This window comes from Theropithecus gelada, chromosome 20 (assembly GCF_003255815.1).
Source record: "Theropithecus gelada isolate Dixy chromosome 20, Tgel_1.0, whole genome shotgun sequence".
Lineage (NCBI taxonomy): Eukaryota > Metazoa > Chordata > Mammalia > Primates > Cercopithecidae > Theropithecus > Theropithecus gelada.
Genome location: NC_037688.1, coordinates 73,531,641 through 73,602,913, shown reverse-complemented (window position 1 = coordinate 73,602,913; position 71,273 = coordinate 73,531,641). Strand labels below are relative to the sequence as shown.

The 71,273-nt window shown below is 46.0% G+C and overlaps 1 protein-coding gene across 1 annotated transcript; it reads left to right on the top strand.

Moving 5' to 3' along the window:
- Positions 1-13,930: 13,930 nt before the first annotated feature.
- Positions 13,931-43,598, top strand: C20H16orf72 (chromosome 20 C16orf72 homolog). The gene is made up of 4 exons (XM_025370089.1): positions 13,931-14,884; positions 15,522-15,602; positions 27,162-27,437; positions 40,568-43,598. The coding sequence occupies exons 1-4, from the start codon at positions 14,659-14,661 to the stop codon at positions 40,810-40,812; spliced, it is 828 nt and encodes a 275-aa protein (XP_025225874.1). The 5' UTR covers positions 13,931-14,658; the 3' UTR covers positions 40,813-43,598.
- Positions 43,599-71,273: the final 27,675 nt, after the last annotated feature.

Here is a 71,273-nt window from a genome sequence, read left to right as displayed (position 1 = left end):
ACTGTCATCGTGCTGAATGAAGCACATCTCCAGCCCAGGCTCTGCCTCCAATCCAGGCTCAGAGAACCATCCACAGAGTGGCCGCAAGTCAGGCAAGGCCACTGGCAGTCTTTCTGAAAATGCATTTAATTGCCTGTGATTCAGCCCTCAGATAGCAGAGTCAGGATGAGCGATCACATTCTTATCCTGAGTACTATCTGACAACCGGCAGCAACTTGCAGCTACAGCTCTAGGCTGAGGACCAGCTTCAGAAGGAACACAAGGCTGTAATGGAGAAACGGTGCATAAACACAGTGGGTAAAAGCAAGACGAAAGCAAAAATGAGAAACAACCGCAGATCTCCTTAAACTATGAAACATCACATGTATTGAGAAATCTGCAAATTACCAAGAGCTTGTTAATGAATAGAGTTAAACTCTGTAAAATACTTAAAGAGATTTATTCTGAGCCAAATATGAGTGACCATGGCCCATGACACAGCCCTCAGGAGGTCATGAGAGCATGTGCCCAGGGTGGTTGGGCTGCAGCTTGGTTTTATATATTTTAGGGAGGAATGAGACATCAATCAATTTAAGGAATACATTTAAGGAATACATTGAGTTGTTCCAGAAAGATGGGACAACTTGAAGTGGGGGGAGCTTCTAGGCTATAGGTAAATTTAAACATTTTCTGGTTAACAATTGGTTGAGTTTTTGTCTAAGGACCTGGTATCAATGGAAAGGAAACATTCAGCTTAAGATAAAAGATTGTGGGCTGGGCACGGTGGCTCACACCTGTAATCTCAGCACTTTGGGAGGCTGAGGCAGGTGGATAACCTGAGGTCAGGAGTTTGAGACCAGCCTGGCCAACATGGTGAAACCCCATCTCTACTAAAAATACAAAAATTAGCCAGCCATGGTGATGTGTGCCTGTACTCCCAGCTACTTGGGAGGCTGAGGAGGGAGGATCGCTTGAACCCGGGAGGCAGAGGTTGCAGTGAGCTGAGATCGAGCCACTGCACTCCAGCCTGGGCAACAAAGTGAGACTCCACCTCAAAGGAAAAAAAGAAAACAGGCCGGGCGCGGTGGCTCAAGCCTGTAATCCCGGCACTTTGGGAGGCCGAGGCGGGCGGATCACGAGGTCAGGAGATCGAGACCATCCTGGCTAACACGGTGAAACCCCGTCTCTACTAAAAAAAAAATACAAAAAACTAGCCGGGCGCGGTGGCGGGCGCCTGTAGTCCCAGCTACTCGGGAGGCTGAGGCAGGAGAATGGCGTGAACCCGGGAGGCGGAGCTTGCAGTGAGCTGAGATCTGGCCACTGCACTCCAGCCTGGGCGGCAGAGCGAGACTCCGTCTCAAAAAAAAAAAAAGAAAACAAACAAAAACAGATCATGGAGACCAAGGTTCTTTCCAAGTCTCATAGCAGCTGTCCTTATCAACAATAGATGACACATCTTTCCTATTCAGAACCTTTAAAAGGTGCTAGACTTTCACTTACTCTATTCAGAATTGGAGGGGCCTGGAAGGAAAAGGTCTAGCTATGTTAATTGGAATTCTTTACAGATGTGAACTTTCCCCCCACAAAGGACGGGGTGCAGGGCCATTTCAAAATGTGACAAAGAAACATGTTTTGGGGGTAAAATATTTTGACTTTCTTCCTTGTCTCCTCATGTTATGCCAGAGTCAGGTTGAAAAGTATGTCAAGATATATATAGGGTTAAATAAAACTCATCTAATGAGAATTTATGGTTTGTAGGGCATGACTCCCCAAACCCCTTAGATAGGAATTTGGGCAAAATTAAAAAAAAAAAATCAGAATTTACTTCTCAAGCTTTACATATCATAAGGATGAATAAATTGTGTTTGGTTCGTACAGAAACATGACCACAGTTGCTTATATAAACTAGAGGCTTATTTTTCTCTACTTAAAAAAGTCTAGAAATAGGTAGTCCAGGGATGTTGACAAATTCATCAGGCACTTCCTCCTTTCTTCTCCACCATTCTTAGCACATGGCTTCCTTTCTTAGGATTACTTCATGGTCAAAGATGGCTGCTGCAGCCCTCAATGTTTTGCTTGTGTTCCCAGCAGCGGGAAGAAGGAAGTAGCAAGAGCCAGAGGGCAAGCTAAGTCATTTCCCTTTAAATAGCTTTCCTGGAAGCCCCACCCAGTGACTTCCTCTTATTATTTCATCATCCTCCCTTAGCTGCAAGGGAGGCTGGGAAGTGTAGTTCTTAAGATGGGCACATTGCTCACTTGAATAAAATTCAGACTCTGCTAGCAAAGAATAATGGGGGAATGGATATTAGGAAGGGAACTAGTGGACTCCATTATGTATATATTATCTCATTACATGCTCACTTTTGAGACACCCTTAGGAAAATCTAGTATTTCCTCCATTAGGAAAATCTACTATTCTCCATTAGGTTAAAAATTTAAAGAAAATAACCAAATGAAAAAAATTTTTTTAACTTTTTTTTTTTTTTTTATAGAGGTAGGGTTCTCACCATGTTGCCCAGGCTGGTCTTTAACTCTTGGGCTCAAGAGATCCTCCCATGTTGGCCTCCCAAAGCAGTGGGATTATAGGCATGAGCCACCATGTCTGGCCTACTTAACACTTCTGGGTAAAAGTTTTTCTGTCTCATAGAGAAGAGACTAGCAGTATTTCCTATTGCTTTTTTAAGACAGGTAGAATTTACTTGCCCAAGGTAAGGTGGTGCATTTCATAACGAGGGGAGGAGAACATATAAGCCTTTTGATTTCTGTTAAAAAAAATCTATTTAAAATTTAACTTTTTTTGCTATCTGTGCTTTTATTCAAAAGAAGAGTTTAGGGCCTGGCATGGTGGCTCACACCTGTAATCCCAGCACTTTGGGAGGCCAAAGTCAGAGGATTGCTTGAACCTAGGAGTTGGAGACCAGGCTTGGGCAACACAGTGCAACCCCATCTCTATAAAACAAAAAAAGTCATGCCAGGCACAGTGACTCATGCCTGTAATCCCAGGGCAGAGTATTTGAGATCAGGAGTTTGAGACCAGCCTAGCCAACATGGCAAAATCCCATCTCTATTAAAAGTACAAAAAAATTAGCCCACCATGGTGGTGCATGCCTGTAATCCCAGCTACTCAGGAGGCTGAGGCAGGAGAATTGCTTGAACCTGGGAGGCGGAGGTTGCAGTGAATCGAGATCAGGCCACTGCACTCCAGCCTGAGCAACAGAGTGGGACTCTGCCTCAAAAAAAATAAAAATAAATCAAAATAAATAAATAAATAAAACATAAAAAAGTCATACAAATAAATAAAACAAGACTTTAGAAAGAAACAAGTTCGATCAGAAGAACAAATGAAGTGAGTTGTGACTAGATTCAATTATGAGCTTGCCATTTCTGCCCCAGGGGAGATACGTAAAAAGGGGCCCTAGGCTGGGCTCAGTGGCTCATGCCTGTAATTCCAGTACTTTGGGAGGCCGAGGCGGGCAGATCACCTGAGGTCAGGAGTTTGAGACCAACCTGACCAACATGGAGAAACCCCATCTCTACTAAAAATCTCCCGACTCATTGCAAGCTCCGCCTCCTGGGTTCAAGCAATTTTCCTGCCAAAGCCAACCAAGTAGCTGGGATTACAGGCATGTGCCACCACGCCTGGCTAATTTTGTATTTTTAGTAGAGATGTGGTTTCACCATTTTGGCCAGGCTGGTCTCAAACTCCTTACCTCAGGTAATCCACCTGCCTCAGCATCTCAAAGTGCTGGGATTACAGGTGTGAGCCACCATGTCCAGCCAGGTTCCCCAATTCTATGACATTCCTACCTTCAAAAGGTAGATCCTGGCCGGGTACGGTGACTCAAGGCTGTAATCCCAGCACTTTGGAAGGCTGAAGCAGGTGGATCACTTGAAGTTAGGAGTTCGAGACCAACCTGGCCAACATGGAGAAACCCCATCTCTACTAAAAATACAAATATTAGCTGGGCACACTGGCGGGTGCCTGTAAACTCAGTTACTCAGGAGGCTGAGGCAGGGAAAATTGCTTGAACCTGGGAGGCAGAGGTTGCAGTGAGCCAGGATTGTGCCACTGCACTCCAGCCTGGGTGACAGAGTGAGGCTCCGTCTCAAAAAAAAAAAAAAAAGAAAAGGTATTTGATCCTCAATGTGGCAGTGTTGGGAGATGGAGCCGAATAACAGATGTTTGAGTTACAGGGTCAGATCCCTCATGAATGGCTAGCTGCTGTTTCTGCGGTAGTGAGAACCGAATTGATTTCTGTGGGAATGGATTAGTCCCTCTAAGAGTGGGTTGTTATGAAGCCAGGAAGCCTCTTAGGTTTTCCTCTCTTCACATATGTCCACTTCCCTTTTGACTTTCTTTGCCATGTTGTGACACAGCACAGAAGCCCTCCCCAGAGGTCAGGACCATGCCCTTGACCTTCTCAGCTTGTAGGACCATGAGCTAAATAACTGCTTTTCTTTATACATTACCAAGTCTCAGGTATTCTTTTACAGCATTACAAAATGGACTCAGAAAATTACTAAATGTTATCTGAGAGGATAACATGGAGAGAGATACTCCTTGGCTGAATTCTGTCTCTGGGTTTCTCGAAGCTTCTAATTTGTAATTAAAATAATCAAGGGCCAGGCACGGTGGCTCCTGCCTGTTATCCCAGCACTTTGGGAGGCCAAGGTGGGCGGATCACTTGAGGTCAGGAGTTTGAGACCAGCCTGGCCAACGTGGTGAAACACGGTCTCTACTAAAAATATTAAAGTAGCCAGGCATGGGGGTGCATGCTTGTAATCTCAGCTACTTGGGAGGCTGAGGCAAGAGGACTGCTTAAATGCTTAACCCAGGAGGCAGAGGTTTCAGTGAACCGAGATCACCACCACTGTACTCCAGCCTGGGTGACAGAGCGAGACTCTGTCTCAAAAACAAAACAAAACAAATAAAATAAAATAAAATAATCAAGAGGATGGTCTAGGCTAGAGAAAAAAAGTCACACTTGATTCGAGCACATCTGAAACCAGACTTAACAACCCCATATGTTTATCACATGGGTACTGCACTTGGTAGGCAGCCAGCAAACCAGAGGGCTTTCAAAAATACAAGCCCAGAGCCCCATACCTGGAGATGATTCTGTTCCGGAGCTCTGAATGGGGCCCAGAGACTCCAGTTTTTTTTTTTTTTTTTTTTTTTTTTTTTTGAGAAAGAGTTTAGCTCCGTCGCCCAGGTGGGAGTGCAGTGGCATGATCTTGGCTCACTGCAACCTCCATCTCCTGGGTTCAAGTGATTCTCCTGCCTCAGCCTCCCAGGTAGCTGGGACTATAGGTGTGTGCCACCATGCCTGGCTAATTTTTGTATTTTTAGTAGAAACAGAGTTTCACCATGTTGGCCAGGCTGGTCTCGAACTCCTGACCTCAGGTGATCTGCCCATCTCAGCCTCCCAAAGTGTTGGGATTACAGCTGTGAGCCACCGTGCCTGCCCCACCTGTGGGGTTTTGCATGAGTTATTTACCCCCTTTAAGCCTCAGTCTCCTCACTTACAAATGATGACAATTGACAGTAACTGTGCCACTACACAGATGTGAAGAAAAATGAGATAATGTGTATAGATTATGGTTTCTCACTCTGATCTAGTGACGCGTTGGACCAGATAATTCTCTGTTGTGGGGGGCTGTTATGCACATTGTTGAATGTTAACAGCCTCCCTGGCTTCTACCCACTAGATGTGGTAGCGACCCCCAACCCCCAAGTTATGGCAAACAAAATGTCTCCAGACACGCTTTTTTTTTTTTTTTTTGAGACGGAGTTTCGCTCTTGTTGCCCGGGCTGGAGTGCAATGGCGTGATCTCAGTTCACCACAATCTCTGCCTCCTGGGTTCAAGCGATGCTTCTGCCTCAGCCTCCCGAGTAGCTGGGATTACAGGCATGTGCCACCACGCCTGGCTGATTTTGTATTTTAGTAGAGATGGGATTTCTCCATGTTGGTCAGTCTGCTCTCGAACTCTCGACCTCAGATGATCCGCCCGCCTCGGCCTCCCAAAGTGCTGGGATTACAGGCGTAAGTCACCATACCTGGCCCTCCAGACATTCTCTACCAAATGCCCCCCAAGGGAGCAAAAATGCCCTCAGTTGAAAACCCCTGATATAGATGACCTAGTTCTGTGCAAGGTGCTTAGTTAGCATTCAGTAAACGATATCGTGATCATTTTTCCTCTCTTTAGATTGCAATAATATTATATTTCGATAATACTTTCCTAGGCATTCTTTTTTAAAAAATGTTACTTGTGGCCGGGCGCGGTGGCTCAAGCCTGTAATCCCAGCACTTTGGGAGGCTGAGGCGGGTGGATCATGAGGTCAGGAGATCGAGACCATCCTGGCTAACACGGTGAAACCCCGTCTCTACTAAAAAAATACAAAAAACTAGCCGGGCGAGGTGGCGGGCGCCTGTAGTCCCAGCTACTCGGGAGGCTGAGGCAGGAGAATGGCGTAAACCCGGGAGACGGAGCTTGCAGTGAGCGGAGATCCGGCCACTGCACTCCAGCCTGGGTGACAGAGCGAGACTCCGTCTCAAAAAAAAAAAAAAAAAAAAAATGTTACTTGCATTTAAAAAAAAATTAACTTTTTTTTTTTTTTTTTTTGAGACAGAGTCTTGCTCTGTCGCTGAGCCTGGAGTGCAGCAGTGGCGTGATCTCCGCTCACTGCAACCTCTGCTTGCTGGGTTCAAGTGATTCTCATGCCTCAGCCTCCTGAGTAGCTGGGACTACAAGTGTGTGCCACCACACTTGGCTCATTTTTGTGTTTTAAGTAGAGACGGGATTTCACCATGTTTGTCAGGCTGGTCTTGAACTCCTGGCCTCAAGTCATCCATCCTCCTCAGCCTCCCAAAGTGCTGGAATTACAGGTGTGAGGCACTGCACCTGGCTCATACATTTTTTGAAATGTATGTGAAATAGTTAATTTCATGTTATGTGCATTTTACCTCAATTTAAAAAACTGTGATGATAAGCAGCATAAGACAAAACAGATAAATTGTACTGCATGAAAATTAAAAGCATTTTGTGCTTTAAAGGACAGCATCAATACAGTGAAAAGACAAGTCGCAGAATGGGAGAACATATTTGCAAATCATTTATCTGATAAGAGACTATCATGTAGAGTACATACAAACTCTGACAACTCTATAATAAAAAGACAACCCAATTAAAAACGAGTGAAATACATGAATAGACATTTCTTTTGTTTTTCTATGAGACAGAGTCTTGCACTGTCGCCCAGGCTGGAGTGTAGTGGCACAGTCTCGGTTCACTGCAACCTCCACCTCCCGGGTTCAAGCGATTCTCCTGCCTCAGCCTCCTGAGTAGCTGGGATGACAGGCACACGCCACGACCCCCAGCTATTTTTTGGATTTTTAGTAGAGATGGGGTTTCAACATGTTGGCCAGGCTGGTCTCAAACTCCTGACCTCAAGTGATCCACTCACCTCAGCCTCCCAAATTGCTGGAATTACAGGCGTGACCCACCATGCCCGGCCTGAATAGACATTTCTTTGAAGAAGACAAACAAATGGCCACCGCACATGAAGAAATGATCAACATCATTAGGTAACAGGGAATTGCAAATTAAAACCACAGTGAGACACTACATCACACTCACTAGGATAGGTATAATAAAAAGGACAGGCGCTGGTTGTGGTGGCGTGTGAATGTGGTCCCAGCTACTCAGGAGGCTGAGGCAGGAGGATGGGCTGTACCTAAGGATGCGGGTGCCCAGGTCAGAAATAAAGCGGGTCAGAACTCCCATGCTGATCAGTAATGGGATCGCTCCTGTGAATAGCCACTGCACTCTAGGCTTCACAATAGAGGAAGACCTTATCTCCAAAAAAAAAAGATGCTGTTAATCCCAGCACTTTGGGAGATGGAGGCAGGCGGATCACCTGAGGTCAGGAGTTCGAGACCAGCCTGGCCAACATGGTGAAACTCTGTCTGTACTAAGAAAATACAAAGCTTAGCTGGGCATGGTGGCGTGTGTCTGTAATCCCAGCTACTCGGGAGCCTGAGGTAGGAGAATTGGTTGAACCAGGGAGGCAGAGGTTGCAGTGAGCTGATACCTGGCCACTGCACTCCAGCCTGGGCAATAGAGCGAGACTCCATCTAAAGAAAAAGAAAAAAAAAAAGACACAATAACAAGGGTTGGCAAGGATGTGGAGAAATTGGAACCCCTGTGCACCGCTGGTGGAAATGTAAAAGAGTGCAGTTATATTACATAACAGGTTGGCAGTTTTTCGATGAGTTAAACAGAGTTACGCTGTAACCCAGCAATTCCGCTTCTAGGTGTAGAGCCAGGAGAAATGGAAACATATGTCCACGCAAAACTTGTATGTGAATATGCATAACCACATTATTCACAACAGTCAAAAATTGGAAGTAATCTAACTGTTCATCAACTGATGATTAGATAAACAAATTGTGGTATGTGTATGTATATATGCAATGAAATATGAAATATTTGTAATACTCTTTTGCCATAAAAAGAATAAAGTACTGATATATGTGATGACAAGGAAGAACCTTGGAAAAACTATGCTAGGTGGAAGGAAGCCAGACACAAAATGTCAAATATTTTATAATCTAACTTATATTAAATGTGTAGTATAGGCAACTCCAAAGAGAGAGAAAGTAATTAGCGCTTGTCAAGGGCTCAGGGGAGGGTAATGGGGAGGGACTGCTAATGGTGAGGAGGTTCTTTTTGTTTTGTTTTGTTTTTTTGAGACAGAGTCTGGCTCTGTCGCCCAGGCTGGAGTGCAGTGGCCGGATCTCAGCTCACTGCAAGCTCCGCCTCCCAGGTTCCCGCCATTCTCCTGCCTCAGCCTCCCGAGTAGCTGGGACTACAGGCGCCTGCCACCGCGCCCGGCTAGTTTTTTTGTATTTTTAAGTAGAGACGGGGTTTCACCGTGTTAGCGAGGATGGTCTCAATATCCTGACCTCGTGATCCGCCCGTCTCAGCCTCCCAAAGTGCTGGGATTACAGGCTTGAGCCACCGCGCGCGGCCGAGGGGGTTCTTTTAAGGGTGATGAAAGTGTTCTGTAATTAGATAGTGGGGTTGATTGCATAACTCTGTGAATATACTAAAAACCACTGAATCATATACTTTAATGTGTGAACTGTAGGGTATGTGAATTATATATCAATAAATGTATGTGAAGAGAATCTGTTTCAAAGTAAGGACATTCAAATTCCCATGGTTCCTTCATTGTTATAGTCTTTATTTTTTTTTATTTTGAGACAGAGTTTAGCTCTGTCGCTAGGCTGGAGTACAGTGGCGTGATCTCAGCTCATTGCAACCTCCGCGTCCCGGTTCAAGCGATTCTCCTGCCTCAGCCTCCCGAGTAGCTGGGGCTACATGTGTGAGCCACTACACCCAGCTAATTTTTGTATTTTTAGTAGACACGGGGTTTCACCATGTTGGCCAGGATGGTCTCAATCTCTTCACCTCGTGATCCTCCCACCTCAGCCTCCCAAAGTGCTGGGATTATGGGTGTGAGCCACCGTGCCTTGCCATAGTCTTTATTTTATTTATTTGAGATGGGGTCTTGCTATGTTGCCCAGGCTGGTTTTGAATTCCTGGGCTCAAGTGATTCTCCTGCCTCAGCCTCTCAAGTAGCTGGGAGTACAGGTGAGCACCACCATGCTCAGCTAATTTTTTACTTTTGTGTAGCAACTGGGTCTCCCTATATTTCCCAAGCTAGTCTCAAACTTCTGGATGCAAGTGATCCTCCCGCCTCAGCCTCCCAAAGCGCTAGAATTACAGGCCTGAGCAACCGCTCCTGGCCTATTTTTATTTTTTTAATGTAAGTGTGTATTACTCTCATAATATGACAAGTGCTAAAAAAGAAAACATAAAAGGAATGCAACAAATTTTCATGGCTATTCTTACAATTATGTAAACATCTGCTGTTTGAAATGTGAATAATTCTAATATCATTAAGGGCAGACAGATCACTTGATTCAGAATTTCATGAGGTTTGATTTTTTTTTTTTTTTTTTTTTGAGAAGAAGTCTCACTTTGTCGCTTAGGCTGGAGTTTGGTGGCGTGATCTCGGCTCACGGCAACTTTCGCCTCCTGGGTTCAAGCAATTTTCAGTCTCCCAAGTAGCTGGGATTACAGACATGCACCACCACACCCGGCTAATTTTTATATTTTTAGTAGATAAGGAGTTTCACCATGTTGGCCAGGCTGGTCTTGAATGCCTGATCTCAGGCTATTTGCCCGCCTCAGCCTCTCAAAGTGCTGGGATTAAAGGCATAAGCCACTGAGCCCGGCCTTTTTTTTTTTTTTTTTTCCCAAATGAGAAGGATTCTTGCTCTGTTGCCCAGGCTGGAGTGCAGTGGCATGATCTTGGCTCACTGCAACCTCTACCTTCTGTGTTCAAGCGATTCTCCTGCCTCAGCCTCCTGAGTAGCTGGGATTACAGGCGTGCACCACCACACCCCACTAATTTTTTATTATTAGTAGAGACGGGTTTTCTCCATGTCTCAAATTCCTGACCTCAGGTGATCTGCCCACCTTGGCCTCCCAAAGTGTTGGAATTACAGGCGTGAGCCACCACGCCCGGCTTAGAAGATTTGATCTTTAAACTGAGGAGTAGGCATTTGACATTCCTCCATTCCAAGTGGCATTGATTATAAGGTACGCATGAATAAGAAGATAAGCATTTGAATAATAGCTTAAGGGCTCTAAGACTGTCAATTCAGAATTCAGAAACGCTTTGAGGTGGGTTGGGCACAGTAGTTCACACCTGTAATTCCAGCACTTTGGGAGGCTGAGGCAGGAGGATTGCTTGAGTCCAGGAGTTGGAAACCAGCCTGGGCAACACTGCAAAACCCCGTCTTTCCAAAAATTCAACATTTAGCCAGGCATGGTAGCATGTGCCTGTAGTCCCAGCCACCTGGGAGGCTGAGGTGGGAGAACTGCTTGAGCCCAGGAATTGGAGACCAACCTGGGCAACAATGTAAAACTATCTCTACAAAAAAATACAAAAAAATTATCTGGGCATGGTGGTGCACACCTCTGGTCCCAGCTACTCGGCAGGCTGAGGCAGGAGAATGGCTTGTACCCAGGAGGTGGAGGTTGCAGTGAGCTGAGATCATGCCACTGCACTCCAGCCTGGGCTGCAGAGTGAGATTTCGTTTCGAAACAACAACAAAAAAGAAACTCTTAGAGGTTAAACTAAAGCTCAGGGTCATGGAAATCAAGCAGATAGGTGATGCTTTTCAATATTTATTCCTTTTTCTTTAGACTGTCTTTGCTAACTGACAAATATTTATTATAGATCCACCATTGATGAAATTCAATATCATTCCTTCTTGTATCTATGGCTGAAATATTATGTTCTTACAAGAAAAGGTCAGAAACTTCTGGAACAGTGTCTGAATTACATGAACAAGAAGAAGAGCAGCCTTCATTCTGCAAAAACTCAGAACCTTTGGACTGTCCAAAGTGGTGTGTTGCTTTTGAAGCAGGGCCTGCAGGCAGCAGAATGGTCCAGCAGCGTTCTTTCCTTTGTCATACCTACATGTGCAGGCCTGGACTTCTCATGTGCTACTGGGAATGCAGAAATGCAGAAATTGACATATCAACAACCATTGGTCCTACACTCAGCAGGCAGTTTTATTGATTGATTGATTGACTGAGATGGGGTGTCACTCTGTCACCCAGGCTGGAGTGCAGTGGTACTATCTTGGCTCACTGCAACCTATGCCTTCTTTGCTCAAGCAATCCTCCGTTCTCAGCCTCCTGAGTAGCTGTAACTACAGGTGTGTGCCGCCATGCCTGGCTATGTTTTGTATTTTTCTGTAGAGACGGGGTTTCACCATGTTGCCCAGGCTGGTCTTGAACTCTTGAGCTCAAGCAATCCTTCCGTCTTGGCCTCCTAAATTGTTGAGAATATAGGTGTGAGCCACCATGTCTAGCCTCATAAAATACTTAACTCATATACCTTGTGACTCTAAAATACTATTTCTGAGATATATATTTGCATACATATATGTATACATGCAAGGATGTTCACTGCAGTACATATGTACAAGATGTTCATTATGGCATTGTTTATAATAGGCAAAGACTGGTCACAACCTAAATTTGCATCAATGGGGCCCTGTTAAATACTTTATAGTGAATCCATACAATGAAATTCTTTGCATTATTTTGAAAGAATAAATGTCTTTAGGTCCCTATGTGGAGAAATCCAAATTACGTTAAGGGAAAAAGGTTTGTAGGATAGTACACATAAAATCATCTTTTTTTCCCTTAAAAGGGGACATACTTGTATATAGGTACACACACACACACGACGTACACATACACACATGACATACACATAACTCCGTTTTCAAGGGTCACAAGTTATTTCCTGGGAATAGGATTGGGAGGATGTAGAATGAGCTAGGTAGAATGATTTTTGTTTGCTTTTCACTTTATATTCTTCCCTAAAATTGGAAATTTTTTTTAGCCACTGCACCCGGCCTAATTTAGCATTTTAGATAGTGATCAATGTTACGAAATAATATAACGGGGCAGTAGGAGAGAGTGTGAAGGGTGCTACTTTAGGCTTGTCCTAGTAGGCTTCCTAAACAGGAGCTATCTGAGGAAAAAGGAGGAGGAAGAGCTTCCAGAGAGAGCGGACTGGGGCAGGAAAGACCCTAGTGTCCCAGGGAAATAAGGCAGGCCAGTGTGTGAGCGTCCAGGCGGGGGCGGGGCGCGAAGGGGAGGGGAGGGCGGGGGAGAGGGAAGACGGGGGGAGTGGAGGGGAGGGGAAGGGGTGCGCAAGGTACAAGCCAAGTAGGGGATTGTGTGAGAGGCGCCAGGGCCAGATCTTCCAGGGGTTTGCAGGCCACGGTGAGGGGGTCAGATTTTCTTGCAAAGCTGCCTTGCTCTGTGCAAGCGCACTATCGCACGCTGCGGGCAACACTGCCCCTGGCCGGCCCCCTCCGCGGCTCCAGGCCGGCTGGTGCCTGCCGTGGGCATGTAGGTGGCGATGGTGGGTTTTGCCTCTATGCGGTCACCGCCTGTCTGCGTCGCTGCCTTCTCCCGGGCCTCAGATCCGGGAGAAAGCCCCGGTAGGGTAGGGGGCGCGCAGCCTCAGGGGCGCCCAGCTATTGCGCGCTACTGGGGAGCAGGGGCGGGCACCGCGCTCTGCACCAACAGGCGGGTTCCGGCCGGGGGAGGCAGGGGCCGGTGCGTGACGCGGGGCGTGCACGTGGCCGGGAGTGTGCTTTTCGGGACAGGTGCGGGGGCCGCCGCGGGCGCTAAGTCGCAGACGCGTGCGGGCACCCGGCAGCCTGGGCAGTCGGGTTATCCTCGGCTCCGCGGGCGGCTGCCTCTTGTCCACCGGGAAGGCGCAACGACCTCGGGGACGCCAGGGCGCAGGGGCAGCTGAGCCGACTTCGCAAGTTTTTCTTTGGCTCTGTTGCTCGATTTGCCCATCTAAGAAATGGGACTCTGGGCCGGGCGCGGTGGCTCAACCCTGTATTCCCAGCGCCTTGGGAGGCCGAGGCGGGAGGATTGCTTGAGGCCAGGAGTCTAGACCTGGACAACGTAGCAAGACTCCTTCTCAAAGAGAAAAAATAAATGAAGTGGGGGGGGCACTCAAAAGAATCGGAAAGTGCTTTGCAAACTTGGACACGAGTCGGGCGTTTTATTCACTTTCTCTACTCCCCTCCTCCCTTTGGGAGCCCCAGGGGCTGGAGTAAGCACGCTACCACCCACTACACCTCTCAATGCCCGCGGCACAGTAGTCGCACTCGATTTTGCATCCCCCAGGGCCTGTAAACGCCGGAAAAGCTCCCGCGGGGTGCGGTCGCTGGGCCTGGTCACGTGATCCCCACTCAGCGCCCCGGAGCTCGGGGGCAGCGAGCAAGTGCGCATGCGCATCCCTTCAAGCTCTTCCTCCCCACCCCCACCGGCTCCCTTGGCTCGGACGCAACCACTGTCAGGTCCTCCCCCTCCTCCCTCTTCATCCTTCCTGACATTCACTCCCTTCCCCCAGCCACTTGGTTACGTCAGGCAGACAGGCCGAAGAACCAATCACGGTGCTGTGCTCAGAAGCCGGCACGCGGAACCGGTCGGATCCGACTAATAGGGGCCCTTGGAGCGGCCACGCCCCAACCGGGCAGGGGAGCTCGGGCCCAGTGGGCGGTGCTTCTCCAGTCAGCATGTGGGCGGGGTAGGGCGGGGACCAGCAGCCGCAGAGGCGTTCTCCGCGGCGGCGAAGACGACGTTGCTCAGTCTTTGGGGTGGGCTCAGCGGTGCAGGCCGGGCTGCGCGGAGGGCTCGGCGGTCAGCGGCGGCGGCGGCGGCGGCGGCGGCGGCAGTTGGGAGGCCGCAGCGTCATGGGGGAGCGTTAGACAGGCTGCGGCGGGCGAGGCGAGGGGCGGCAGCGGTCATCTGGTCCGCGGCGACCTCGGCGGGGCCCGGGGGGTGGGAAGTCCTGGGGCGGGGGTCGTCCCTGGTTGCACGGGGCCGCGGGGCGGGGCTCGCCGGCCGTCGGGGTGCAGGAGGCCTGGGCCGCTGAGACGAGGAGGCGCCGCCGGCCGCCGGGCCCTGCCGCCGGGCCGCTTGACGACGACGCTCCCGCGGGGGCCCCACCTGAGGAGGACGCGGCGGCGGCGGCGGCGAGGCCGCGGGAGGCCGCGGAGGATGGAGGAGCGGAAGGAGGAGGGCGAGGCCGAGATCCAGGAGCACGGGCCGGAGCACTGGTTCTCCAAGTGGGAGCGGCAGTGCCTGGCCGAGGCCGAGCAGGACGAGCAGCTGCCCCCCGAGCTGCAGGAGGAGGCAGCGGCCGCCGCGCAGCCCGAACACAAGCAGCAGAAGCTGTGGCACCTCTTCCAGAACTCGGCCACCGCCGTGGCCCAGCTCTACAAAGGTGAGGCCGCCGCCGCCATCTTGGTGCCGCTTGGCCGCCCCCGCCCGGGCCCGGCCCTGTCGGCTAGGCTGCCGCTTCGGGGGGCCGCTACGGCGGCGGCCCCGGGGGTCCCGTCCGGTGGCGCCGCGGCTCTGCCGCCTCCTCCACTCAAGATGGCGCCGTGGGAGGGAGGCCCGGGGTTGGGGGGGCAGGCCAGGGCCGGCGTGGGGGGAGCCCCGCTTTGCGGTCGTTCGAGGGTCCCCGCTCTCCGGGTCCGGCCGCCCAGTGTCCCCCTCGGCCCGGAGAGGGGAGGGGAGGAGCCCCCGTCACAAAATGGCGAAGGGAGACGGCGGGGCGGCCCCATTGTGCCCTGAGCCGGCCTCGGGGCGGGGACTGCGAGGGGGGCGCCTCCCTGCGCCGCGACTTGTCGCTGATCTGTGCCCCTGAGGCCTGCGGCATCCCCTTCTCCCCGCCGCGACCCCCCTGACCCCCGGTCCTCACACTGGGTTTGGGATCCCGAAACCCTTGAACAAAATGGCGAAACCTAATATGGCCGTTCCGGAGTGATTGACGCCCAAATAACATTCTTGTTCTGTTTTTTTTTCTATGTGTGTTTCTTTTTTCTTTCTTTCTTTTTTTTTTTTGGTTTGCTTTTCAGACCGAGTGTGTCAGCAGCCAGGACTTTCTCTCTGGGTCCCCTTCCAAAACGCAGCCACCGCCGTCACCAACCTCTACAAAGGTAAAGATAACCTTGCTGCATTGCCGATTCAGGGAAGGGCCGCTTGCGTCAGGGTGTCTCTCCTGCGTTCCAAGTGTGTTTTCTGCTCCCCAGCCCAGCTGCTAACCTTGAATACCTTGCAACTTGAGAATCCCGGCGGTGCTCTAGCTAGATCCACCGGAGGCAGTTTTGACACCCCCCGGGACAGATGGCAACGCCTGGGGACGTTTTTGGTTGTCTTCTCCTAGAGGGGGCTGTTGTTGGCACCCAGTGGATGGAGGCTGCTGAAGGTCCTGCAGTGCCCAAGATAACACCCTCGGCCCCCTCAGCGAAGAATTATCCTGTCTCTAAAGTCAGTAGTGCTCAGGTTGAGAAGCCTTGAGCTGGGAGACGCTGAGCCTTGCTTCCCACTGGAAAAGACGTTGAGGGAAGAAAAGAGTTGATGTTTTTTGTACTACAGTCGGAGGTGGGACGAACTGTATGGAAAAAATTCTTGAGTTAGGCATTTGAGAGCGTGGCAGTGTATGTAGTTTTGAAGTGCTTGAAAGCTTGCTAATCGGTCATCTGCGTGCGTGTTAACGTGCGGCTCTTTTCTAGCATTTCATCAAGTGTTTTCTGTCAAAACGATCCTATGTCTGATTATTATGAGTTGCTGGCAGGAATTCTATTGAGGGTTTTGAGTTGATAGATTTGTGTTTTTTATGGTGGTTCCTTTCTGGAGTTAATCCACCCTTTGTGATGACATGAAGATATGTAAGTAAACGTTCTTGCCCATTGTGCTTTCTTGGTAACGGTGGGTTTAGATTTTGTGCCTTACTGATTTTGAAGAGTGAGAAATTTGGGGTTGATTTTTTGTTTGTTTGTTTTTGGCAAGGTTTTTATGGAAAAAGGATTATGACTTTGTTAATCTTAAGAAAAACGTAATTAAATGCTTTCAAACTTTTAAGAGTTGCTCAGAACAGTAATGGAATTTTGTACATTTCAAAAATACCGGTATAGGTTGAAACGGGCTATGAAGCTGCTGCGTGACTCTCAAGTTTTAATTTTTGTGTAAGAATGTGCAAATGGCCGCTGCATCTTGTAGGAAAAATATTTCTTATTGTGAGATTTCTTGAGTAGACTACAGTTTTTTGGGACAGTAATTTGAGAACTGGTAACAAAGTGGTGAAAAGGAACGCTAACTTTAGGGAATGAGGAACTATAATGCTACCAGTCCAGCCTTACTGAAAAAAGGGAACATGGTTAAATAGTGCCCCAGTGGTTGGCTTTGATTTTATATAGCTGTTTCTTAAATTGTGACTGAGTAAATTGCTTCAACATCTGTAGTGCTTCACGGTCTTGAACATTTTGGAATGGCTCTTGGTTTTGTCCAAAAAGGGAATTTTGAAATAATGCTTAATTTAAAAAAAAGTTTCTTGGAGTGTAATTTACATACGGTAAAATCACCGTTTTAGAATGTGTACTTCGATTTTTTTTTTTTTAACAAGTAGAATATATCTTTCACCCCCACTCCAGCCCCTGGCAGTCACTGATTTGATTACTATTTTTTCTTCTCCATCATGTCCTAAATAGAACCGTGCAGTCCTTGTAGCCTATTGTGTCTGGCTTGTTCCACTTACTATGGTAAGATTCACCCATCGAGTTCGCATTGCAGGTGTGCATAGTTCAGTGCCTTTTAATTGGCGAGTATTGCTCTGTGGTGTGGCAGTACCAGATTTATTCTTTTGCTTTTGTTGGTATTGCTTTGTTCTTGAAGGGGAAGGCAACACATTTTTAGTGTTTTTATGTGCCAGGTTCTCAGCCTAGGCCATATAAAATGTGAGTGTCCTCTGGCTTTGGTGCTGTTGGGTGCTTGTAGAATGTGTCCTTTTAGGACTAAGCTAGCAGTTTTCTTTAGTGCTAACTTTTCGTGTAAGAAGATGGATTCAGCATTTGAACTCTGAAATAATCCTTAATTTGATTGCTTCATTTTAAAATGTTTACAGTTTGCTAGTTTTCTTGCTCAGAAAACTTAATGAGGAACATTTATTTTTAGAAAACATCATATATGATTCTTGGATTATCGTAAATGCTATATTGTCAGTCTGAACTAGTTTTATTTTGTACCTTGTTTCTGTACAATGAAAACACTTCTTTTGCCTAATAGAAATGGTAAGTTGTGTCTTGTGGAATTTGATAGTATAATAACGTTTTCTTATTTGATTCAAGGACTGTGTGGGTAATACTGTGGATAGTCTCACTTTTTCTTCTTTTCAGGGTGTGGTCTTTGGAGAACAGGCATACAGCTGTAGGAATAATTGGTTGCCTTAAATAGAACCAATAAAATTAGCAAGGTAGTGTCACAAGTGCATACAGCAGTAAGTAGTACTAAATTTTAATGATATTGGTTATAGTTCTGATTAAATATTTAAATATAATTTAAGGGGGGAAATTTGGTGGATACTTCTAAGTGGGCAGTAGGCAGCATTCCTGTATTTTGTATAATTAAGCACTTAATCTGACAAGGTAAAAATGGGTTATTTTGCAGCCTGGGGACAATTTGGCACTCCTACCAGCTTCTTGATAACTACCAAGAAGTTCACGAGGTATTTATCTCAATCCTGACCTTCATTAAGAAGGTCAGGATTGAGATAAAAACCCAGCAGATGGCCCCTTTTAGTTGTCAGTGGGCTTTTGAGAAGTTGAAAATTCAGTTAATTGGTTTTGTTGGAATGTGGCTAGAAGGATTTGGAAGATAATGTAAATGTGAGTTGAACTTGTCCCTTCAGCAAGGACAGAATTCAATAAAATGGAGTGCGTGGTTTCTTCTGCTGTAGATAGCAGGGTCAGACTTTTCTTCCCCTTTTTGATAAAGGAAGCCAAAATCCTGATTGCTGGTTTTTAATTTGATAAATGTAAAGAGGATGGTGTTTCTTCAATATTCAGTAGTAGTCTTAGATCAATATATTTTGTGATACCTGAAACTAAAGAAGAGGAGTAAATCATTTTAATCTAGCTGGGGTTGATGTTTACCTGGGAAATACTTGGCCAAGCGTGCCTGTGTTTGTTCCTTACATTGGAGATCCCACTTTCCAGCAACCTGTGTGAGCCCGTGTTTGATTGTGCCCCATAGAGCCATTTCTCTAATTGTTCTTTCTCAGCTTTTCATGTTTTTCATGTTTTTCTTCCTTGATGCTTGTTTTCTTTGCCTCCACATTTTGAAACTGCATTTGTAGCATTAGTTGCATGCAGTCCTGGATATTGCTGAAAGATGTTTCTGGTTATCTTGAACAGCATTTCCCTGAGCATCTGCAGCCTAGCAGTGCTTGCAGAGGGCTAGTGTCATTGTGAGTTGGAGTCTACTGCCACGTTGCCTGAGTTCAGATCTTGACTCTGTTACTTCTTACCTTTATGGTCCTGGGGACAATGAAGCCAGGTGTTACTTCACCATTGTGCTCCTTGACTTAACTTAAATAGGGATAACTACCACAGATTCTAGTACAAGCTCTTAGCTTTGTGCCTGGCATAGTGAGTGCTCTGGCATTCATTGTGTTGGTCAAGTTTTAAGTATTTTTTGGATTTTTCTCAATGTGGGCAGGGCTTAAAACGAAGGGAAGTAATAATAGTTTATTTTCTTTTCTTTTTTCCTTGTGTTGGAATAAACTCTGGTGTGTACTTCCTTGTTCCTCTTTTTTCCCTAAATGGAGTAAATGTAAGTAGAATTGACAGGAAAAATAGTCTGATGCCCTTAAGTCCTGATTTTTGATACATCTTGATGCCAAACCCTCTTTATATGTCTTACTTCATTGTGGCCATTTTGGACTCGTGAACTAAAGGAGAACTGAGCATAACTGTAAATGTGTGGGCCAAGTGGCAGGTGACTTAGAAACAAATGGCCAGAAATCATATTTTACCTGGAGACTGGTGGAGATGGTTTGTGACTCACTTGACTGCAAAAAATTATTACTCAGTTTGAGAGTTTGTTCAAAATACCTTAGTGTAGATTATAGTGAGAAACCCTGAACATTATACTTTTCATACCTGTAATCCCAGCACTTTGGGAGGCTGAGGCAGGAGGATTGCTTGGGGGAATGTAGTGAGATCTCATGTCTTAAAACTTTTTTTTAATTTAAATATAACTTAAGGGGGGAAATTTTTAATTTAAAAAAATTTTTAGCTTTGTCAGAAGCAGTAGCCTCAGTTATTCGTAATAGTGTTTGTAGATTGTAGATTTTTATAGAAGACTGCTTTTTTTGTGTGTAGCTTTTATTTTTTTCCTTTTTTTTTTTGAGACAAAGTCTCGCTCTTGTCCCCCAGATTGGAGTGCAATGGCGTGATCTTGGCTCACTGCAACCTCTGCCTCCCAGGTTCAAGCGATTCTCCTCCCTCAGCCTCCCGAGTAACTGGGATTACAGGTGCCTGCCACCACACCAGGCTAATTTTTCTGTTTTTTACAGAGTCCTGCTCTGTTTCCCAGGCTGGAGTGCAGTGGCGCGATCTCTGTGCACTGCAAGCTCCGCCTCCCGGGTTCATGCCATTCTCCTGCCTGAGCCTCCCAAGTAGCTGGGACTACAGGCGCCCGACGCCACGCCCTTTTTTTTGTATTTTTAGTAGAGATGGGGTTTCACTGTGTTAGCCAGCATGGTCTTGATCTCCTACCTCGTTATCCACCTGCCTTGGCCTCCCAAAGTGCTGGGATTACAGGTGTGAGCCACCACGCCTGGCCTACTTTTTGTATTTTTAGTAGAGATGAGGTTTCACCGTGTTGGGACAGGCTGGTCTCGAACTCCTGACCTCAGGTGATCCGCCCGCCTTGGCCTCCCAAAATGCTGGGATTACGGGCGTGAGCCACCGCGCCTGGTTCCTTTTCTTTTCTTTTCTTTTCTTTTTTCTTTTCTTTTTTTTTTGGAGACAGGGTCTCATTCTGTCACCCAGGTGGGAGTGCAGTTGTGCTGTCTTGGCTCACTGCAACCTCCATCTTCCAGGGTCAAGTGATCCTCCCACCTCAGCCACTGAATAGCTGGAACCACAGGCACCCACCACCATGCCCAGCTAAGTTTTTGTAGTAGAGATGAGGTTTTGCCATATTGCGCAGGCTGGTCTCCTGAGCTCAGGCGATCCACCTGTCTCAGCTTCCCAAAGTGCTGGGATTACAGCTGTGAGCCACCATACCCAGCTTGTGCGTACTTTTTCTGTGAAAGGATAGGTTGGTTGCAAGTATCAGAAAACACAAGTTGGGCTGGCTTTAGCTGTATGGACATGTACTGGACCTTCTGACTTAAAAGGCTACAGCAGGATTGACTTAATTGAGCGGCCCAGGCTCCCCTGCTCTGTTCTCCCCGTGTGTGCACTAGCATACTTTGTCATCAGGCTGGCTTCATTATGTTGGCAGAATGGCTTGTGGCTCACGTCTTAGGGCCACTCAGTGAAGCTCAGAAGAGCCTAAAAATGACTTCTGTCATCTCTTGGCCATAAGGGGTCACTTGCTTACCCACAACCATTAATAGGGGTACATAGGGTTATGCAGATGAGTTGAGGGCTAAGCCACAACCCCTTAAGCAAATGTAGAGGGAGTTTCTCTCAGAACACGATTGCTATCTAAACAAAAATTTGGGGTGCTTTTAGGAAGGGGAGGACAAGGATTGGATGCCAGGCAGGCAACAAACAGTGGTTATTAAGATTCTCCCCCTGGGCTGGGCACGGTGGCTCACACCTGTAATCCCAACACTTTGGGAGGCTAAGGTGGGCAGATCATGTGAGGTCTGGGGTTCAGGACCAGCCTGACCCACATGGAGAAACCCCATCTCTACTAAAAATACATAATTAGCCGGGCGTGGTGGCTTATGCCTGTAATCCCGGCTACTTGTTAGGCTGAGGCAGAAGAAACGCTTGAACCTGGGAGGCAGAGGTTGTGGTGAGCCGAGATCGTGCCATTGCACTCCAGCCTGGGTGACAAGCGAAACTCCATCACAAAAAAAAATAAAATAAAATAAAAATTCTCCCCCTGGTTCCTGGTCGTTTGTTTTGTGTACTAGGTGAAGATTAGGTAAATACGTAAGTAACTAGGAGGTATGCTTACTTTTGGATAACACTTCCTTAGGGAATATGATTGGAAAGTGTTTTATTTTGGCTGTCCCTTAGATTGTTACATTCGTGAAGAAACATTACGTTGTCTTTACTGGTTGGAGTGCCATGGCTCATAGCTGTAGTCCCAGCACTTGAGGCTGAGGGGAGAGGATCTCTTGAGGCTAGGAGTTTGAGATCAACCTGGGCAACATAGTGAGACCCTGCCTCTACCCTTTCCCCCAAAAAAGAATAAAATACTTCTGTGTGTGGTGGACTGACTAGTGCAAATCTAACTCCTAGATTGAAATCTTACGTAGTCAGTAGTATTTCTTCAGAAGTGTTGTTTTGGTGTAGCATTGTGCTCTTAGGGTTTGTAGATTGTCTGTGATTGAGAGATGGCTTCTCATTTGAGGAAGAGATAGGTCATAGAAGGAACTCTGTCACTGAACTTTGGACACAAGGCCCTTTGAACTTCAGTTCCTTGTTGTAAACTTGCGATACCTGCTCTAATTCACATGAAGTTTTGTGTGTATCAAAAAGCTGTAAGTAGTGTAATCTAATAAATTTTATGCAGTCATGTAAGAAAGTTATGCATTTGGTCTTCAGAATCAATATAATTATTTGCCCTCTGCCCCCACCGCAGCCCATTGTGGTGGGAGTATTTGTTTTATAAAATCTGTTGGATTCAGTTTCACATGCTTGTATAAAAACATTTAAAAAAACAAAAGGAAATATGGGATACCTACTATGACTGGTGTGTGAATCAGTTCGTTTTCTTTTGAGATGGAGTCTTGCTCTGTCACCCAGCCTGGAGTGCTGTGGTGCAGTCTTGGCTCACTGCAACCTCTGCCTCGCAGACTCAAGTGATTCTTCTGCCTCAGCCTCCCAGCTAGCTGGGATTACAGGTGCCTGCCACTAAGCCTGGCTAATTTTTATATTTTGAGTAGAGATGAGGTTTCACCATGTTGGCCATGCTGATCTCAAACTCCTGGCCTCAAGTGATCCGCCCACTTCAACCTCCCAAAAGTGCTGGGATTATGTGTATGAGCCACCGAGCCACGCCTGCCCAGTTCCTTTTTTAATAAGGAAATGAATGTGTTGTGGTTAAAGGTTAGATTGACATTTCAGTGCCCTTGGAGTTTGCCTAAACTTCAAGTTTGTGGCTCTTTTCCACAGTGACTTCAGTTTCGGTAAAATAGTGTTGGACACAAGACTGGCCACGATTTCTGTGCTCTGTTTTTCTGGGATAGGTACCCGAAAGCCCACGCTTCTAGAACTGGGGTGTGCTGAAAGCAGTGTTTGGCTGAGAGCCGTCAAGAGGCCGTGTGTGTGTGTGTGTGTGTGTGTGTGATTATTCACTGGACAGTAGTTTGTCCTGGGATTACGTTAAAATGTAGTCATGCCTAACATTCTCCATTAAGTATGCAGGTCTCCTAATTAGCCCAAGGTATGAGAAAGATTTTTTTTCAATCAGGTAACTATTTAAAAAGAACTCTATTTTAAATACTTCACCATGTACATGGGACTTTATATTTTGGGAGATAACTGAGGTTGGGTTTGAGTGGTAAGGCAATTGGACTTGGTTTGTTTTTTTTTTTTGAGACGAAGTCTCGCTGTGTTGCCCAGGCTGGAGTGCAGTGGCCGGATCTCAGCTCACTACAAGCTCCGCCTCCCGGGTTCACGCCATTCTCCCGCCTCAGCCTCCAAGTAGCTGGGACTACAGGCGCCCGCCACCACACCCGGCTAGTTTTTTGTATTTTTAGTAGAGACGGGGTTTCACCATGTTAGCCAGGATGGTCTCGATCTCCTGACCTCGTGATCCACCCGCCTCGGCCTCCCAAAGTGCTGGGATTATAGGCTTGAGCCACTGCGCCCGGCCGGACTTGGTTTTCAGAATATAGTGTTAACAGTATAAAACTACGTTATGGCCGGGCGCGGTGGCTCAAGCCTGTAATCCCAGCACTTTGGGAGGCCGAGACGGGCGGATCACGAGTTCAGGAGATTGAGACCATCCTGGCTAACACGGTGAAACCCCGTCTCTACTAAAACACACAAAAAAAATTAGCCGGGCGAGGTGGCGGGCGCCTGTACTCCCAGCTACTCGGGAGGCTGAGGCAGGAGAATGGCGTGAACGCGGGAGGCGGAGCTTGCAGTGAGCTGAGATCCGGCCACTGCACTCCAGCCTGGGCAACAGAGCCAGACTCCGTCTCAAAAAAAAAAAAAAAAAAAAAAAACTACGTTATGCCCCGGTGGTGCAAAAACATACTTAAAACATTAAATGTTGTATCTGCTTTTCTCTTCTAGGACCTTCTAGTCTGTAAGGGTAGTGTTTGCAAAATGCTTGACTTTTAGTGTACTCATAGTCGGTTCTGATGTTGAGACTTGGTCATCTCAGAATTTTTGAGGTGAAATAGTTGTCAGTTGCATAATTTTTTTAAAGAGGTTCACAACTTGTTACATAACTGTCTTATATCTAAGCCAGGCTACTAGTGATTATTGAGTTTTCCCAGTGTTGAAATCTGTGATGAAACCATTAGTCCCTTGCAGATCTGACTGTTGGACTTCTTGTGTCTTCAATCAAAACAAACCAAAACTTCGCCAAGCTCTTCCCAGGATAGTTTGTTTTGTTTTGTTTTGTTTTGTTTTGTTTTGTTTTGTTTTGTTTTAAACCACCTCATGTGGCCCCTTCCCTTTGGCCCTTGAGTTTTGTATCAGGTTTAGCTTCTCTTTTTTTGTTGTCTGGTTTGGCAGGTGTATGTTTACATGCCTACTTCATTTTTCTTTCTTCCTTTTTTTTTTTTTTTTTGAGAGTGTTCTTTTTTTTTTTTTTTTTTTTTTTTGAGACGGAGTCTGGCTCTGTCGCCCAGGCTGGAGTGCAGTGGCCGGATCTCAGCTCACTGCAAGCTCCGCCTCCCGGGTTCACGCCATTCTCCTGCCTCAGCCTCCAGAGTAGCTGGGACTACAGGCGCCCGCCACTGCGCCCGGCTAGTTTTTTGTATTTTTTAGTAGAGACGGGGTTTCACCGGGTTAGCCAGGATGGTCTCGATCTCCTGACCTTGTGATCCGCCCGTCTCGGCCTCCCAAAGTGCTGGGATTACAGGCTTGAGCCACCGCGCCCGGCCCGAGAGTGTTGTTCTTTCACCCAGGCTGGAGTGAAGTGGCACACTCTTGGCTCATTGCCACCTCCGCCTTCCGGGTTCAAGTGATTCTCCTGCCTCAGCATCCAGAGTAGCTGGGATTACAGGTGCCTGCCACCACGCCTGGCTACTTTTTGTATTTTTAGTAGAGATGGGGTTTTGCCATCTTAGCCAGGCTGGTCTCGAACTCCTGACTTCAGGTGATCCACCTGCCTTGGCCTCCCAAAGTGCTAGGATTACAGGCCTGAGCCACCACGCCCGGTCATCTTTCTTTGCACTCTCCAAGCCTGCTTCAGACTTGTTTCTTGTATCCCTTTTACTATGCTTCAGACTTTTTTCCTCTTGTTTCTCCAGGTCTGTGCTTACCTCGTAACATTTGGCTTTTGAAGAATAAAATTTCCTTGTTCTCTTCAGAAACAGAAACTTCTTCATTTATAAGCTTGATTAAAAGCAGTTCTTCTAGGTAGGATAGGTTTAAAAACGTGATTGCTTCTAGGTTAACACATTCTACATTTATCCTTTATGTGGTCTGATAAGATAAGTTTTAGTTGCTCAATGACTTGATTTCTCTTAATGCCTCCAGCTCTTTCAGAATCATTTAAGTTTTAGGTACAGCATTACAAAGTCATCTTTAGGTTTGTCCACCCCTTTAGGGTTGGCTCATCTAAATCTTTTCTTAAAGAGATGGGAAAGTGGTGATCGTCTCTAATGCTATTTATATTCAAAATGGTGGAGTCCTTGCTTTGTTTATGAAGAAGTGAGAAATCAAGATTATTCATTCACGTTATACCAGTAGTGAGACACTGGAGAAGTTACTTCACTTTTGAGCTGCTTTTTATGTTTGTAAAATTAGAATAATCCATCTTCTCAAAGTTGTGATGGAGAAGATATGAATGCAGTCTATAGCATATCAGGTTTCCAAATTGATGTCGAATTCTAGTCCTGGTCCTTTTTATTTTGAAGTCTTTTTTCTTTTTAACATCCCAGGTCCTACATTGATTATTTTTTTAAGAGAAAAGATCTGTGGACAATATCGTTGTTTTTCTTTCTTCAGCAATAAAGACTGTCATCTGCCAAAGAGTCAGCCTTATTATAAAGTTCTGGTTGTTCTGCTGCCCTCTTGACATTTTCTTTAATAGTGCAAATTCAGCTTGGGATCCTCTGTGATGTTTGGATGATTGTTTTTTTTTTTTTCCTGGAACACAGCTTTACATTGTTTGACGATTGCCCATCCTTTCAGCGTCTACTGTAGACATAGCAGACAAGAAATTAAAGCCGCCGGGTGCAGTGGCTCACGCCTGTAATCCCAGCACTTTGGGAGGCCGAGGCGGGCGGTCAGTGAGGTCAGGAGTTCGAGACCAGCCTGACCAACATGGTGAAGCCGGGTCTCTACTAAAAATACAAAAATTAGCCAGGTGTGGAGGCGTGCGCCTGTAATCCCAGCTGAGGCAGGAGAACCCGGGAGGCGGAGGTTGCAGTGAGCCAAGATTGAGCCACTGCACTACAGCCTGGGCAACAGACTCCGTCTCAAAAAATGAAATAAAATAAAATGAAATAATCAAAGCCGGGAAAAGTAATAGAGAAATGTACACAGTGTTGTTGCTTTTACAAAAAGTTCAAGGATAAAGTAAAGATGTTGGTTAATGCTGTTAAAGACATACTGGTGATTTTCTGCTGGCACAGAAGCTCAAAAATAAATTGCAGTGACTTAAATTTTCAAATACTTTTTTCAACTAGATGAAACCACTGAAAGGTAGGGGTCATTTTACCAAAACCCAGGTGGAGTATACACAAAGAATCAAGTCTGGGAGATCTATTGGGAATGGTTGAGTTACAGGAAGCTGTTGGGAACTGGAAGGAGAATGAGAATATACCCAGGGAAATAAAGCTTTTTGTTTCCACCATGCTATTTGGTTTTAGTGTTGAGCCGTCAATCAGAATTAATTTTTCCTTCTAAAACGTTTGTCGCTGTCTTCAGGTTGTTCCTGAATCTTGATGCTGAATCTGTCAGTAGGAGTGCATTTCCACAATGACGTGGTAAATGCAGATGAGCGTGGCCTGAGGCATGTGCAATACTTAGACATCTGTTGAATGATGTGATGCAAGTTATTTTAGCTAGTTCCATTACAGATAACTAATCTGTTTCTGTTAAAAAATTTTTTTTTAACAAGACAAGCTCCAGGACTGTGTTAAGTCAACACTGAATTTAGATATTAAGATTAAATTTTATATATAACCTTTTCATTATGACTGTAATCATTTCAGTTTATATTACTGATACAGAGGCCACATCATGGTATTCACTTTGGTTAGTTTGTAAAATGGTTTTCTTTAGGAGGGAATACAGTTTGACTCTAATGATCATGATACATGTTTTCTTTTTCTTTATTTCTAACAGAAAGCGTGGATACCCATCAACGAAGTTTTGATATTGGAATTCAGATTGGCTATCAGCGACGCAATAAGGATGTGTTGGCTTGGGTTAAAAAACGCAGAAGAACTATTCGTAGAGAAGATTTGATCAGCTTCCTGTGTGGAAAAGTTCCTCCACCACGAAACTCTAGAGCTCCCCCAAGACTGACTGTAGTGTCCCCTAACCGAGCTACTTCAACGGAAACTAGCTCATCTGTAGAGACTGATTTGCAACCCTTCCGGGAAGCCATAGCTCTGCATGGTAAAGCCGTTTAAACATATTTCTTTGGAAAAATGGTTAAGAGGGTGCCTGTGGACCCATTTTTCACTTTTAGGTTTAGGTCCAGATATGCTGTTTTTTGTCTATTACAGTAAACAGCTTGCTCTAGAAATGTTTAATAGAATGTAAGCTAAACCTTATATGGGCGATTTCTGTCAGATAACCCATCCTAGAAAATGTTTTTAGAAAGTTAGTTTGAGCTTATTGGTGTGTTAAAATTACATATCTTTCTGCAGTGTTGATTAGAATTTATCGCTTTACACTTATGTGTTGTACATGTTTTTCTCCTCTTCTGAAGTCAAAGAGGAAGTCCTTGTGTCTTAAGAATTCTGTTATATTTCTAATGGTCCATGACAGGCAAGTAAGGTGGGAGATTGTTGGGTTAGTTCTCATGGGACCTGGGACCTCCCTTGATACCTTTCTTACTTGGTCTGCTATAGATGGTGGGAGAGGATGGATGTAAGACTCGACCTTCTGCCTATCGTCCCGTCCCTCAGGTTCCTTGCGCTTTAAGAGGCGGGCCCAGCAGAGTGCAGCCAGTGGACAGGTGGATCGCTATCTCCCCAGACCAGAGCTGTGATAAGAAGGCACTCTTGGCTAGGGGATTTTAGTATTGCTGGAGAAACCCAGGGAATGTAGTCAGTGATAAGTCTGTTGTTGCTTGTTGCTCTCTAATACAGACTTCCAAATAGAGCTGGGAGAGTTAACCTGTGTGACAGCATTTAATACTGCTTAAGGAAAGAAAGCAACAGAATAATAAGACTTGCTTGAAACCATGGTGAAAACATGGACCACGCAGATGGCTAAGGAGGTAGAAGTAATTAGGTCATGAATTCTTTTTTTTTTTTTTTTTGGAGATGGAGTTTCGCTCTTGTGGCCCGAGCTGGAGTGCAGTGGTGTGATATTGGCTCACCGCAACCTCCGCCTCCGGGTTCAAGCAATTCTCCTGCCTCAGCCTCCTAAGTAGTTGGGATTACAGGCATGCACCACCACGCCTGGCTAATTTTTTAGAGACAGGGTTTCACCATGTTGGTCAGGCTGATCTCGAACTCCCAACCTCAGGTGATCCACGCCACCTCGGCCTCCCAAAATGCTGGGATTACAGGCGTGAGCCACTGCGCCTGGCCATGAGTCTTGTTGACAGTTAACATTTTTGGGCCATAGTACAAGTCATCTAAAACAAAGTAACCTGGTAAGGTACTAAGAAATAGTGGGATATAAAGAAAGTTTATTGAAGTTGAATCATTGAAACTTTAATACCTGTAGAGATTTTGTTCTCTCTGGCAAACTGTAGTTCTTTCCTGAAACCCCAGTGTTGTTTTTTCTGTGATAGTGTTTAGGAGAATTAAAAACAAAAACATGAATTGCAGGAAAGTTCAGGTTGTATGGATACAGTACTTAAGACTGCATACTGTTCCTGATAGAGTGGAGTAGTTAGGCTGTCAGAACTTTGGAAGCTCGGGCAAAAATGGGATTGATCTGTTGATACTGAATTAGAGAGTTTCACATCTTTTCCCCTAAAGTTTGGGAAAACAGTTAACTAGAGGTGTACATAGTTTGTTAGATTAATTTTAGTGCATGGTAATATTTGATGCAGTTGTCTCAAGTATTGTGATTTTTTTCCTTTATTAAGAGGGTTGTGGCTCATTCCATGCTTCTCTTAAGGTATCTTTTTTACTCTATTGTACTGTTACATTTTAGAAGAGAGTTTTAAGAAACATAAAAACCACACTTGTTATCTTAAGGTAGCGGTAGTGTACATAGTAGTAAAAAGGGCAAGCCGGCACCCTCTGCCCTCAAAAAACTGTATCCTCCAACTCCCATGTATTTTCTTATATTGCAAGTGTTCCATCTGTGATTTATTGTTTTCCTGAACTTTGGGAGTTTTAAGTAATGATACAGTTGAAGGGACTGTTTATAATTTTCACATGTTTAAGTTGTGAGGATTTAAAAGTTAAATATAAGGTTTTGTGTAGGAAAAAATGATCTTTACCACCAGTAAATTTCTTATGTAGCACTAATCCAGTACAGATTGGAGACAATGCATTCTTACTCTTAGGGTTCATACCTTTAATTCATGGGTTAAAACAGTGTTGTGGTGAAGTAATAGGGCCCCTTGAAAGACTCTACAGAAACATAAATTATATTGAGTTGTGCTCTACTGGTTTGTGAGAACATCAGTGTATTAAGGAGACTGGTAGTTTAATTTGAATATTTAAAGTAATTTGAATGGTTCTGGTACTAGGGCCATTGTTAACTACTAATGCTGATTAGTGACTTTAACTGGGTGTCCTTATTATCTGATTTGTTTGAAGTGAACACTGTTATGGTGCTCTTTTAAGATGTACTTGGAAACATTTCATAGTTAGGGTAAATACAATGCCAGAATTCAGTCTTGCATATTATTTGCTTAGCCAAATTCATGAAGTAAAAGGCCAAATTGAAGTTTTTGGAGTTTTGCATTGAGGGTGGGTCTAAATTCATGTGTTCGGAGAGTAAAAGGACATGGGAAAAGAATTGGTATATTGAGGCAGGCTTGAGTTTATAATCAAAGCAAACTCAACGTTCCTCTTCATGTCCTATGTATTTAAGAGAGGACAGTTTTCCCTCAGTTTTTTTTCCCCTTCCTTACCCCTATCCCCATGAAATACAGCCCAACCAAACAAACATGTTCTTAATTTAAAGGAATATGGCAGACTTGATGCCTGCTGAACATTTCATGTAGATAGAGTGTGACAATGAATGAGATCCCAAGTCATTACCCTTGTAAGCCTCGGAACCCAGTTTAGTGGGAGAGACTAATGTAAACAGGTTTAATCAAAAGTTTATCAGTTGGCCAGGTGCTGTGGCTCACACCTATAATGTCTGCACTTCGGGAGGCCAAGGTGGGTGGATCACTTGAGGTCAGGAGTTTGAGACCACCCTGGCCAACATGGTGAAACTTTCTCTCTGTTTAAAGAAAAAAAAGGTATATCAATTTATGGTTATCAAACAGGTTTGTTTGTTTGTGTGTTTGTTGTTTTGAGACTGAATCTTGCTCTGTAGCCCAGGCTGAAGTGCAGTAGCGTAATCTCGGCTCACTGCGACTCCCGCCTCCTGGGTTCAAGTGATTCTGATGCCTCAGTCTCCCGAGTAGCTGGGATTACAGGCGCCTGTCACCACGCCCAGCTAATTTTTGTATTTGTAGTAGAGACAGGGGTTTCACCATGTTGGCCAGGCTGGTCTTGAATTCCTGACCTCAGGTGATCTGCCTCAGCCTCACTGCTTGCCCCTAAGTGCTAGGATTGCAGGTGTGAGCCACTGCACCGGCCTCAAATAGTTTTTATCAAAGCTACTTCAGTTAGTGCTAGCAGGGCTTAAAGACTAATGCAGTGCTTTATTTTGACACTTGTCTGCAACATACTGCTTTTTTTCCTGTGTCCTGTGGGACCTAGTCATTTGTATGTTAGACTCACGGAGGAATTAAAGAGATAAACATGCATGTGCTAAATAGATTTCTGTCTTGCTTTGTTATCCTGTCTTAAAATAACATTATAAATTTCCCAAGAGTTAAATTAATACTAATAACTGGTAACTCGTTTTTATGTAAACAGCATACTTGAGCCCAGAAATCTTCTGGACTGCTTTATGGATCTCTGCCTGCCCTTCTCATTGGTCCTCTGTTCATCCCTTCTCTTCTAGAGCTTCTCCTTACCTTGGCTTCCCTTCTGCCACATTGGCCTGCCTGACCTGTCCTCAGGCCCCATCACTGCCCTAGATTACGTTCCCCACCTCTTCACTTCCAAATCTGGGCCTCTCGTTTAGATCTTCTCTTCTGACTGCCAGACGGCATGTCCCACTGTCCTCCGGTGTATATCTCCAAAGTGTCCCGTGGGCATTTGTCTCAGATGAAGTGTCAGGTTGGACTCATTCTTCTGCCCCAACAGCAGAATGACTCATTGAGCCATTCAGCACATTCTCTATATGGCAGATTCGGTGCTGTCTCTGGAAATACATCAATATACAGCGATTCTTTTTTCTGTTGAGGCAAACATAGATTTGGACAATTTCTATTCAGGTCATGAATGTGGTATGTGGAAGATAATCTGAGAGCAGAAAGGGATGTTTTACAGCACAGCCAGCTGTGTGGCGCTCATGGCAGGCCCTCTGGAGGAGTTGAGCCTGGGCTCTTGGGCTAATGTTTCAGCTCTCACTTCCTTCTGAGCTGTTGTTGCCAGTCCATCTTTCATGAGACCATTGGAATGATCTTTCTGGTCTTGTCACTTCATGGTTTAAAGTTTCCCCGGGGCCTACACAGTGAAGTCCAAATTCAGCATGGTGTATTACAAGACCCTTATGATCCAGTGTTAACCAGGGGTTAGGTATCCTAGCCATACTGTTTATCTCTTGAATACCTCTGTGCTGTTTGACGAGTCCAGCCCCTACGTGTTCATACCTCACTTCTGTGACACCCTTCCTTCAGGTCTCCCAATCTCTGTAGCCTCCCTGAACTAGGCATTTGCTCTGCTGCTTGATTTGTTTCTGTGACTGTCCCATTCCCCTCGGCACACATGATAGCATGGACCTTGTCTTGGTCCTTTTTTTTTTTTTTTTTTTTTTTTGGCTTTAACAGAACATAGCAAAGAACTTGACATAGATGTATTCTGAGTTTACCACTGGAGTTACCACAGAGGTCTGCTAAGTGAATACAACACAGTGGGGACCCAGAACCTCTAGAAAGGGTTGAGAATTACAGTCCCCAGATAGCTACAATCAGGAAATAATGTAACCTGTTTGCCTAGGGTGCTACATACAACTGAGACTTCCATGGGACCTTAGGGTGATAACCATTAAACCTCCTCTTTCAGTGTTTGTTTACTTTGTAACAGCATCACACTAAGGAGGTTGTCATTTAATCCTCATACCTACCCTGGGTTATTAACACTGTTGATGAAGAAAGGTTTACTTGGCTAAGATATGGAGCAGTTTAGTAAGTGGTAGAATAGATACTCCAGTCCTGTCTCCAAAATGCATATTTTTTTGAATTTAAAAAATTTTTAGTTTTCAATATATTTCTTATTTTTGACCTTTTATTTTCTGTAGAGTTGGAGTTTCACCATGTTGTCCAGTCTGGTCTCGATCTCATGGGTACAGGCCATCCCCCAACCTCGACCTCCCAAAGTGTTGGGAATACTGGCATGAGCCACGGTGCCTGGCCTCAAAATGCACACCCTTAACCACTATACCCTTACGTTTTTAGATGTACCACATCGTCCCCACTAAGACCTAGGGCTTAGGTGTTGAGGTGGGAAAGATCTTTAGGCTTTTCTTCTCAAAATTAATCAGAAACGATGTGAATTTTATCTCTCTTTCTGTGGTTTTCCCTATAAGCAAATCTGGATTAGTAGACTTAAAGGTGAATAAACAACTGTATCCCTGGTTCACTGGTTAGGAAGAGTACGTAGTCTTTGTGTATAGGCTATTTTCCTTGGTAACCTTGGGCAACGTGCTCCACCTCTCCAAGCCAGCCTCCTTTGTGAAAGGTGATATAAGATAATACATTAAATGAGAACCCAGGCAGGTTACCTACCCTACCATGACACTGGAAGTATTCTTTGCCTTGAGGAAAGGAGAATTCTGGTTTGTTCCGGGTCCTATGGGTACCCTCTTTTCCCCTGGGCAATTTTACTATAAAAATAGACCAAGGATCTCAAGGCCCAGTGGCTTTTGCCTTCTGGGATGCTTTTTGCCTCCCTGTTTAGTAAAGGTCACATTTTAAATTGCAGCTAACACGCTGGAGGGGGTCAGATCATTTAGAACTTTGACTCCTTAAATATTACTTGCTAAGATCTTGAGCTTGTCTGATGTTGTGACCGACTAGTGAAGTTGGTTACATTGTCTTTCTCCTCACTGGAGGGAGAGATTTGGAGTTGCCCTGTCCAACCCAGTGCTATCTCTGGAAAGGGTTGGATTGAAATCTGGGCTCCCTTCATTCTGAGCTGTCATCATGGGGGTTAGGTGAAAAGGGTCCCGAGTAAGAAGATGGCGTGGGTCCTGGGGTGGGGAGCCAGATGCCAAGTCAGACTTCACTCAGTAGCTTTATGCAAAGCCCCACTCTGACTCGAAGCATCTCATAGGTGGTCTCTGCAAGCTGCTGACCCTGATTCAGACTGTTTCATAAAAATCAGACACTTGGTTTAGTTCCCAAACTGATTTTGATGACATTCTTGACTGCAGGGTTTGGAGGTAACCCCACTGGGTCTGAGTTGTCCCTCTGTAAAGTTACACATCATTTCAGACTCAAAGGCCTTCAGCATGCAGGGTCTGGTGTCATAATAGGCACTGATGGGAACCATTACTATCATTGGCTTTTGGCTTTACTCTTACCAGTTGTGAGTTCCTTTCCTGTTTAAAACAAGTTTTAAAGACAGGGGGACTTGGGCAAGCCCAGGCAGTCTAGCCTTTAATATAAAAATTTCAAAACAAAGGAAAAAAACTTTGTAAATTGTTTTTTTAAAGCAGTGCTTTGTGAGTTACAAGACAGCAGCAGCTCCTCAGTGTTGATTGCCGAGGCCTTCTTGGTTTGAAAACTCTGCTTTCTTTGTGAATTTGCTGTTAGGAGTTCTTACTGTTATTCTGCAACCTTTACTATTGTTCTTTATTTACTGAACACAGTGAATACCAAGCACTCTGTTTATTAGAGGCTAAGAGTAGGGGCAGGTGATTAAAGAAACAAAAATGCTAATAATCTCCTCAAGGAGTTTCTGGCCTAATAGATTACAGTAGACAGTGTGAAGTATCTAAACGCAGGGAATCAGATTAGGCACAGTGTCATCTCCTTGAGAATTAATAGGCTGCATTTCTGGGTTCCTCCCCCCCCCGCCTTTTTTTTTTTTTTGCCCAACAGAGTCTTTCTGTGGACTGCATGGAACTTCTTATTCTCTTAAATCATTAAGTTGCTTGATAATATTCTTGGATTTGGAGAAACTGGGTGTAGGGCTCTATGAAAAAATCATTCAAAATCGGGTTTGGGGTGTAAGGTTGGATAGGATGTTTTACAAAGAAGAATGTAAGGCAGATAACTAATTTGTCACATCCAAAATAGAAAACTGCTACCTTTTCCCTAGAAAAGGAAAGCTCATTTTAGGCAGCCTAAACCAGTAAGATTTTCTTTCTCCTCCAAGTGCAGATTTTTGTACCCTTTGTTTGTCAAAACCTTCTGTGGCCCTACACATGCCAGAGTGATAAGGAAGTTACCACATTTTTTTGAGAACAAATCACTCCTGATAAAATTTCTTAGACAATTGATCATTTTAAGAATAAATTTAATTGTGTTTGGCTGTGTCTTGCCCCTTTCGTGTCACTCTCTTCTACCTCTTCCATCACTATAGCTAAATATTTAGAAGTATGTCTTGACAGCAGCACGAATGTTTCGATTAAGTATTTTAAAACTGATGGATGGTATGGCCGGGCGCAGTGGCTCACGCCTGTAATCCCAGCACTTTGGGAGACCGAGGTGGGTGGATCACCTGAGGTCAGGAGTTCGAGACCAGCCTGACCAACATGGAGAAACCCCGTCTCTACTAAAAATACAAAAATTAGCCAGGCGTGGTGGCACATGCGTGTAATCCCAGCTACTCAGCAGGCTGAGGCAGGAGAATTGCCTGAACCTGGGAGGCAGAGGTTGCAGTGAGCCGAGATCGCGCCATTGCACTCCAGCCTGGGCAACAAGAGCAAAACTCAGTCTCAAAAAAACAAAACAAAACAAAATAAAACAACCTGATGGTATAGTACGAAAGAAACATCTTGCAGTTTTCTGTTGTAGAGAATTAATTAGAACCAACGTGTTGGATTATACCATTCACCTTTCAGAATCCTTCCTTCTCTCTGGAAACCCACACTCCTCCCAGCAGTGTGTGGAACACAGTTGATTCTTAAGGAATGCTTGTTGAATGTTGCAGTCTGCATCTTCTTGAAATAACAGAACTGTTGATAGCTGTTTAAAAGTAAAATGTGTCTAAAAAACATTTGGAAATTAGATGTAAGAGATTAATGCACCAAAGCAATCTCTTAATTACTTAAAATGAATTATTTCAAAGAATCTTCTTTAATTGAATTTTCTGTGAAGTCTGAAATTTGTAAATTACGCCCCTTTGTTCAAACCAACCCCTGAAAAGAACAGTTAAGGCAATTAAGATACCATTAAAATTTTCAATAAGAAGTTGGCATTTTCTGTGTATTAAGATTAGATGTTAGCTGCTGAAGTTTGTGGAGGTAGGACATAAAGCTTCCAACATCAGTAGTGCAAAATTGTGTGGAACTTGCAGTAACATTTTGTTGAACATTTTTTTCATTGCAGTGGAAAGGGCCATGTAGCATGCCTCAAAGACAGATTACTCAGCCTGGTGCTTGTTTAAGCAGTTTTTATATTCATTCAAATTTAATTTTCTCACTGATTTTATGATTAATTTCTTGGAAAATTTGAAAGTTTTCAATAAGTAAATGAGTATCTTGTTATCCCACTATATAGAGATTAACTGCAGTTCAATGTTTGGTGCATTTTCTTTTAGTCTTTTTTTCAATGTATAAATATTAAAATTATTTCATAGTTGAGATCATACTGCATATATGATACTGTATCTTGCTTTTTTCATTTTAACGTCGTGAGCAATTTTCCCATGACATTAAACACTGTCTTTGAAAAATGGAAAGCATTTGGGGCTGTCAGCATAACTGAAAATGTTTTCTTGGTGTGACACATGTATCTTTGTAATTGGTTTGATTTAGTGTGCTTTATTTCAATAAAAATTCAGTATTATAATTTACAGATCGGGGTGGGGAGTGGTATCTACTTCAAATTACCGAAATCTTCCTAGTAGAATTCCTTTTTAAATGTTTGAACTCCCCTGGTACATCTTAAACACGACATTGACACTGCAAGTGCTTGGATGTCCTGGCACCTCAGAACACAACTTTGTGCAAAAGGAGTGCTGTGCATCTGAATAGTGCAATTCATTTCCAATGCAAGAATGCCAGTTTCTTAGGGCCCCTGGTCAGGATATTACCCACTTTGTTTAAGTTGTGATTTCAAATCCCATTTTCTATGGGAGATAACACTGGTGGAACAGATCTGCAGAGGGCCCTGCACCTGCGCTGGTGGATCAACGGTGTCCTCTCACCTCCCAGGGCTAGCTGCCTTACCTTCCCTCATGTGGTTTAAGTGGCTGGGAAGCAGATAGACAGTGTAGATGAAGTCCTGGGCCACTGGCTGCTGGACTGAGGCAGTGAGATGACTGGACTGGCATTTATTCTTTCTCTGCCTGTATGTGACCTCTAACTATGTGCCTGGAAACTGAATTACATGTAATTAATGCTGCAAACAGGATTTTCTTACTGCCTAAGCATGAACTTGGTGTGAAAATAATAGTTAATAATTTACCATGTAACTTGGATTCTTATAACCTGGACTGTAAATTTGTTTTAGCTCCAGTGGGAGTTTTCCTTTTCAAAGTGTGATGAAACCATCCTCATCTTTTTCCACCCCTGGACTAATCATTTAAAATGGATACAGAAACTTTAAAACTGCTGAGTTTATCTTGTGTTAAGCAATTAAGACTTCTCTGTCTAATCATGCTACTTGTTCTGCTTTTGTCAATTGATATTCCCGTAGCCCTTTTGAAAAAGTATGTTTTTGGTAGAAATTAAGTTGTATGCCCTCAGGACTTACAACTTGGTTTTGTTTTTGTTGTTTTTGTTGTTTTTTTTTTTAGTTCTGAAGCATGTTTAGATTTTTCTGTACTTGTATAGGTCTGATTATGTGGCTTAGCTAAGGTTTCCTAAAGCATCTTCTAGTAGCTGTCATTGGTTTGTAAAATAAAATTTGGGCTGTCAAAATGCACCTTTTTTGGTTGTTAATCTTAATTATTTTTGACCTTTGTGAAAAGTCTTTTTGGGGAAGATTAGGTAGGCAAACTTTGAAAATATTTTCACTGCTATGAGAGTCAGTCATAGATCATATTGCACATTACAGTTATCAAGCTAAACACCCAGGTTATACACCCAGTAGAAAAAGTTGATTTCCCAGAAACTGCTGGAATTTTCAGATTGACCAAATTGATGTTTAACACATCTTCTTTTTCATGAAGAATGGCAATTGAAACAATAAGGAACATTTGCTTGAAATCCCTAGTCCACTTCTGATACAGTGTTTTGAGCCTTCCATATTTGTTGTTAGGTATTAAACATGCTGCCATGGGACTCCTATGTTAACAACGGCATTGAGGTGGGGTTTGTTGAATTCTTTTTGTCATTTGAAATGACAAAGGGGATCTTGATTTTTGAAGAACGTGGGCACCTTGTAATACGTTACAGCCTGAGACTAGGATATAAGAAGGCATGGCTCTCCCCTCAAGTTTAGTCTTGCTGTAGAACTTTAAAAAAAGCCAACAATGGGGATAATTGAGTTTTAAACTTGATGGCAGTGATTTAAGTGAAGAGAACCACCTGAGTTTATTTCCTGGTGTTGGAGAGGTGAATAAACATCAACAGCTGAGCCTTGGATGTCAGTGGATTTCAACATGAGGGGGTAGGACTTTGAGGTATTATTCTTTTTCAGAATTAAATGAATGTTATGTGCCAGGCACTGTGTTAAGGTCATTAGATGGAGATGAAAAGATATTTTCTATAGGAAGAGGTGGTTGGTTGTACCATGCTATAGAAAAATAGCTCAAGATGTTTTTTGTGGTTTGTTTTTTAAAAATAAGCTTGTGCCGGTTGAGGTAGAGGAAGTGAAGTTCCTTTTTGATGGTGTTGAGTTTGAGATGTCCAGTAGGCAGTTAGAAATCTGGGAAGGCCCTTGAGCTCATTAGTCCAGTTTTAGGTAACGTGTGGGTAAGGTAGGGGTTGAGGATATCACCCAGGGTGACACCAGCCTTTCAGGAACAGAAAGGAACCCCCCCACCAAGGCGACTGAGGAGGGAGCAGAGAGTTTCAATTTCAAGGAGGAGGAAAGAGGAGCCAGTAGGAGAACCAGGAAAGGAGCCTCAGAAGAGAGTGCTGGGGAATAGATGGGCTCACTCAGGGAGTGACAGACATTTGCAAATGTTGAAAGAGATAGTTGCAGGCCTCACTATTTCAGAGAGCTGCAAATTGCATGATGTTGGTAGTGGGGATTCGGTCTAAGGGTGAAGTGAAGAGGGCAGGAAGGGAAGGGAGAAAAACTGTTCAAAGAGATGCGGCCTAAGAGGCAGGCTGACCCTAGGACCAACCTGCAGCCACCTTTTTTTGCTAAAATACTCTAGGCTTGGAAAAGGATCAGAATGGGATCCTAGGAATATAGATTACACTTGAGTGAGAGTCCCAGCTCTTGTTTACTACCTGTTGACCTTGGCTGAATTACTTTTAAACTTGGATTTTTGTCTGCAGAATGGAGATATTATAGGTATCATAGGAAGTAATTGAAATAGTACCTGATGTAGGAAGTACTCTCACGTTAATGCTTTTATTTTTTAATAGGTGCTAGCCTTGGAAAGGTTGAGCGGCCAAAGAGGGACAGTTTGATTTTCTCTGACCACCAGCGGGAAGGGAGGATGCGTCTTCTGCAGGAAGAGCAGCCAGGGGATTGGTTGGATTAGTGCAGAAAGGAATGGGGGGACATCTAGAGTTCGGAGTTGAGCACCTCAGAAGGGAGGTGTGGCCCGGAGGACATTGTCAGCATGTGCGATGATAGTGAGAGGCCATGGTTTTGAGAACATTCACAGAATATTTGGTGGAGAAAAACGTCAGGGGGAATGATTTGATGTGATAGGAGGCAGAGACTCTTCAACTTAAAGTTCAAATTTAAACTACATATTTATGGAATTCATGATTAGAAAGAATTGGGCCCCTGTCAAATGAAACCTCTAAGCTTACTTGAAAATCTAAGATGTAAGTCCTATTATTTGAAAATTGATTATACTAAATTGTGTTATAAATTTAGTCAAGCAATAACAGATCCCTAGGTGAGGCGAGAATAGTGGAAGGGGAAATTCCTAAGGCAGATCACTGCCAATGACGGTAGGTTTTTAAAAATGCAACTGTGGTTCACGTTTCCTGGCCTGACTCGTACTTCCACAGGTTTATCCTGAACATTTAGGAGTGGAATGTAAGTTTGGCTCCTTAACTGTGTAAGAGTTTAAGGAAAGGAATGAGTATCCATGAGTGCTGGGTATATTCTGGATTCAGTAAAGTAACTTTCTTTTGCTTTTGAGGTGGAGTTTTGCTCTTGTCACCCAGGCTGGAGTGCAGTCTCGCTTCATTGCAACCACCGCCTCCCGGGTTCAAGCGATTCTCCTTCTCAGCTTCCAGAGTAGCTGGGATTACAGGCACCTGCCACCACGCCCAGCTAATTTTTGTATTTTTAGTAGAGACGGGGTTTCACCATGTTGGTCAGGCTGGTCATGAACTCCTGACCTCAAACGATCTGCCCGCCTCGGCCTCCCAAAGTGCTGGGATTACAGGTGTGAGCCACCACGCCCAGCCCTGGATTCAGTAACTCTTAATGTTGAAAACAAAGCAGCAGGATTCTTCACAACCAGTAGAAGTTTTAACAGTTACTCTTTTCGGGCTCAACAGTAATACTGTTTTGGATGATAAATTATGTGATCACCTTATCTAGAGGGGATGTTGGAACAAGCCCGGCCAGGCCTGGAAGTGATTTCTGGCTCTCCTGAACACTTCACACACATACACACTCATCAGAGGGGTCTGTTGGGATGGTAACTTTGGGTAACCAAAAATGTCTTGTCTTTAAAGCAAATGCTCCTGTCCTTATCTGTAAATTGTGTGCGGTACCTACCTCATAGATGGGAGAATTTCATGAGATATTTGTACACCTAGCATGGTGATTGACACATAGTAACTTTTAGTAATTGGTAGTTACCAATATTGTAGATACTGGTAGTATTACCAATAAGATATATGTTAAGACCACATGGTATGTTTTTCCAGAATAAAACTTAATTGCTTGCCAGTAATCCCTTATAAAGAAAATAGGCAGACATGCTTTGACATTGTGACAACATGGAAAGTAAGTGGGTTGCTTTCAAAAGGGTTAAATAATTGAGCAACTCTAAAACCTTTTTTCTTCTTCCTAGGTCTTAGTGGTGCAATGGCTAGTATAAGCGTGCGTTCGAGTACCCCAGGCTCTCCTACACATGTAAGCAGTGGATCGAATGCTAGTCGAAGGAGAAATGGACTCCATGATGTCGATTTGAACACTTTCATATCAGAAGAAATGGCACTCCACTTGGACAATGGTGGAACTAGAAAGCGTACCTCAGCCCAGTGTGGCGATGTCATTACAGACTCACCAACCCATAAACGCAACAGAATGATCTAAACTGCAAACATTTTCACACCCACCATGCTGCTTGAAAGCCACTTGATCCTCAACATATACTATAATTGCAAAGGAAACATGAGGCCATCTTCCCTTGTTCACTGTTTAAGACAAGTGAATTCTATAGTGGTTGCCATAAAAGGAAGTTCTAGGTATTTATAGTAGATGCCTCTTGTAATTATGGCTTTCTTAAAACTATAATCCTAGCAGAGGACATCAGATACTGTGTAGTCGTTAGCAAGATCATCATAGGCAAACATATATCCGTTCCAAGGCTAAAAGTGACCTTAACTGTATTTATTCTCAAAGGGAAAGGAAATATCAGATGTTTATTTGGTTATAGAATGCTTTTTTTTTGGGGGGGGGGGGGTCCATTTCCTGCTGTGTTGAGTATTTTGCTTCAACAGTATTGCCAGGTTCCTAAAATTGTCTAAAAACATGATTTGGCTTCCATTTTTGCAGTTGCACTGTACCGTGCACCTGGTTTCTATATAGTAACAGTGTGCAATTCTAATTATTGGACTGTGCCCTGTTTTTAGTTTTCAAAGCAGTTTCTAATTTTGGTGATTGTGTGATGTAAAGAGGTGCTATGATGGTCATGCAATTAATACTTAATATTGAATCAATGCACAGAGCTTTATTGGATTCACTTTGTGTGTGTTAGTGCTCTAAAGTAGCAATATTAATATTAAACTGCCCCCAGATTAACCCTGTAGGCCTAAAGTACTCAGTTTTAAGACAAACACTACTTCCCATGCGGGGTACTTTCCTTGTGGTAAATGTAAACATGTAGACTGCATTCGAGGTGACCTAAAGTAGAGAGGTCATGAACTTTGAGAATGGGCTTCCTTTTTGGTTCAGTATTAGAGGGAGAGGGAGATGGATGGTGGGGTAGGTTTTCTAGTCTATCATTTTACATTTTTCATGGAGGCCCTGCTTAGTGCAGTTTCCATTGGAGTGGGTGGAAGATGATAAAGCTCTCTTTTATCTACTAATAATGTGATTGCAACTTAAAATAGCAAAACCCAACTCTCCCTGTTCCTCCAATCCCTCTCCTAAAAAGTTCAGTTTGGAATCTCATTCTGGAAAAGATGGAATCGCATGGAGATTCTCTAGCTGTTAGGTAGACCTAAATAAAAGTTCTCAATAGATTCCTCTTTTGAGTAAATATAAGACCTCTTGTAGCTACAATGTTTTAGAGCATGTTTCATCTTCATTTTTAATATCCTGAACTGAATGATAGTGTTTTTTTAGATGAAGAACTGATGTCAGCCTGCCAGGTACTGTAATTTATTCTATCATATTATTATATTATATATCAAGTAGGACAGTGAAAAATGTTTCCTTGCAAACTTGTAGTCCACTATCAGTTACTTCTATTTTTATCCTTAAAAGACCATTGCAAATCAGTGTAAGGGTTTTTCCAGTAATTACTCACAGCACTTTGTTAAAGTTTGCAATTTCTTCAGCCATTTAATAATATCTTTCTGTGAAGAAACTTTGCTGAGTTAACCATAAATATTCATTCATTGATTGGGTGGGATGTGAATGGAATCTTAGAAATGTGTGAATTGAAGTTCTTGTATTCATTATAGATGTAGCCCTTATTTTAAAAAGTGAATTCCATACTAAAACTAGGAATGAAAGTGAGATATTTCTAAATTTTTGCAAAAGTGGATCATTTTTTGTTGACTATAATAGCAGGAAGAATTATAGCAATCTGTCATTTTACCTGAAACAGACAAGCCTATGTATTATGAATACTTTCAAGCTTCCCTTTGGAATATACAAGACATGCATTTGGAGTTACCTTTGTTTCTCTATCGTTGTAAATTTAGATTCTGGAATTGGGGTTTGGTGGTGCAATGTGTTGCTCACAAGTGGTCAGAGCTCCTATTCCTAGAAGGATTTTGAGATGGAGGAACACATATTTAATTCCCCTTTATGCCTTGGTTCTCGTTCCTCCTTCCAAGTTGGATAACAATTTTTTGGTTGTTTTGTTTAAGTTGGTGCTCTGAAGCTTAATCTCAGTACCCTTTACTCTGAATTGTCAAATTTTGATAAAACATGTGCCATTTTTCTTTGGTAAAAGAAAGCAGGTCTTAATGTCTGCCAGAACACAATTTATATGCCTTATTGGCTTCATTAAACTTTTACAAAACTTTAGCATTTGTTACTTTTTTCCATTGCATTTACTTTCAAATGCACCTAAAGCATTTGTCACCCAGTTGCAGCTTTTCCCTTCTCTGTCCCATTGCTCTCTCCTGTTACCCCACGCACAGAATAAACATGAAGCTCACCGGTAGACGCGTAATGATTTCTCTTAGGAAAACTTACTTCTGACAGCTAGATTTTTGAAATGTTTCCCTGTGCTAGTTTAGATGCAAAACAAATCACGGAAGATTGCATACCTGTGTGGTACTTTAAAAACAAGTTGACTTTTTCAGTTTCTTGAACAGTTAAGGGTAGATTTAAAAACGAAACAGTTTAGTTTGAACAGAACCTCTCTTCGTCTTAAGCCAGATTCTGATTCTTTTAGACATCATAGCTCCTTAGTTCTGCTCGTGTCGCCCTAACTTGGCATGGGCAGGTTGCAGTTCATTCTTAGACTGCAGCGTTCTGAGCATGGCTGAAATATTACAATGTTTAATATTTTACAGAACAAAATTAATGGAAAGCGTTTGGCTGAATCTAAAGACCTGCAGTCAGATTCTTCAATGTGGTTTACCCAACTGGAGTAGTGATAACACACCTTAATCATCAAATGAATAAAAACAAAAAAACCATGGGGCTTGTCTGCAGTTTTGTTTTGGTCATCACATCTGAATAACTTTTTGATGCAATCAAATGAAGTTTAGGCTTCTAAAAAGGAATTAGCTTTCTAAATGTTTTTTTCTAAGGGCTACTGGAACTCGTTAAACTCAAATAATTGTGGCTTTGGGCCTGAAGATTTCCATTCAACAGTGAAAACTGGCTAACGTCCTTTATAGTGAGAGGGATGGCCAACATCCGACCCTAAGAGGGTCAGTCAACCTCAGAGGCCGGTGCAAGACGCCAAGAGATGATTTTGAAATGGGACCATAATTTTAGAAAATGATGAACAGAATGATTAAGGTTTTGGCCTGGCTACTACCTCTAGTGGTGACTATGTTAGCAGATTAATCTCATTGCATTTTACTTCATATAGTATGTTATAACCTGGCATTTCATTCCTTAGATTGGTAACTGAGGTATTTAGTTTTGGTGAGGATGGGAATCTTTAGAGATACATTCTGGACTTTTGGAATGAAGTGACTAGAAAAGTTCTTCCAGAGGAACCCCTTGTTTAAAGTTGTGTTTATGGTACCTGCTACCCCTTCTTGAAGGTTGTCAGCTTTGATAGTTCAGATGACCTTACCCCATAAGGCCAGCTTCTAGCCTCCCTTTGGAATATTTGAGGTGTGTGATATTTTAGTGGGGGCAGCATTTAAGAGAGGATCAGGCCTGAGCACCCAGGCTGGCTGTCAGACCATGTGTTGTACTGTTGGGTTTGATGGGATGAGATCCAGGGTTTTACTTCGTATAGTGGGACCTGCAGGCTCCTTGTGAAGTTCAGTAGACAGTCGCCTGTGATGTAGCAAGTCAAGTTTTCGATGGCCCCTCATTTTCTTTTTAGTGTTTAAAAAAAATGATTTTAAACAGCAAATATTGAGCCACACAGCAGCTTATAGTATATATAAGTCTTTTATACATTAAAATTAATATGATGATATCTTTTTTTTTATTTGAGACGGAGTTTCACTCTGTCATCCAGGCTGGAGTGCAGCGGCACGATCTTGGCTCACCGCAACCTCTGCCTCCTAGGTTCAAGCAATTTTCATTCCTCAGCCTCCCAAGTAGCTGGCAGGCATCTGCCACTGCACCTGGCTAATTTTTGTATTTTTGTTAGATACGGGGTTTCAAATATGGTGAAATCTTATGACAGAATAGTATTCCCTTGTATGGATGAGCCTTGATACAGGTTCCCGTTTTTTTATAATTAGTAATGCAGCAGTGAATTTTTTTCTTTTTCTTGATTTTTGAGACAGAGTCTCTGTTGCTGGAGTGCAGTGGCGTGATCCCAGCTCACTGCATCCTCTGCCTCCCGGGTTCAAGCGATTCTCCTGCCTGGAACTGTAGGTGTGTGCCACCACGGCCAGCTAATTTTAGTTTTTATTTTTAATTTTTAGTAGAGACGGGATTTCACCATGTTGGCCAGGCTAGTCTTGAATTCCTGACTTTAAGTGATCTGCCCGCCTTGCCCTCCCGAAGTGCTGGGATTACAAACATGAGACAGTGTGCCCGGCCTGTTTTGTAAGTTTCTCGATGACAAATTTCTGCGGATGAACTATCTGGGTCAAAGGAGTTCATCTATAAAATATTGATGGGTCTTGCCAGAGTACGTTCTGCAAGGTACCAGTTAATACTTCGATCAGAAAGTAAGGGTGCCTGTTCCCTTACACCTTAGCCAGTGTTGGGTATTTACACTCCCTTCGGCAGAAGTGACCTTTCAGTTTTAATCTGCTTTTTACCTGATTGTATGAAGGAAGGCTTTTTGTTTGATATCATGTGGGCTTGAATGCTGACTCTACCACCAGGTCTGGGAACCTAGGTAAGTTTGCCTCTCATGGCTCAGTTTTATCTGTGAAATAAATAGAAAAAATAGAAAAATAAATTTAAAAATGTGAATGTTAGTGACTTGTGTTCCTTGGAAGTTGGATACATTTACATCTCCATTTATAATTCTCCCATCAGCAGAGCCCTAGAGAACTCTGGAATGTGACTAGTAGCTTATCTCAACATGCCATTGAAAAATTAGCCCTTTTTGTCTAGGTATGGTGCCTCATGCCTGTAATCCCAGTACTGGGAGGTCAAGGTGGGCAGATCACAAGGTCAAGAGATCGAGACCATCCTGGCCAACATGGTGAAACCCCGTCTCTACTAAAAATACAAAAATTAGCTGGGCGTGGTGGCACACACCTGTAGTCCCAGCTACTCGGGAGGCTGAGGCAGGAGAATCACTTGAACCCGGGAGGCGGAGAGATTGCAGTGAGCAAAGATTGCACCACTGCACTCCAGTCTGGTGACAGAGCAAGACTCCGTCTCAAAAGAAAAAGAAAAATTAGCCCACCCTTTTTTTCTTTGAGACAGGGTTTTACTCTGTTGCCTAGGCTGGAGTACAGTGGCACTCTCATAGCTCACTGCATCCTCAATAGGTAACGAACTAAGTGGTGAGTTTTAGGGAAAGGGCTTGTCCACATGTGAGAGATATTAATTTTTCAAACTGAAGTTGAATGCCCTAGGAGATGCCACAGGCCAGCAAGTACAGGCTGCCTTGCTTCACTAGTACTTAACCCTCAAGCTGGGAAGCTATTCCTCTTCAGCCAAAGTAAAGGGAGTATGGGGTTCTGGTGTGGTTGCCGTGCACTGCCGCTGTTGGGGAGGGCTATAGCATTTGCTTGTTTTTTAGGCCTGGTGGGCGTGATCTCTGAGTGCTGCTGGAAGTGTCGAGGGCTCTCATCACTTAGTGGAATTGCCTTTGGGAGCTTCAGGAGGCCTGGGGTTTTCTCCAGCTTCAGCAACAAGGACGGCTCAGCTGGCTGAGTTTTGCAGCCTGACCCTGGAAGAAGGGTTTGGGGGTACCTGGGGCAGCCAGCTACCATTGGGCTGCTTTTGGCACCTGTGGGTCCAGTGGGCTCAACACTCGGTACTGTTTGCTTGTGGACTCATATAATCTGAATGCCCTCTATAAACCCCCCAAGGTGTGTGCCACTATAACAGAGCTTTAGGGAAGGATTCTCAGACCATTCATACCTCTTCCTCAGGAGTGGCGTTGCCAGGGCTGAAGTTCCTTGGGGAAAAGGGGATCACCTGTTAAACAGTCCTTGAGGGTAGTGGGCAGGAGCTTAAATCACTCCCAATTTCTTCTCCCCATGGTAAGTCTCAAGATCACCATGGCCATGTTGATTCAAGGTGTACGTAGAAATTTGTAACTACCAAGAAGTTGCGATTTGCTGTTTGGGACCTCCTAGGTTAACATGAATGTTGTATAGAACTGTGTTTGCGTACACAATTGCAGTGGGCACAGGAAGGCTCACCTCTTGCCCATCCTCAGTGTTTCTCAGACAGGCTGGAATGTGATCTGTGGTAAGAAATAACTCTCCCGTCAAGATCTTTTACCCATCCACACCTTCGGTGACTGAACACACACAGAACTGGTGAAACAAGTCTCAGCAGTTCTTAGCTTTCTGTGTCGAATTGTCTTTACTTTATAGCTTCTTGCTGTTTCACTGAACAGGATGCTGTATGTGACCAGCTGTGTTGATTTCACAGCCAGCTTGAAAACCTGGGTTTTCTGGACCTCAGCATGCAGCACAGGGTAGGTATAGACATTTCTTGAATGAGTTCATAAAAAGTAGCTTGACGTTTTCTAGGTTTTCACAAGGAACTCCCTATTTTTCCCTTTCCTGGGCCTTAGGTCTGTCGAGAACTAGGGTGGTGGTTAAGAGAAGGACTTTGGGGTGAGTAGGGTGTAGGCAACAGTCCCACTGGCGGCCTGCCTTCCGGGGCCCTGCCTTAAGACTGGTGTGGAAGATGCCTGGCACCACGCCTGGCGCGAAGTGAGGACTCAGTTGTTAGCGTTTAAACGTGCTTGTCTTGGCATGACTGGGTAAGATTCCCTTCTCAGAGTCCGAGGTCTCTCTCCTGGGTTCTGTACTGGCCTCCAGCCTCTCTTTCCCCCTCTCTCCTCTTTACTCTCTAGTTTTGTGTTTCTCCTCCTTCCTGCATGTTAGAATCAGCCACTGGGCATGCCGTACCCCAGAAAAACTAGATGGGACTCTGGGGTGGGGCCCAGGCACCGAGATTTTCCATGCTTCAGCAGTAGAGAACCTTTGGCACATTCCTCAGAGGGGAATGTTGCTTTTGCTCCTTTGCCGATTGTTAACTGGGCGGGTGGCTAGTGGCACTGGGCTCCTTGGGGCCAGCCCTGTGGCTGAGGACAGATGGGGCTGTCAGAGGACTCAGCCCCTACTCTTCGGCTGCCTGCCACCCACCCTCAGTCCCTTGGGCTTTGGGGAAGTCAGCACAGTCAGTGCGTTCCTCTGGGCCAGGGTGTTTGACTGGCTTGGCAGGAGGAAGTTGGCACCCACGGGCTCCAGGGCATGGTGAGTCATGGCTCACCAAGGATGACCTAGCAGGTGTGCCTTGGAGACAACTCTCTGAACCTGGAAGCTGGTGGGGCTTTTTCTCCTGGAGGGAGGTTTAAATTACAGATTTCTGGACTCCCCACCTGGGCACACGTGCTGAATCCAAAGGTCTGGGTAAGACATGGTATCTCCGAAAATAAAAAGCAAATTAAAGAATTAAAAACGGGTTCTGGCCAGGTGCAGTGGCTCACGCCTGTAATCCCAGCACTTTGGGAGGCCGAGGCAGGTGGATCACTTGAGGTCAGGAGTTCAAGACCTGCCTGTTTAACGTGGCGAAACCTCATCGTTACTAAAAATACAAAAGAGAAAAAGAAAGATTCTGAAGTCCTACTACTTGTTTACCTCTTTACCTCTGTTTACACTTGGGGTTAGGACTACTTGGGGGAGGGGGAAATGGTAGAGGAAGGTACAGGTGAAGTCTTGTGTAGGGTCTCCTGCTCCCAGATGTCACCTGCAGGTGAGCCTGGAGTCGCCACAGCCTCTTGAAACTACGCGGGAAGCTGGACCAAGGTCAAGGCAGTTGGACACGGCAGAAAATGAAGAGACCGTTGGTCCTTAAGCAGTACGTCAGCCCTCCTATTAAGTGGAATCCTGTGATGTGCAGCAGCTTTCTGCCCATATTCCTAGAGACCCCAAATCTACTCACCCGGCCGGGAGCTACTGGTGACAATGTTACAAAATACCTGTCCGGGGAGTATACCGTATTCCTAGAGAATCGTATACCAAAGGGGTCATATACACACCACTTCTTTCCCTGTTCAAGTAGATGGGATCCTTGTTGCCAGTCTATGCAGAACTACATCTTTTGTTATGTAAAGGATATTGCAGTGAAAAAGCTAAGGAGTGCTTAATGCCTACGCCAGCCCCATTGGGCAGGTTCTGATATCTCAGTTCACATGATGAGCCTGTGTGACCTAACGGCGCCCATATGTGGCCCCAGGCTGGGTACTGATTGGACCCCTGCCTTGTGTCCTGGAGACACCCAGCGGGCCCTTGGGGAGCCCTCACAGGCTGTGATGGCAGCTATGCCCTGAGCGTCCAGGTGCAGCCTGTTGGTTGAAAGGCTGTGTCACTAGCCCATCTTGGCAAGCTCTTTAGCTACCCTGCCTCAGTTTCCCCATCTATAAAGAGGGTAGGTTGTGAGGATGAAATGAGGTATTGCCTAAAACACTTGAGAAGGGTACCTGGCACTTCGTAAGTTTTTAATCCTGGCGATGTGGCCACAAGATGGCATTCTCTCTCCATTTCTCCACGGGTGACTTGGAGCAATCAGGCAATTGTGAACCGTCCCCAGATGAGAAGAGGCCATTCCCAGGTGAGAAGAGGGACTCTGGAGGAGGAGGGGGTTCACTGAGGTCGGCAGGAAGCTTGGACTCATTCCTTGGTTCATCACAGACCCACCTCAAAGGAACTGTTTCCGCACTGTTGTCAACCTCAACCCACGTGCAGAACAACAGGTGGGCTCTTGCGAAGCTGTCCTGACCTGACATCGGGATGCCGATGCAGCCCAGTGCAATCCCATTTTAAACCAACTCACCCGGCTCGGCTTCTGGAGTCTTCACTGGGCCTTTGCGCCAGCTGCAGAAGCCTGGGCAGCTGGCATGTTCTGAGGGCGTGGTTGCTGTTCTTGCACAGACTGCTGGGGGAGCCGACTGGGTAGCCTCTCGAACAGGAGGTGGATTATTTCCAAACCCCGGGTGGCTGAGCTGGGCCTTCTGAGCCTGGGGAGGGCAAGGGCTCTCAGTGGACCCAGCAGTTGGGATTTCCCTTCCTTTCGAGGTGTGACCTAGCAGGGCCTGGTCTGCCCAATGGAACCTCCAGAGGCCTCCCTTGTTAACATTCACTTCAGCTGCAAATTTGACAAATACTGTGGTTTACGTCTGCTCCCGGGACATCTTTCTGCCCATTGTTTTGAAAGGTCATCCGCCTTACTGTGGCCCATCTGATGTGTCCTCCTGGGCATGTCTTCACCCTCCCCTCCTGCGTTAGTCTCTGGGCCCCTTGTTTCTCATTCTGCCTTGTGATGATTTTCCTTGCTGGTTTACTGGTGTTTGGGGTCTGCCATTGCTGGAGGGCAGGGTCTGCATGTGTGCGTTCACTATTGGCCTGGCACTGAATAGACACCAGTACACAGATGAATGAGGGGATTCCCAACTTACAGATGAGAGGACTGAGGCACTGAAAGGTTCGGCGGGGGGGTACCCAGATCTGTCTGGCTTCTGTCCTGCCTGAAAGGTACTCGTGAGCATTTCTTGTCAAGCCCAAGCTTGGGTTCAAATTCAGGAGGGGATTGGGGAGTGTGGGCTGGTAGGAACTTGGGCAGATAACTTAATCTGAGCCTCAGTTTTCTCATCTGTGAAGGTGGGCATGACAAAGGTAACGCACTGGACTGCACATAAAACATTTGGTTGGCTCTTAGTGTGCATTCAACAACCTCTTTTTTTTTTTTTTTTGAAACAAGGTCTCACTGTCGCTCAGGCTGGAGTGCACTGGCATAATCTCAGCTCACTGCAATCTCTGCCTCTTGGGCTCAAGCAATTCTCCCACCGCAACCCTATTACAGGTGTGCCCCACCACACCCGGCTAATTTTTTTTTTGAGAGAGAGTCTCTGTTGTGCAGGCTGGAGTGCAATGGTGTGATCTCAGTTCACTGCAACCTCTGCCTCCTGGGTTCAAGTGATTTTCCTGCCTCAGCCTCCCGAGTAGCTGGGATTATAGGCGCACGCCACGACACCCATCTAATTTTTTTGGTATTTTTTATTGGAGACGGGGCTTCACCATGTTGGCCAGGCTGTTCTTGAACTCCGGACCTCAGGTGATCCACCTGCCTTGGCCTCCCAAAGTGCTGGGATTACAGGTGTGAGCCACTGTGCCCAGCCAATGACCTCTTGTTTTGAGGGCCTGGCTTTGCCCAGCCAGTGACCCAAAGACGCCCATGAAACTTGTTTGACCCTGGTTGACTCAGATGAACCTGGGCTGAGTTAGAGACCTTCCCCTCAGTCCCACACCATTCAGTGATGTCAGCAAATGCTGAAATCATCTTCCCCCTCCCACAGAGCCATGCACACACAAAGGCCTGACCCCCACAGGGACATCTGAGGTCAGCCTCGAGCCCCCTAAGGCTAGGAACCCTGCATTTTCCTGTGGTGACTCACTTCCTGTTTGGGCCTTGGTTTTTGAAAGAGAAACAGCGCAGAGTCTGCTCCATGGAAACGGCTGGGCCCGCCCACCAGAGCCTTAAAGTGACAGTTTTCCCATGGCAGGGCTTGTCCTGGAAGGTCCTTGGTGGCAAATGGGATGCTGATGAATGGGCCCAGAACTTCTTGAGTCAGGATTTGAGCCGAGGGGCCCTGCTGCCAGATTCCACAGCCCAGCCACCTCCTCTCTTCCCCATCCGGATTTTCAGTTCCCCTGAAGAACCACCTCTTCGTCTCCAAGTGTCCAATCTGGTTCAGTGAGCCATTTGTGCCTAGAAGGACCTGTCGTGCCGGGGCATTTACTTGCTAACCTTGTTTAACTCGGGGCCCTCTCTGGGCCTCCGCTGCCTTTTGTCTCAAACTGGGTGATAAAATCCCAGGTTGATTGTAAAAATCCATCCTGTTTGCTTGGGGTGGCACGCTCAGATGCTGGCAGCATTAGATGAGTAAGCAGAGCTGGCAGCCTGAGACCACGGCGATTTGCAGAGTGAACATCTGTTTAAGGACACTCAAACCCACCAAGCACATCTGTGGACAGGGCTGGCTTTGGCTTCCCTTGGGGCAGGACACCTGGGAAAATGGGCGGGTATGCTTCCATGTTCTTTCAGAAACAGCTCTCTGGGCCTCACTTTCCCCATCTCTAAAATGGGCTCCATCACCTCTCCTGGATCTGGGGTTCTGGGCTGGAATGCTCAGGAATCAGTGAACGGTACTCGCAGGTGCTTATTCTCTGGGTTTAGAACCTGCTCCTCCCGCCCCAAACATCTTCCGGTTTCCAGACTACCAGATGGGGTCCTGATGGTGCCCTGGGCCTGCCCTTTGGGGCTCTGTTCTATAGGACCCTCCCTAGGTCCTGGTTGTGGCTGTAATCCTGTTATCCTTTGGCAGAAGACAAACCTATGGCTGTGTGGAAAGCAGGCTCCGGCTTCTCTGCAGGCAGCGGGGTGGGGACGAGACAAACAGGAAGTCCACCAATGCTGCAGGAATTCATGAAATGCCCACAGTGGGATGCGAGGGGCCGGTCACCACAGTCATCTTGATAACCAACCCCATTCCTCGGCCAGCTCCTGGGTGCTTTCCATGCACATCCCCAAGGGATGTGTTTGTACCTGTTTTGCTGATGCTCAGAAAGGTTGAGTGATTTGTCTGAGGATGCCCAGCTGGGACTCTCACTTGGGAGTTTCTGTCTGTAAGGTCCAGGCCCTCTTCCCCTGTGCAACGTTTCCTTACCTGGTCAGAGCACAACCCTTGCTTCCGTGGAGCATGTGATCCAGGAGAATGACATGTGGGGTCACTTTTATGTGTTTAACTTGGCTTTTTATTCACTCCAGATAAATGGTGGTGGTTTCCTGTCTAAGCAGAGAGAGGGAGAGAGAGAGAGAGAGAGAGAGAGAGAATAGTTTCCTGATGATGCTTTTCCACTGAATTATGCCTTTAAAAAGTTTAAATTAAATTAAATTAAGAGATTGAGCCACTGCACTCTAGGCTGGGTGACAGAGCGAGACTCTGTCTCAAAAATGGAAAAGCAAAAACAAAGTGATACTGTGTTTTGAACACAGCTTTGAAAAGATAAGTGGCTATTACTTGGGGTTGGGAAACCTGAAATGACGTGCATTCTCACATGCTGCTGCTAAGAGGTGCTAAAACATTTTGAAAAATAAGTTGGCTGGGCCTGACACAGTGGCTCACGCCTGTAATCCCAGCAGTTTGGGAGGCCAAGGTGGGCAGATCACTTGAGGCCAGGAGTTCGAGCCTGACCAACGTGGTGAAACCCTGTCTCTACTTAAAAAAAAAAAAAAAAAAAAAATTAGCTGGGCCCAGTGGCATGCCTGTAATCCCCGCTACTCAGGTGGCTGAGGCACCAGAATCGCTTGAACTTGGGAGGCAAAGGTTGCCGGGAGCCGAGATCGTGCCACTGCACTGCAACCTGGGCAACAGAGCGAGACTGTCTCAAAACAAACAAAAAAAGTTGGCTGTGTCTATTAAGATCTTCAAAAGTGGTTCTAATTTTGGGTTTTATAATCCTGTTGCTAAACATATATTCCAATGGAATAACAGTTATAAAACAGGATTTTTTTTTTTTTTGAAATGGAGTTTCGCTTTTGTTGCCCAGGCTGGAGTGCAGTGGCACAATTTTGGCTCACCGCAACCTCTGACTCCCACGTTCAAGCAATTCTCCTGCCTCAGTCTCCCCAGGAGCTGGAGTTACAGGCGCATGCTCACGCCTGGCTAATTTTTTGTATTTTTAGTAGAGATGGGGTTTCACCATGTTGGCCAGACTGATCTCGAACTCCTGACCTCAGATGATCCACCTGCCTCGGCCTCCCAAAGTGCTGGGATTGCAGGCGTGAGCCACCGTGCCCAGCCTTAGAAGGGGATTCTTTTTTTATTTCTTTGTTTGTTTGCTTGTTTTGAGACAGAGTCTCGCTTTTATTGCCCAGGCTGGAATGCGATGGCGCAATCTTGGCTCACTGCAATCTCTGCCTATTGGGTTCCAGTGATTCTCCTGCCTCAGCCTCCTGAGTAGCTGGGATTACAGGCATGTGCCAACACGCCTGGCTAATTTTGTATTTTTAGTAGAGGTGAGGTTTCTCCAAGTTGACCAGGTTGGTCTTGAACTCCCGACCTCAGGTGAGTCCCCCACCTCAGCCGAGCCCTCCACCTCAGCCTCCCAAAGTGCTAGGATTGTAGGTGTGAGCCATCACTCCCGACCAAAAGAGGATTCTTAACGCAACAATAAGAAGTGTGGTACTTGAAGTGGAAGACAGTGAGGAATAACCTACAGCCCTATTAGGGACTGGTTCATCACATCTTATTAGTTTCATTATTTGGAAAATTATGAATCTTTTATAAAGCATACTTTTTTTTTTTTTTTCTGAGATAGCATCTTCCTCTGTTGCCCAGGCTGGAGTATAGTGGCATGATCTCGACTCACTGCAACCTCCGCCTCCTGGGTTCAATTCTCCTTCCTCAGCCTCATGAGTAGCTGGGATTACAGGCGTGCGCCACCACACCTGGCTACTGTTTTTTGTATTTTTAGTAGAGGTGGGGTTTCACCATATTGGCCAGGCTGGTCTCGAACTCCTGAACTTCTGATCTGCATGCCTCGGCCTCCTAAATTACTATAATTACAGGCGGGAGACACCGCGCCTGGCCTAAAGTATACTCTTGAATTTTTTTTTTTTTTTTTTTTGAGCCAGGGTCTCACTGTGTCACCCAGGTTGGAGTGCAATGGTCCGATCTCGAGGCTCACTGCAGCCTCGACCTCCTAGGCTCAGGTGATCCTCCCACCTCAGCCTCTTGAGTAGCTGGGAGTTACAGGTAGGCACCACCATGCCCGACTAATTTTTTATATTTTTGGTAGGGATGGGGTTCTGCCGTGTTGCCCAGGTTGGTCTTGAACTCCTGGGCTCAGGCAATTTGCCCACCTCAGCCTCCCAGAGTGCTAGCATTATACAGGTGTGAGCCTCCAAGCACAGACTTCTGTTTTGAGACAAGAATGCTCCCTGTCACCGAGGCTGGCGTGCAATGGAATGATCAGGGCTCACTTCAGCCTCCATCTTCTGGGCTCAGGCAATCTTCCTGCCTCAGCCTCCTGAGTGGCTGGGGCCACAGACGTGCCCCACCATGCCCAGCTAATTAAAAAACTTTTTTTTTTTTTTGTAGAGATGGGGGTCTCCCTATGTTGTCCAGCGTGATCTTGGACTCCTAGGCACAAGCAATCCTCCCACCTCGGCCTCCAAAAGTACTGGGATTACAGACATAAGCCACCTTGCCTGGTCTTGAAAAATATTTCAAGACATGGAAAAATGCTGGTAATATCATCAGAAATATAAACAGCATGATCTCAATTTGGCCAGAGAACAGTGACTGGCAGCAAAATTTCAGTAAATGTTAGCTACTATCAATAATTCAAACTCTCATGATCTTCCTCTCTCCCATTCACCACTCAGTTGACAAGTGTCTGAGCATCCGGGGTTCCAGCCTGGCCACACGTATGTGTGAGCCGGTTGCGGCAGGTTGTGGGACCTTTGACCTCTGGGCTTTCCCCACCCTCCCATGAGCAGCCTCAGGACTCAACAGCCTCCTGCATCCGCCCCTCTGGCTCTATTTCTGGCTGGGCACTGCCATCTAGAGGCTCATGGAGCACAGGGCACCTGACCCTTACAGCCCCTCACCCAGTGCTGAGCTCCAGCCCCAGGGGCAGAGGAACCTTTCTCATTACTGCACCCTCCACCCCTGGAAGGGCCATTTGTTTTCTGGAAGCCTCTGAGAATGTCAGTGCATAAAGACACTTCAAGATGCCTTACGCTGGCCGGGCGCGGTGGCTCACGCTTGTAATCCCAGCACTTTGGGAGGCCGAGGCGGGCGGATCCCGAGGTCAGGAGATCGAGACCATCCTGGTTAACACGGTGAAACTCCGTCTCTACTAAAAATGCAAAAAATTAGCCGGGCGAGGCGGCGGGCGCCTGTAGTCCCAGCTACTTGGGAGGCTGAGGCAGGAGAATGGCGTGAACCCGGGAGGCGGAGCTTGCAGTGAGCCGAGATCATGCCACTGCACTCCAGCCTGGGAAACAGAGTGAGACTCTTGTCTCAAAAATAAAATAAAATAAAATAAAAAATAAAACCCTGATATGGTTTGGCTCTGTCCTCACCCAGATCTCATCTCCAATCGTAATCCATATAATCCCCATGTGTTTAGAGCGGGACCTGGTGGGAGNAAAAAAAAAAAAAAAAAAAAAAAGATGCCTTACGCTGATTCTTAGGTAGGTCAAGGAAATCTTTGGGGTAACATTCTTAAAATATGGTCCTTGGACCTGCATCAGACGTCCAAGATAGGAGAGAGTAATAAAGATTCTATCCCAACCCTGAAAGTCAGACCGTGCTGGGTGATGAAGGTTGCTGAATATCTAAATTTTTACAGACTTTCCCGTGTTGTTGTTACTATTATTTTGAGACAGAGTCTCACTTTGTTTCCCAGGCTGGAGTGCAGTGGTGTGATCTTGGCTCCCTGCAACCTCTGCCTCCCAGGTTCAAGCAATTCTCCTGCCCCACCCTCCGTAGTAGCTGGGATTACAGGCACCCACCACCACGCCCGGCTAGTTTTTGTATTTTTAGTAGAGACAGGGTTACGCCATGTTGGCCAGGCTGGTCTTGAACTCCTGACCTCAAGTGACTCGCCTGCCTCAACCTCCTAAAGTTCTGGGATTACAGGCATGAGCAACTGCCCCCGGCCTTTTCCCAGGTTATTCTGATGCATACTGAAGTTTGAAAATTATTGACCCAGACCCAGGATACTTATGATTTGGTGATGGTGGGCTTGGCATAGACCCTTTGAGAATCTGCTGACAACTGCAGACCCTCTCCCTAGAAAAATACACAGATATTTCAGTAGGTTTCTTGACTGTCCGAAGCTCACTCCTGTATGCATGGACTGAGGTCACAAATCTCTTCTCTGATTTAACCCAAAGTTTAGATGAGGACACTGAGGATCAAGTATTCATTGATCTCTTGTCACCAGCCAGGCTCTGTGCCCCACAGAGGATGTGGTTTCTGTCCTGTGCAGTTTACAGTTTACAGGCTAATGATGGGAGACAGCTAAATACAGGCGGTAAAAACATCCCTTCCAAGGGTCCTGGGTCAGTGACTATAAGCAAGTGCCTGGGGCCCCTGGGGAAGCTGGAGGGGAGTGGCTGATGAAGTCGAGGGAGGATCAGGCAGGGCTCAGACCATGCAAGACAGGACAGGTCAGGATAAAGAGCTCAGATTTCATTTCAAGAACGATGAATAGCTATCAGACAGCTTTGGGGCCAAGTATGTACCCAAGAGAATTGAAAACATGTTCATAGAAAAACGTATGGAAAAATGTTCATAGAAGTATTCTTCATATTAGCTCCAAAGTGGAATAATCCATGTATTTACCAGTGAATGAGTGGATGACAAAAGTGGCCTATCCATATAATGGAATATTATTTAGTTATAAAAAGGAATGAAGTACTGACATATGCTATAACATAGAGGAGGTTTGAAAAGGTTATGGTGGTTTTTTTCTTTTTGAGATGGAGCCTCACTCTGTCACCCAGGCTGGAGTGCAGTGGCAGCTATCTCGGCTCACTGCAGCTTCTGCCTCCTAAGTTCAAGCAATTCTCCCGCCTCAGCCTCCCAAGTGGCTGGGATTACTGGAGCCCACCACCACGCCTGGCTAGTTTTTGTATTTTTAGCAGAGATGAGGTTTCTCATGTTGGCCAGGCTGGTTTCGAACCCATGACCTGAAGTGATTTGCCCGCCTCGGCCTCCCAAAGTGCTGGGATTACAGACATGAGCCACTGCACCCCGGCCTTGGGTACAGAGGTTTGCTGCGGTTCCAGTTTGACTGATCTGGCAAGACTGCCCCGTAGGAGGTGTAGTGTCCTCCTGTCAGGATGCACATCATGTCTGGTTGTCACTCTTTGGGGGACGGCAGCAGGTGTGGGTGTGCAGTGCCTGGAACCACGAATTCATTTGGGGTTGCAAAGGGATGGTATTCTCATGCTACCATTCCTTTTCATTTATTAGATGGAAGAGTTCTATATACAGAAACTTCCCCTCATCTCCCATTTGGTTACTCAGTGGTGCAGTTTGCCAAGAAAAGGAAGGATAAATACTTAATTCTTTCCCCCTTAAAAAAAAAAAAATGAATTGACTCACTAGAATTTTCCAGCGGGGACTAATGAGCATTTAAAAAATATTTTTAGCCTTGTTATAAACCCATGGATTGAGATATTTAGTATGCAGTTATTTTTTTTATTGATGCTCAAATTGTCCCATCTTTGGCTAGTAGGAGCCTTTTTAAGTTGGTCTTTGTTGTTACTGTTTTTTGAGACAAGGTCTCACTCTGTCGTTGCCTAGGCTGGAATGCAGTGGTGCAGTCTTGGCTTTCTGCAACTTCCGCCCCTCGTACGCAAGTGATTCTCCCACCTCAGCTTCCCGAGTAGCTGGGACTACAGGCGCGTGCCACCACACCCGGCTAAATTAAAACAAAATAAATTGGGCTTGTCTTGGTGACTTACACCTGTATTCCCAGCACTTTGGGAGGTGGAGGTGGGTGGATCACCTGAGGTCTGGAGTTTGAGACCAGCCTGGCAAATGTAGTGAAGCCCCGTCTCTACCAAAAATACAAAAAAATTATTTGGGTGTGGTGGCGGGTGCCTGTAATCCCAGCCACTTGGGAGGCTGAGGCAGGAAAATCGCTTGAACTCAGGAGGCGGAGGTTGCAGTGAGGTGAGATTGCGCCATTGCACTCCTGGGCAACAAGGGTGAAACTCTGTCTCAAAACCAAACAAAAAAACAAAAAAATTGTTATTTTTATAGGGAAGAGGTCTCACCCTATTGCCCAGGTTGGTCTCAAACTCTTGGTCTCGGCCTGGCGTGGTGGCTCATGCCTATAGTCCCAGCACTTTGAGAGGCTGAGGTGGGTGGATCACTTGAGGTTGGGAGTTCAAAACTAGCCTGGCCAACATGGTGAAACCCCATCTCTACTAAAAATACAAAAATTAGCCTGGTGTGGTGGCATGTGCCTGTAGTCCCAGCTACTTGGGAGGCTGAGGTTGCAGTGGGCCGAGATCATGCCACTGCACTCCAGCCTGGACAACAGAGTGAAACTCTGTCTCAAAAAAAAAAAAAAAAGAAAAGAAAAGAGAATTCCTGGTCTCAAACCATCCTCCTGACTCGGCCTCCCAAAGTGCTGGGATTACAGGTGTGAGCCACTGCACCTGGCTGAGCCCACACTCTTAATCCCTCCGCGTGGGGCCTCCCATCGTGTACACACAGTCCTCTGGCTTTCATTGTCCTAATAGCCCTCAAGTCTACCTGCCTCTCTTCACCCCTCCACAATTGACCTAGTTCAGGCCAACGTCCCCCCTCACCCAACACCTGCAGTGGCCTCCTCACAAGTTCTTGTCCTGCCTGCTCCCAACCCGTGTTCCACCCAGAAGCCATGGAAATCTAAATCTAAACCTTCCTTGGAATAGACCTGATTGGGATACCGTCCCTGCCCATGGCTCTCTGGGGTGTCTGCTTTGCCCCTGCCACCCTGGCCCCCCTTCCTCTCCATGGGCAGGCTCAGTCCTAGCTCATCTGAAGTCTTCACACCTGCTGGTCCCTCGGTCTTGGGGACTCCCCTTGCCCCTCTTCCACACCTACTCCATCTTCCCCTGGTCGGGTCCTCATTCATCTTCAGCTTTCTTTTCAAACCAGGTGCCCCCCAGGCCACTGTGAATTTTCCCACCTTCTTCCCATTCTTTGGCTTCATCATGCTTGTCCCAGCTTATTATTCATTGAGTTCTAGGTGTCATTGTCCTGCTCCCTTTTTAGGGGTTGGGTGGGGACCCTCTCTTGAACCATTGCATCTTTCACACCTAGCACAGCGCTTGATACCAGAGAGGGGCTGACATGGAGCTGGCAATGGGTGAGCTGGTGGGGCCCGGCTGGGCAGGAGAGACAGTACCTAAATGGGCTGCTGCACTCTGGATTTTCTGGCATGTAGGGGAAGGTAGCCCTCCGTGTGACTCCACAAAGCCCCGTAGTCCTGATTCCCATGTTCCTCCCTGGCCTGCTCCCCAATTTGCTCCTACGCTTCTCACAATCACGATCTTTCTTCATCGATCTCCCCACTTCTCTCCCTGTCCTTTTTTGCTCTTCCCACTGAAGTTTCCCCATGCTTGCCACGAGCAAGGTGGGAAGTAGGGGGGCTCCATCTGTCTGTCCCCGTCCCTGGTGTAGACGCAGCTGTGGTTGAACTGCCATGTCGGGCTGTAGAGGGCAGTGATGCTGCAGCTATGGCCACAGGGAGCCCTGCCTGGATGGGGGAAAGCGGCATCGGAGCAGCTCACAAGCCCTCCGTGGGCATGAGGAAGGCAGACCCCTAAGCCCTCCGTGGGCATGAGCCGGGTGGACCCCTTTGCCCTTTTTTCCCCGGAGATAGAGAAACCCCATCTTTTTGTTAGTCTGCACACATTCTCTGCCTCAGGAATAGCTGCCCTGAAAAATTTGTATTTGATAAAATAAGCAATGACTTCAGTATAAACAGAATTTTAAATGTGCGGGTTTTTTTTGAGATGGACTCTCGCTCTGTCACCCAGTCTGGAGGGCAGTGGCGTGAGCTCAACTCACTGCAACCTCTGCCTCCTGGGTTCAAGGGGTTCTCCTACCTCAGCCTCCCATATAGCTGGGATTACAGGCTAGTGTCCCCATGCCCGGCTAATTTTTGTCTTTTTAGTAGAGATGGGGTGGTCTCGAACTCCTGACCTCAAGTGATCCACCTGCCTCGGCCTCCCAAAGTGTTGGGATTACAGGTGTGAGTCCTGCGCCCAGCCAACGTGGTGTTTTTGTCTCCTGGGCAATGTTGAAGAGTTAATAACTAAGACTTTACTAATGTAAGGTGCATGAAAAAAAGTGTCACAAAATATTTTGCAGTTCATCACCTATTCACACTGTGACTTTGATCAAGTCACTAACTTCTGGGTTTCCTCATTTGTAAAAGGGGATTAAAGATAGGATCTACCTGTGGCAAAGACTTCATACTCGTGATCCCTCAAGACCCATTCTCCCTTGGTTTCCAGCTGGGGCAAATGCCTACACTGAATAATGACTACATTTCCCAGCTTCCCTTGCAACTATGTGTGACCATGTGTTACGTTCTGGCCAATGGGTTGTAGCTAAAACTGTGGGAAAGTCCTTGAGAGTGTTGCCCTATTTCTCCTCTTTCCTCCTTCCACTGAGCTGGATTGCAGGTGCAATGGCTGGAGACGGAGCAGCCCTCTGGAACAAGACGTTGTTTTTGGAATGGAGAATGAAGAACATGCAACAAGACAGAAGAAAGTCGTTTTCTTCTGTGGAGACACTGTGGAGCCACCACACCAACCCTGCACTACCTTATACCAGATTTTTATGTCATAGAATCTTTTTTTTTTTTTTTTGAGATGGAGTTTTAGTCTTGTCACCTACGCTGGAGTGCAGTGGTGCGATCTTGGCTCACTGCAACCTCCACCTCCCAGGTTCAATCGATTCTCCTGCCTCAGCCTCTCGAGTAGCTGGAACTACAGGTGCATGCTACCACGCCCGGCCAATTTTTTGTATTTTTAGTAGAGATGGGGATTCACCATGTTGGCCAGGCTGGTCTCAAACTCCTGACCTCAGGTGATCTACCTGCCTCGGCCATCTAAAGTGCTGGGATTACAGGTGTGAGCCACTGCACCCCGCTCATAGACTCTTTTTTATGTTTTATTTAGGCCACTGTCATCTTGGGTCTCTGTGACCCATAGTTGAACTTATTCCACTATCTAATAGCTTTCTCTGGAAGATTAAATGAGATACTGTGTGCAACTTGCCTATTTGCAGTCATGACAGATTGTAAACACTCGGTAAAAGCTCGTTTTTTACTATTAGCTTACGTAGCATCGAGTTATAATAACTGTCCCTTAGTCCCAGTGAAAACTCTAGGGATGAGTTCTGGAAAACAGAAAAAAGCAACTGGGCACGGCGGCTCATGCCTGTAATCCCAGCACTTTGGGAGGCTGAGGCGGGCAGATCATGAGTCAGGAGTCTGAGATCAGCCTGGCCAACATGGTGAAACCCAATCTCTACTAAAAATACAAAAAATTAGCTGGGCGTGGTGGCAGGCGCCTGTAATCCCAGTTACTCAGGAGGCTGAGGCAGGAGAATCGCTTGAACCAGGGAGGTGGAGGTTGTAGTGAGCCAAGATCCCACCCATTGCACTCCAGCCTGGGCAATGTGAGCGAGACTCTGTCTCAAAAAACAAAAACAAAAAATGGTTATGTTAACTTCTTTTAAAAATTCTGGCCGGGCACAGTGGCTTACGCCTGTAATCCCAACACTTTGGGAGGTTGAGATGGGCGGATGATGAGGTCAGGAGATTCAGGCCATCCTGGCTAACAGTGAAACCCCATCTCTACTAAAAATACAAAAAAAATTAGCTGGGCATGGTGGTGCGTGCCTGTAGTCCCAGCTTCTCGGGAGGCTGAGGCAGGAGAATTGCTTGAACCTGGGAGGCGGAGGTTGTAGTGAGTGGAGACGGCGCCACTGCAGTCCAGCCTGGCAACAGAGCTAGACTCTGTCTTAAAAAAAAAAAAAAAAGAAAAAATGATCTGATCGCAAACAACAAATTCACCTAGAAATGATATCATTTGAGTTGTTCAGTTAATTAGTTTTAGCTGACAAAGCTCAGCCTTACACATTTGCATCACATTTGCATGCTCTTTTAATTGGGAGGAAAGTCATACATTCTTTTCAATAGCTGTGTTTACAAATACATAACCTTAATTGTCCCACATTTGAAACCCAGCTTTCAAAACAATTTCTCTTTTTTTGCTAGGTCTTATAGAATAGGACTGATCAAAAGAATTTAGTTACATTCTTTTCCTGGTCTTTTTCCATTTCCGAAAACATATCTGGGCTTTTTTTTTTCTTTCTTTTTTTCAGGAGCCTATTGTCCTAGTTTAACTTTCTGCTTTGTAACCTACGGATGGTTCATTTCTTTTTTTTTTTTTTTTTTTTTAAGACGGAGTCTCGCTCTGTCGCCCAGGCTGGGGTGCAGTGGCCGGATCTCAGCTCACTGCAAGCTCCGCCTCCCGGGTTCACGCCATTCTCCTGCCTCAGCCTCCCGAGTAGCTGGGACTACAGGCGCCCGCCGCCTCGCCCGGCTAGTTTTTTGTATTTTTTAGTAGAGACGGGGTTTCACCGTGTTCGCCAGGATGGTCTCGATCTCCTGACCTCGTGATCCGCCCGTCTCGGCCTCCCAAAGTGCTGGGATTACAGGCTTGAGCCACCGCGCCCGGCCCATGCCCTATTCTATCTTACTTTTATTTTTAAAAAATTTAATTATTTTGATTTGAGACAGGGTCTCGCTGTGTCACCCAGGCTGGTCTTGAACTGCTGGGCTCAAGTGATCCTCCTGCTTTGGCCTCCCAAAGTGCTGGAATTACAGGTGTGAACTACTAGGCCCAGCCCTTTATGGCCTCTTCTAAACCTAGTTACTGCCCAAAGTCCCCATCTCCTTATACCATCCCATGGGAGGTTGGAAATTCAATCCTCAGAGGCAGAATGGGAAAGAACACGTGGTAATTTTATAGAAGGACACTTGTGCAAAGCCCTGAAGGGGGTGAGGGAGTGAGTCAGGAAGTTGTGAGATGAGGGCACAGAAAGTGCAAATGCCTTGGGGCAGGAATGTGCTAATGGTTTGAGGGTGGGGATGGAAGGCAGTACGGCAAGAGCAGAGTGAGGGATGGGACTGCCAGAAGGACTTTGGCTGGACGAGGTCAAGTTTAGCTGTTGAAAACCATCCATTCGCCAGGTGTGGTGGCTCACTCCTGTAATCCCAGCACTTTGGGAGGCCAAGGCGGGTGGATCACCGGAGGTCAGAAGTTCAAGACCAGCCTGGTGAACATGGTGAAACCCTGTCTCTACTAAAAATACAAAACTTAGCCGGGCGTGGTGGCGGGCACCTGTAATCCCAGCTACTCAGGAGGCTGAGGCAGGAGAATCGCTTGAACCCGGGAGGCAGAGGTTGTAGTGAGCCAAGATCACACCACTGCACTCCAGCCTGGGTGACAAGAGCGAAACTTCGTTCCAAAAAAAAAAAAAAAAAGTTAAAAAACCACCCACTCATATTTGTTGGATGCCAATTTTGTCCCAGGCACTGTGCTGGATGTTAGGGACAGTTCGGGGCTCCAACAGCTCAGCTTTGCATTTGGGGGCAGTTGGGAGCTCCCAGATGGGCTTTCTGGGGAGTCCATGGGTCGTATTGATACAGAATGGCTGGGCCCCCGGCTAAGCCCCACTCTCAAGCCTGGAACCTCAGCCCTGAAAACAGCTGACCCTATTTTTCGCCCAAATGATTGCCTTTCTGGCCTGCCACACCCCTGTCCTGGGCCCATAAAAAGACTTCAGCTGGTAGAGCAACAGGAGCGACTGATGCAAGTGGTTGGGGATGAGGGCTGCTGAGCCTCGGGCATACATGTGGCTGAGCATCGGAGACTGCGGATAGATGCGGCTAACTTCAGGCGGTGCAGCTTCTGGGAAGGATCACCTTCTTCCCACACCATCCTCTTTCCAATTCCCCATCCCGCTTAGAGTCACTTTTATTGTCCAATAAAGTCCTCTACATCCACTACCCTTCAAACAGTTCGTGTGACCTGATTCTTCCTGGACGCCAAACAAGAACTCAAGTGTCAAAAAGGGGAGGTGCAGGAGGCTGTCACCCAAACCCTTTGCTGAGCTGTTAACACTTAGGCATCCATAGACTGCGGGCTGCGTGAAACCAGCCACTCCAGTTCCTGCCCACGAAGGGGGTCCTGTCTCAAAACCAGGGTGTACTTCGTGGTGAGAAACCGGTGTTCTGACGCAGAACAAATACACCCTTTCATCATCTCGTGGCTTATTTATTAGAAATGACTTTTAAGGTTTTTTTTTTCCCCTAGGAGGGATTGATGTCCTTGGAGCCTGGGTCTCTTCTCCTCCCGTCCCCGCTGGCAGCAGAACTGGGTTCACTTTCCTTTTCCTGCAGCGCTCCGGGAAGAACTGCCAGCCTTTGGGATGGATACAGATAATATATTCTTTTGAAGCACAGGCATTTTCATTATTATTCAAATCTTTAAAATGTTAGTCTATTGAATTTGAAACTTGGATCAGATGGGGCCCCGGGACCAGTTCTTTTCTTTTCTCCTTCCCTCCCTCCCTTCCTGTTCCCCAAGTTTTCCCTTGTTCTGTTAGCCCCAGCAGATGCCAGTTCCTCTCTCTCTCTCTTAGTGTGTGTGTGGGGGGCGGGGGGATTGGGGGAGAGAGGGATATATATATATATATATATATATATTTTCTGTTTCTGATCTCTGTCTCTTTATTTCAATCTCAACTTCAGCAATGTTGACATTTGGGGCCGGATACTTCTTTGTTGTGTGCGGGCAGCTATCCTGTGCACTGTAGATGTTCAGTGGCTTCCCTGGCCACCACTCACTAGATGCCAGGAGCACCCCTTCCCCACCTCCAAGTTGTGACCCCCCTCTCCCAAATGTCTCTAGACATTGCTGAGTGAGCCCTGGGAGGCACAGTTGCTCCCAGCTGAGAAGGAGTCTGTTTTCTTCTGCATCTCCCGTTAGCTCTGTCCCTGGTGAACACAAGCCAGTAATTAGGGACTGAACTGTCCTCGAGGCTGGGAACTCAAGGCCACACTACCTCACCCCACGTTTCTCTGATTAGCGGCAGCCTCCTCAGCCCCTCCAGGCCAATCTGGGGGATGGAACTCTGATCTGGCAAAGAGTGGGAATGAAGAGAGGGACCAGAAAGAGCTTTCTGCGAAGTGCTCCCGTTGTGGGCCTCGGAGCATGCACAGTCACCCGGGGCTGCTTAAAACTGGAGCTTCAAGACCAGGCATGCTGGTCCACAGCTGTAATCCCAGCACCTTTGGAGGCAGAGGAAGGCAGATCGCTTGAGCCCAGGGATTTGAGACCAGCCTGGGCAACGAGGAGAAACCCCATCTCTATGAAAAATTTAAAAACTAGGGGGGCATGATGGCACCTGCCTGTGGTCTCAGCACTTGGGAGGCTGAGGCGGGGGCATCGAGGCTGCAGTGAGCTGTGACTGCACCACTGCACTCCAGCCTGAGTGACAGAGTGAGCGTCTGTCTCAGAAAACAAACAAAAACCATCTGGAACTTCCTGGGCTCACCTCCAGCCTCTGGTGATCCATTTAAGGCCACTGCTTTGGGCTTTGACAGCATTCAAGTGATAGTGTCATGTGTCCCATGTCCAGGATTCCAAAATGTGCCTCAGCAGGTGACAGTCCACTCTGCGCCAGCTGCCTGCCTGTCACTCTCAGGACCCTGTCTTTGCGAATGTCCATTCCATAATGGTGGAGGGTCTCCTGAGTTCTTATGGCCTGGGCTCTGGCCTGTACCTTACTCAGTTATTTGGAACCAATCACATATACATTCTAAGCTATTAGGCTGTAGAAGGAGAACATCATTGTCCTTAACCCATCTTGGATTCTTGGGCTAGGGCCCTGTGAATTAGATGAACAAAAGACTGGTAAGTAAGAGAAAAACAAATTCATGGACACGGGCATCAAATTTCCACTCTAGAGCACTCAGCCACGGGAGTGCTTGGAACGTGGGCTTCTAGAGCAGTGTTTCCCAACCTTTTTGGCACCAGGAACTGGTTTTGTGCAGGACAATTTTTCCATGGACAGGGCAGAGTGGGGGATGGTTATAGGATGATTCAAGCATATAACATTTATTGTGCATATTATTTCTATTATTATGACATTGTAATATATAATGCAATAATTATACAACTCACCATAATGTAGAATCAGTGGGACCCCTGAGCTTGTTTTCCTGCAACTAGATGGTTCCATCTGGGGATGATGGGAGACGGTTGACAGATCATCAGGCATTCGGTTCTCATAAGAAGTGGCCAGGCGAGGTGGCTCACGCCTGTAATCTCAGCACTTTGGGAGGCCAAGGCGGGCAGGTCATTTGAGGTCAGGAGTTCGAGACCAGCCTGGCTAACATGGTGAACCCCCATCTCTACTAAAAATACAAAAAGTAGCCGGTTGTGGTGGCGCACGCCTGTAATCCCAGCTACTTGGACGGCTGAGGCAGGAGAATGACTTGAACCCGGGAGGTGGAGGTTGCAGAGCCGAGATGGCGCCACCGCACTCCAGCCTGGGCGACAGAGCAAGACTCTGTGTTGGGGAAAAAAAAAAAAGGATTCTCAGCTGGGCACGGTGTCTCACGCCTGCAATCCCAGCACTTTGGGAGACTGAGGTGGGCGGATCATGAGGTCAGGAGATCGAGACCGTTCTGGGTGACAGAGCGAGACTCTGTCTAAAAAAAAAAAAAAAGATTATCATAAAGACTGCACCACCTAGATCCCTCGCATGTGTAGTTCACAATAGGGTTCAAGCTATGATGATCTAACAGGGCTGCTGATCTGACAGGAGGCGGAGCTCAGGCAGTAATGCGAATGATGGGGAGCAGCTGTGAATACAGGTACGGCTTCATTTGCTTGCCTGCTCACACCTCCTGCTGTGCGGCCTGGTTCCTGAAGGGTCATGAACTGGTATGGGGACACCTGTTCTATAGCATTTTCACAAAAGAACAATACTTTGTAGAGAAGTGACAAGAGAAAGGAAAGTGGCTTTGGAGTTTCTGGGGCGGCGAATTGTGGAAACGCAACTATATTGGGGAAAGTAATGGTGGGAGGGGCTTGTTACTCAGGTGTGCTGTGGAGATTCCTCCAGGCTGATGAGGGGCTAGACTTGTTCCAGGGATTAGCTCCTGTCCTTCCTGGTAGAGAGGGGAAGGGACACTTTGACAAATGTATGGCCTGCTTTTAGGTAAATAGAGGGACAGCAGGGAGCTTTTCTGGTATCTGCTTTTTCTTGATTGCCTAAAATAATAAGAAAATTGCCTTAAGTAATAATGAGCTTAAAATAATCCTCATGCCTACGTGGCGTATTTTGGGGTGGTGTATGCTGCTACCCTTCAAGGCGAGCAGTGCTGCCCTAGAAACCCTCGTCCCTCTGTCCCACGTGTGGGCAGACTCGCTATCCCAGACACCACACACAACACTCCCTCCCTACAGACGCCTCTCCGCAGTGTGCTCACCTCCCTCTCCCTGAATTGCCACGTGTGGCCCTGCCTGCCTTCCCCAGGTGAGCTGTGAAGTGGTTGCTCTGATGTCCCCCAGCCCTGAAGGTCTCAGATGTCAAGCCCTTCTTTCAGGGGGCGCCCACAGTATGTGTTGAAGGTGGCAGAATGGAAATGGATCTTAGTCCATTTTAGGTTGCTTATAACAGACTCCCTGAAACTGGGTTATTTATAAGAAATGCATTTTATTTCTTGCAGTTCTGGAGGCTGGGAAGTCCAAGATCAGGGAGCCACATATGGTGAGGGCCTTCTTGCTGGTGGCGTCTCTTTGCAGAGGCCTGAGGTGGCCCAGGGCATCACATGGGGAGGGGCATGAGTGTGCTAGCTCAGGTCTCTCTTCCTCTTCCTATAAAACCACCAGGCCCAGCTGGGCACAGTGGCTCACGCCTGTAATCCCAGCACTTTGGGAGGCCAAGACAGGAAGATCCCTTGAGGCTAGGAGTTCAAGGCCAGCCTGGCCAACATGGTGAAACCCCGTCTCTACTAAAAATACAAAATTAGCCAGGTGTGGTGGTGAGCACCTGTAATCCCAGACACTCAGGAGGCTGAGGCAGGAAAATTGCTTGAACCCGGGAGACAGAGGTTGCAGTAATCCGAGATCATGCCTCTGCACTCCAGCCTGGGTGACAGAGTGAGACTCTGTCTTGGAAAGAAAGAAAGAAAAAAAAAAGTCACCCAGGCCCACTCCCGTGATAACCCATGCATCCGTGAATGGATTAATCCAGAGCCCTCATGACCCAGTGACGTCTTAAAGGCCCCACCTCTCAATACTGCCACATTGAGGATTAAATTTCAACACGAATTTTGGAGGGGACAAATATTCAAACCATAACAGGATCTCACGTTAATGTGGAGAGACAGACAGACCTGATTTGAATCCAGATTCTGCCGCTTACCAGCAGTGTGAGCTTGAACAAGTTACTTCCCCTCTTAGAGCCTCCATTTTCTACAAAATTAGGGCTACACCACTCGGTGGCCTTTATAGCTTATATGACACCCAGACGGGACCTCCTTTTTTTTTTTGACATAGAGTCTTGCTCTGTCACCCAGGCTGGAGTGCATTGGCGTGATCTCGGCTCACTGCAACCTCTGCCTACTGGGTTCCAGCGATTCTCCTGCCTCAGCCTCCCAAGGAGCTGCACACCACCACGCCCAGCTAGTTTTTGTATTTTTGGTAGAGATGGGGTTTCACCATGTTGGCCAGGATGGTCTCGATCTCTTGACCTCATGATCCACCTGCCTTGGCCTTCCAAAGTACTGGGATTACAGGCAGGCATGAGCCACCGCACCCAGCCAGGATCTTTCTTTCGTTTTTTTTTTTAATTTTAATTTTAATTCTTTTTTCAGACGGAGGCTCACTTTGTCGCCCAGGCTGGAGTGCAGTGGCATGATCTCGGCTCACTGCAGCCTCCACCTCCCGGTTTCAAGAGATTCCCCTGCCACAGCCTCCTGAGTAGCTGGGACTATAGGCGCACACCACCTCGCCCAGCTAATTTTTGTATTTTTAGTAGAGATGGGGTTTCAACAGGTTGGCCAGGATGGTCTTGATCTCTTGACCTCGTGATCCGCCCTTCTCCGCCTTCCAAAGTGCTGGGATTACAGGCGTGAGCCACCGCACCCGGCCCAGGATCATTTTTAAACACTTCCTCTTCTTTTTAAAAAACATATAATTTCCATAATGTACAATTCACTCATTTAAAGTGTACTTTTTTTGGGCATATTTCATTATTTATTAAAACATTTGTGGCAAAATACATATAACATTAGATTCACCATTCTGGCCATTTTCAAGTGTACAAATCAGTGGCGTTAATTACATTAACCTCTCCTATATGACAAAATTATCTTCTGTAGTAGTCACATAATAGTAAAAATAACTATTTTATTGTTCTTTGGCTTTAAAACAAATGATTAACAATGGAAAGAGAAGATATTTCAATTTCTTTCTTTTTTCTTGAGACAGGCTTTTACTCTGTCACCCAGGCTGGGGTTCAGGGGCACAATCTCAGCTCACTGCAGCCTTGATCTCCTGGGCTCCAGCAATCCTCCCATCTCAGCCTCCTGAGTAACTGGGACTACAGACATGCACCACCACACCCAGTTTGAGATGTTATTGGGTAATCTGTAATTAGATAGCAGAAAACAATTAGAATTTATTTTTTATTTTTTATTTTTCCAGACAGAGTGTCGCCCTGTTGCCCAGGCTGGAGTGCAGTGCTGTGATCTCAGCTCACTGCAACTTCTGCCTCCTGCGTTCAAGCGACTCTCCTGCCTCAGCCTCCTGAGTAGCTGGGATTACAGTTGTCCACCACCATGCCTGGCTAATTTTTGTATTTTTAGTAGAGACGGGGGTTTCACCATGTTGGCCAGGCTGGTCTCGAACTCCTGACCTCAAGTGATCCACCTGCCTCAGCTTCCCAAGGTGCTGGGATTACAGGCATGAGCCACGGCGCCTGGGCAAAAATTAGAAAAAAAATTTTTTAAAAAGTTATTTGAGGCTGGGTGCAGTGGCCACAGAGGGTGACACTGTCTCGGGAAAAAAAAAAAACACACAAAAAAAAAACCTGAAACAAGCCAAAAAAAAACACAAAAAACACGGTCTTCTGCAGAGAAGTTAATTATGAGAAGCCTCAGGCACACAGCTACGTGCCTTTGTTTTGTGAGTAGGTTTCCAGCCGGTGGAGATTGTTGCTGTTTTGTCTCCTCAGGGCTCCGACTACCTGCAGCACATTGTATCCCTGAGGTCCAACAGTAGATGCAGTGTAAACAAGGAGAGCCTAATGGCAAAGAACTGGAACTTCTGTGGCTTTCATTCTGACATCCTGTCTGCAAGGAAAAACCTGGAGTTTGTATACGTGTGTACAGTTTAGAACAGCGTGGCAGCGGGACCTGGGAGGCGTGCCATTTTTGTCTGGTGAGTGCAGATTTTAGTTCACACACTCCAGAGACTGGAGTGCAATGGCACCATCTCAGCCCACTGCAACCTCTGCTTCCCGGGTTCAAGCGAGTCTCCTACCTCAGCCTTCCAAGTAGCTAGGATTACAGGAACATGCCTCCACGCCTGGCTAATTTGTTTTATTTTTTGTAGAGATGGGGTCTCACCATGTTGGCCAGGCTGGTCTCCACATCCTGGGTTCCAGCAATCCTCCAGCCTCCATCTCCCAAAATGCTGGGATTACAGAGGTGAGCCACTAACCCGGGCCACAGTGTGTACTAAAGGAGAAGAAACGGCCATGTGCTAATCTGAAGGGCATGTGTATATTATTAGCGCCCAACAGGAAGCGCAGCACCTGTTTAGAGCTTAGACCAGGGAAAGATTGTTTGGGGGTAGAGTAT

Coding starts and splice junctions, on each gene's coding strand:
- C20H16orf72 (XM_025370089.1), top strand. CDS start 14,659: ATGGAGGAGCGGAAGGAGGAGGGCGAGGCCGAGATCCAGGAGCACGGG. Junction 14,885..15,521: donor CGTGGCCCAGCTCTACAAAG/GTGAGGCCGCCG, acceptor TTTGCTTTTCAG/ACCGAGTGTGTCAGCAGCCA. Junction 27,438..40,567: donor GGAAGCCATAGCTCTGCATG/GTAAAGCCGTTT, acceptor TCTTCTTCCTAG/GTCTTAGTGGTGCAATGGCT.